Genomic DNA, 72,089 nt, shown 5'->3' with positions numbered 1-72,089 from the left:
ATCATGTAGTAACCAAAAAAACATTAAACAAACAAAATATATTTGAGATTCTTCAAAGGCGCACCGGTTTGAGTGTGTCAAGAACTGCAACGCTGCTGGGTTTTTCACACTCAACAGTTGCCTGTGTGTATTAAAATGGCCCACCACCCAAAGGAGACAACTGTGGGAAGCATCGAAGTCAACACGGGCCAGCATCCCTGTGGAACGCTTTTGACGTGTTCTAGAGTCCACGCCCGATGAATTGAGGGTGTTCTGAGGGCAAAAGAAGGTGCAACTCAATATTAGGAATGTGTTCCTAATGTTTTGTACACTCATTGTATATGCCATAAAAAGTAGTGCTTGTCTCAACTCAGTAATGTTTGATACGTTTAGCAATGTTTATTTTCCACCCTGGAGACCAGAGTGACAACCAATGAGAGACAGGTGGTGAAATTGCAGGAAGAGAATGCAGGTACATGTAATATCTGTCATGAAAAAAAGTTGAGTTCATTATTTCCTCAGTTGTAAAATGAACAGCTATGGATATTGCCTTGATTGCCTCTAGATTATGTAGTATTTTTTAATTTCAGCCCAAGCAGCAGAGGTGTCAGTCCTGGAGACCAGAGTGACAGACAGTAAGAGTCAGGTGGAAGAAGTGAAGAAAGAGAATGCAGGTAAGATAAGAAATGATGAACTAATGAAAATGAATGACTCTGATGTGAAAGATATACTGTATTCAAAGACAATGAATGTTCAATGTACAGTTCTGAATGTAATATAGAAAGCATTACAATCATTACAAATGCTGGCAATTTAATTTTGTATTTCGAAAATTGATCAATTACGACAGAAATTTGGGCCAAAACAATTGGGGTGGGATATTGATGATTAAATCAATGGAAATGATGTTGAGCTAAATCACAGATTATCAGTAAAACCATGACATCTGGGACACATTAGGAAACAACACTACTATAATAGTGTACATTCTTCACATTCATGTAGTTTGACAGTAAATAACACTCAACAACTCTGCATATTGACTTATGTAATTCCAGCCCAAGCAGCAGAACTGTCAGCCTTGGGGACTAGAGTTACAGCCAGTGAGATTCAGGTTGTGGATTTGAAGAAAGAGAAGGCAGGTAAAAACGAAAGAGGACTACTGTGAATATACACGTCATCAAAAGAATGCTTGTCTCAACTCAGTAATGGATGATATGTTTAACAATGTTTCTTTTCAGCCCTGGAGGCGAGAGTGACAGCCAGTGAGAGCCATGTGGTGGAACTGAAGAAAGAGAATAACATTATAAATTAACATTCAATTATTTGGCAACAGCTCTGGTGGACATTCCAAATAATTGAATGTTAATTTCTCTACCATAAGCCGCCTCCATCTTTGTTTTAGAGAATACTTAGGCTTCTACTTTCAGCTTATACATACTATATACATTTTACGGACACAGTATATTTTACATTAGTTATCTTTTTTGTTTGCTTGTTTTTATTTTTTATTTCTAATTGCCATATATTATTCAACTGTGCTGTGATGTTTCACAAAAGTTCTGAACCTTTCTATTCTCATAGTTCTCTACAGATATTACATGAAAGATAAACAGAATATTAATATATTATTGATCGATTGACTATGACTTTTCAAATCACCCAGCAGTGCTATTTGCAGAGTTAGCTCTAGGTAAATGTCCCAATTCCTCACTTTATTGAGTCATTGTTAGTTTTACATATACTTGAGACATGACTCTGCCGAAAATGCAGGTAAGATAAGCTACATACAGTATATCACAAAAGTGAGTGCACCCCTCACACCTTCCATTTGAGGATGCCCCACAGATGCTCAATAGGGTTTAGGTCTGGAGACATGCTTGGCCAGTCCATCACCTTTACCCTCAGCTTCTTTAGCAAGGCAGTGGTTGTCTTGGAGGTGTGTTTGGGGTCGTTATCATGATGGAATACTGTCCTGCGGCCCAGTCTCCGAAGGGAGGGGGATTATGCTCTGCTTCAGTATGTCACAGTACATGTTGGCATTCATGGTTCCCTCAACAAACTGTAGCCCCCCAGTGCCGGCAGCACTCATGCAGCCCCAGACCATGACACTCCCACCACCATGCTTGACTGTAAGCAAGACACACTTGTCTTTGTACTCCTCATCTGGTTGCCGCCACACACGCTTGACACCATCTGAACCAAATAAGTTTATCTTGATCTCATCAGACCACAGGACATGGTTCCAGTAATCCATGTCCTTAGTCTGCTTGTCTTCAGCAAACTGTTTTCGGGCTTTCTTGTGCATCAACTTTAGAAGAGGCTTCCTTCTGGGACGACAGCTATGCAGACCAATTTGATGCAGTGTACGGCGTATGGTCTGAGCACTGACAGGCTGACCCCCCACCCCTTCAACCTCTGCAGCAATGCTGGCAGCACTCATACGTCTATTTCCCAAAGTCAACCTCTGGATATGATGCTGAGCACGTGCACTCAACTTCTTTGGTCGACCATGGCGAGGCCTGTTCTGAGTGGAACATGTCCAGTTAAACCGCTGTATGGTATTGGCCACCGTGCTCCAGCTCAGTTTCAGGGTCTTGGCAATCTTCTTATAGCCCAGGCCATCTTTATGTAGAGCAACAATTATTTTTTTCAGATCCTCAGAGAGTTCTTTGCCATGAGGTGCCATGTTGAACTTCAAGTGTGAAAGCGATGACACCAAATTTAACACACCTGCTCCCCATTCACACCTGAGACCTTGTAACACTAACGAGTCACATAACACCGGGGAGGGAAAATGGCTAATTGGGCCTAATTTGGACATTTTCACTTAGGGGTGTACTCACTTTTGTTGCCAGCGGTTTAGACATTAATGGCTGTGTGTTGAGTTATTTTGAGGGGACAGCAAATTTACACTGTTAATCAAGCTGTACACTCACTACTTTACATTGTAGAAAAGTGTCATGTCTTCACTGTTGTCACATGAAAAAATATACTCAAATATTTACAAAAATGTGAGGGGTGTACTCACGTTTGTGATATACTGTACATTGTGGTAAATCATGTGATTAATAACAATGATTAAGGCCTATTGTTGAACAGTTTCATAATGTTTCAGGCTTGGAAAACAGAGTGACAATCATTGAGAGTAAGCTGGACGAACTGAAGAGAATTATTGTAGGTGACATACAAAAATCATCAGCTCGATCCATCATTTACGGACACAAACACTGTGTGGCCGTGTGATGCTTATAAGAGTTAAATGTGCTGAACAAAGCTTACTCTCCTGTGTTTTCAGACAGAACGAATGGTTTGACGGACTCAGGATATGTGGGAACCTTAGACTCAGAGAAAACTCTAGTCTACACAAAAGTATTCACCAACATCTGCAATGCTTACGACAACCTCAGGTAACAGTTTACAGCCTTACACCAACAATACTACAGGTGCAGCTTATGGCATTAAACTTCTTAGGGATAGCAGCTTTTAAATTTTTTTTTGTCTAAATGACATACCCAAATATAACTGCCTGTAGCTCACGCCCTGAAGCAAGGATATGTATATTCTTGGTACCATTTGAAATGAAACACTTTGAAGATTGTGGAAATGTGAATTTAATGTAGGAGAATATAACACAATAGATCTGGTAGAAGAAAAGAATAAGAAAAAAAACAACCAGTCTTTTTCTACCACTATCTTTGAAATGCAAGAGAAAGGTCACAGTTCCAGCCATCACTCTGGTTGTAATTCCAATAGTATCCACAAGATGGCAAAGTTTCAGATGGATAGTAGTACAGGTGCTGCATATACAGCAACAATGCTACAGGTGCAGCTTATTGCATTAAAAGTACAGGTGTAGCTTATACAGCAACAATACTACAAGTGCTGCTTTTATAGCAACAATACTACAGGTGCAGCTTATGACATTAATACTACAGGTGCAGCTTGTACAGCAACAATACTACAGGTTCTGCTTATGCAACAATACTACAGGTGCAGCTTATACAGCAACAATACTACAGGTTCTGCTTATGCAACAATACTACAGGTGCTGCTTATACAGTAACAATACTACAGGTGCTGCATATTCAGCAACAATGCTACAGGTGCAGCTTATACAGCAACAATACTACAGGTGCTGCATATACAGCAACAATGCTACAGGTGCAGCTTATGCAGCAACAATACAACAGGTGCTGTTTTTTCTCCCCAATTTCATGGTATCCAATTGTTTAGTAGCTACTATCTTGTCTCATCGCTACAACTCCCGTACGGGCTCGGGAGAGACGAAGGTTGAAAGTCATGCGTCCTCCGATACACAACCCAACCAAGCCACACTGCTTCTTAACACAGCGCCATCCAACCCAGAAGCCAGCCGCACCAATGTGTCGGAGGAAACACTGTGCACCTGGCAACCTTGGTTAGCGAGCACTGCGCCCGGACTGCCACAGGAGTCGCTGGTGCGCGATGAGACAAGGATTTCCCTACCGGCCAAACGCTAACAACAGGTGCTGTTTATGCAGCAATACTACAGGTGCTGCTTGTACAGCAACATTACTACATGTGCAGCTAATGGCATTAATACTACAGGTGCAGCTTGTACAGCAACAATACTACGGGTGCTGCTTATACAGTAACAGTACTACAGGTGCTGCTTATACAGCAACAATACTACCGGTGCTGCTTATACAGCAACACTACTACAGGTGCTGCATATACAGCAACAATACAACAGGTGCTGCTTATACAGCAAAGTACTACATGTGCTGCTTATGGCAGCAATACTACAGGTGCTTCTTGTACAGCAACAGTACTACAGGTGCTGCTTATGGCAGCAATACTACAGGTGCTGCTTAAACAGCAACAATACTACAGGTGCTGCTTATGGCAACAATACTACAGATGCTGCGTGTACAGCAACAATACTACAGGTGCTGCATATACAGCAGCAATACTACAGGCTCTGCTTAAACAGCAACAATACTACAGGTGTGGCTTACATTCCCGCTGGGCATAAACTGGTTGAATCAATGTTGTTCCAACGTAATTTGTCAATGTATTGTCATGAGAAATCTACATGGAAAATACATTGGATTAGGAAAAAGTCATCAACTATAGTTTTGAGAATAAAATGTAAATCACATGAATATGTCATCATTGTAACTAATTTTCAACATAGACAAAACTTGTATGAAATATGTTGAATTTGTACCTTTGAAACGTCAGATCGTCAGATCTTCAACGTTATATCCACTATCAGAATAAAAGACAATAGGCTGGGCAGCACCTCCTGCTAGAGAGTTTATCTATCTACAGCTATTTTTGGTCTCCCATCGAGGGTTTTACCGAACCCAGCATTGATATTTGTCACTGACTACTACCAACCTGCTAGTGTGAGAATGATTATTGAGGAATTTCTTAATTACTAAATATTCACTGTTGCTAGCGAAGTTATTCCAAAGGGTTGGTTTAACAGAGCAAATTAAATGTTACCATCATTTATTAGTCATATATTGTTAATGATACTATTTGGGCCATTATAGCATTTGCAAAGTCATCTACAGCTATTGTTTCAATTCAACCCAGGGTTCAACTAAAAGTAAACAATACATATAGGCTCAGGGTTTCAAGCTTTGGTTGATTTCAAGCTTAGGTTGGATTAACCTCTCCATTTCAACCAAAAATATACATTAAATCAAATCAAATCAAATTTTACAAGTCACACGTGCCGAATACAACAGGTGCAGACCTTACAGTGAAATGCTTATTTTACTGGCCCCTAACCAATAGTGCAGTTTAAAAAAATATGTATTAGAATAAGAGATAAAAGTAACAAGTAATTAAAGAGCAGCAGTAAAAAATAACAATATATACAGAGGGGTGCCGATACAGAATCAATGTGCGGGGAAACCGGTTAGTTGAGGTAGTATGTGCGTGTAGGTAGAGTTATTAAAGTGACTAAGCATAGATGACAACAGAGAGTGGCAGTGGTGTAGAGAGGGGGGGGGGGGCAATGCAAATAGACTGGGTAGCCATTTGACTGGATGTTCAGGAGTCTTGGGGGCTTGGGGTTAGAAGCTGTTTAGAAGCATCTTGGACCTAGACTTGGCGCTCCGATACCGCTTGCCGTGCAGTAGCAGAGAGAACAGTTTATGACTAGGGTGGCTGGAGTCTTTGACAATTTTCAGGGTCTTCCTCTGACACTGCCTGGTATAGAGGCCCTGGATGGCAGGAAGCTTGGCCTCAGTGATGTACAGGGCCACAGGGCTACCCTCTGTAGGCAGTGATGCAGTGATGCACCCAGTCAAAATGCTCTCGATGGTGCAGCTGTAGAACCTTTTGAGGATCTGAGGACCCATGCCAAAACTTTTCAGTCTCCTGAGGGGGAATAGGTTTTCTCGTGCCCGCTTCATGACTGCCTTGGTGTGCTTGGACCATGTTAGTTTGTTGGTGATGTGGACACCAAGGAACTTGAAGCTCTCAACCTGCTCCACTGGAGCCCCATCGATGAGAATGGGGGCATGCTCGGTCCTCTTTCCTGTAGTCTACAATCATTTCCTTTGTCTTGATCACGTTGAGGGAGAAGTTGTTGTCCTGGCACCACACGGCCAGGTCTCTGACCTCCTCCTATAGGGCTGTCTCGTTGTTACTAAATGACTAAATCAAAGCAAACTTTATTTAAAGTGGATTTAAAGCTTGATTAGATAAGATTTAGACCTATTCTTTAACTTTGATTTTGGGTTGAGATGGAGACATGAATCCAACTGTAACGCCTGTCGTCGGAAGGATTGGACCAAAGTGTGAAACGTGTTCATGATTTTTTTTATTATCAAAAAACACTCGAACAAAGTAACAAAATGAAAGGGAACAGTTCTGTCAGGTAACAGAGACTAAACAGAAAAATAACTACACAAAAACACAGGTTACAAAAAAGGCTACATAAGTACGATTCCCAATCAGAGACAACGATCGACAGCTGCCTCTGATTGAGAACCACACTCGGCCAAAAACAAAGAAATAGGAAACATAGAATGCCCACCCTAATCACACCCTGACCTAACCAAGTAGAGAAATAAAACGTCTCTCTAAGGTCAGGGCGTGACAGTACCTCCCCAAAGTTGCGGACACCCGGCCGCAAACCTGAACCGGGAGGGTCCGGGTGGGCATCTACCCTCGGTGGCGGCGCCGGTTCGGGACGTAGTCCTCGCTTCCTGCGCTGATCCCTCCGCTTCTGTGGACCCGAACCCGTGGATCGTCGCCGGAGACTCCGGATCATGAATCGTTGCCGGAGGAACCGGACCGTGGATCATCGCCGGAGGCTCTGAACTGGGAACCACCGCTGGAGGCTCCGGACTGCAGATCGTTGCCGAAGGCTCTGGACTGGGAACCCCCGCTGGAGGCTCTGGACTGCAGCTCGTCGCTGGAGACTCCGGACTGCGGATTGTCGCTGGAGGCTCCGGACTGCGGACCGCGGCTGGAGGCTCCGGACTGCGGACCGCCGCTGGAGACTCCGGACTGGGGACCGTCGCTGGAGGCTCCGGATTGGGGACCGTCGCTGGAGGCTCCGGATTGGGGACCGTCGCTGGAGGCTCCGGACTGGGGACCGTAGCTTGAGGCTCTGGACTGTGGACCATTGCTGGAAGCTCCGGACTGGGCACCATCGCTGGAGACTCTGGACTGCGGACCGCCGCTGGAGACTCCGGACCGCCGCTGGAGGCTCCGGACTGCGGAGACGTACTGAAGGCCTGGTGCGTGGAGCTGCCATAGGGCGTACCAGGCTGGGGAGACATACTGGAGGTCTGGTACGTGGAACCGGAACAGGTCTCACCGGACTGGGGAGACGTACTGGAAGCCTGGTGCGTGGAGCTGCCACAGGGCTTACCAGGCTGGGGAGACATACTGGAGGCGGTCTGACCAGTCACACGCTCCCCACGGTAAGCACATGGAGTTGGCTCAGGTCTAAACCCTGACACCACCAATCTCCCCATGTGCCCCCTCCAAAATAATTTGGGGGCTGCTTCTCGGGCTCCCGTTGTCTCGGGCTCCCGACAGCTGCCTCTGATTAGGAACCACACTCTGCAAAAAAACAAAGAAATAGGAAACATAGAATGCCCACCCTAATCACACCCTGACCTAACCAAATAGAGAAATAAAACGGCTCTCTAAGGTCAGGGCTTGACACCAACATATCAATTATTAATTTGTAGACAAACTGGATATTGAATTGTGTTTGGTTGTCAATGCAACCATATATCAACATTTGAAAGAGATGTATCTTCCACTTGAATAGTTCCATCTGTGCCACTGACTTAGGGCTCTACTCAATCTGTATTGCGGAAATTCAGCGTTACAGCATGATTGAAATTTAAAGGCAATGTTCCCGCGTTAGTGGATACTGCATTCAAAGTAAACTCTGCATATGTCGGCTCAATCGGAAATTACCTTAACATTTCTATTGCAGAATCTGTAACACTTTCTGCTTAGTCTGGCTTTTATTACAGTTTGTCTACAAATTAATATGTTTTTTTTATGTTGGATTCAAATCAAATCAAATGTTATTGGTTACATTCACATGTTTAGCAGATGTTAATGCGAGAGTAGCAAAATGCTTGTGCTTCTTGTTCCGACCATGCAGTAATATCTAACAAGTAATCTAACAATTTCACAACAACTACCTTATACACACAAGTGTAAGGGAATGAATAAGAATATGTACATATAAATATATTGATGAGCGATGGGTGTGCGGCATAGGCAAGATGCAGTAGATGGTATAGAGTACAGTATACACATATGAGATGAGTTATGTAGGTTATGTAAACATTATATAAAGTGGCAATGTTTAAAGTGACAAGTGATACATTTATTACATCCAATTTGTAATTATTAAAGTGGCTAGAGATTTGAGTTAGTGTATTGGCAGCAGCCACTCAATGTTAGTGATAGCTGTTTAACAGTCTGATGGCCTTGAGATAGAAGCTGTTTTTCAGTCTTTTGGTCCCAGCGTTGATGCACCTGTACTGACCTCACCTTCTGGATGATAGCGGGGTGAACAGACAGTGGCTCGGGTGGTTGTTGTCCTTGATGATCTTTATGGCCTTCCTGTGACATCGGGTGGTGTAGGTGTCCTGGAGGGCAGGTAGTTTGCCCCCGGTGATGCGTTGTGCAGACCTCACTACCCTCTGGAGAGCCTTACGGTTGTGGGTGGAGCAGTTGCCGTACCAGGCGGTGATACAGCCCGACATGATGTTCTCGATTGTGCATCTGTAAAAGTTTGTCAGTGTTTTCGGTGACAAGCCAAATTTCATCAGCCTCCTGAGGTTGAAGAGGCGTGTGGGTGGACCATTTCAGTTTGTCCGTGATGTGTACGCAGAGGAACTCCTGTCGATGTGGATAGGGGGGTGCTCCCTCTGCTGTTTCCTGAAGTCTACGATCATCTCCTTTGTTTTGTTGATGTTGAGTGTGAGGTTATTTTCCTGACACCACACTCCGAGGGCCCTCACATCCTCCCTGTAGGCCGTCTCGTAGTTGTTGGTAATCAAGCCTACCACTGTAGTGTCGTCCGCAAACTTGATGATTGAGTTGGAGGCGTGCATGGCCACGCAGTCGTGGGTGAACAGGGAGTACGGGAGAGGGCTGAGAATGCACCCTTGTGTGGTTCCAGTGTTGAGGATCAGCGGGGTGGAGATGTTGTTTCCTACCTTCACCACCTGGGGGTGGCCCGTCAGAAAGTCCAGGACCCAGTTGCACAGGGCGGGGTCGAGACCCAAGGTCTTGAGCTTAATGACGACTTTGGAGGGTACTATGGTGTTAAATTCTGAGCTATAGTCAATGAAGAGCGTTCTTACATTCCTCTTGTCCAGATGGGTTAGGGCAGTGTGCAGTGTGATTGCGATTGCGTCTTTTGTGGACAAGTTGGGCGGTAAGCAAATTGGAGTGGGTCTAGGGTGTCAGGTAGGGTGGAGGTGATATGATCCTTGACTTGTCTCTCAAAGCACTCCATGGTGACAGAAGTGAGTGCTACGGGGAGATAGTCGTTTAGCTCAGTTACCTTAGCTTTCTTGGGAACAGGAACAATGGTGGCCCTCTTGAAGCATGTGGGAACAGCAGACTGGGATAGGGATTGATTGAATATATCCGTAAACACACCAGCCAGCTGGTCTGCACATGCTCTGAGGACGCGGTTAGGGATGCCGTCTGGGCCAGCAGCCTTGTGAGGGTTAACAAGTTTAAGTGTTTTACTCAAGTTGGCTGCGGTGAAGCAGGTTTTGGTAGCGGGCTGTGTCAGTGGCACTGCATTGTCCTCAAAGCGAGCAAAGAGGTTGTTTAAATTGCCTGGGAGCAAGATGTCGGTGTCCGCAACATGGCTGATTTTCTTTTTGTAATTCGTGATTGACTGTAGACCCTGCCACATGTCTGAGCCATTGCATTGCGACTCTACTTTGTCTCTATTACTGACGCTTAGCGTGTTTGATTGCCTTGAGGAGGGAATAGCTACACTGTTTATATTCGGTCATGTTTCCGGTCGCCTTGCTATGATTAAAAACAGTGGTTTGCGCTTTCAGTTTTGCGTGAATGCTGCCATCAATCCACAGTTTCTGGTTGGGGAAGGTTTTAATAGTCTCAGTGGGTACAACATCACCGATGCACTTGGTAATTAACTTGCTCACCGAATCAGCGTATACATCAATGTTGTTGTCTGAGGTAATCCGGAACATATCTCAGTCCACGTGATCGAAGCAATCTTGAAGTGTGGAATCTGATTGGTCGAGACCAGCGTTTAACAGACCTGAGCACGGGAGTTTCCTGTTTTAGTTAGGTTGGGAGCAACAAAATAGAGTTTTGGTCAGATTTCCCAAAAGGAAGGCGAGGGAGGGCTTTGTATGCGTTGCAGAAGTTCAGCATTCGATATGCTGATCAAATTTATGGAGCCTTGTTTTCAGATTAGTTTTGTTAAAATCCCCAGCTACAATAAATGCAGCCTCAGGATATATGGTTTCCAGTTTACATAGAGTCCAATGAAGTTATTTCAGGGTGGGAGAGGTGTCTGCTTGGGGGAGGATATACACGGCTGTGATTATAATCGAAGATAATTTCTTGGTAGATAATGCGGTCGTCATTTGATTGTAAGGAATTCTAGGTCAGGTGAACAGAAGGACTTTAGTTCCTGTATATTGTTATGATCACACCACGACTCATTAATCATAAGGCATTCACCCTCACCCTTCTTACCAGAGAGATGTTTGTTTCTGTCGGCGCGATGCGTGAAGACACCGGGTAACTGTACCGACTCTGATAACATATCCCGAATGAGCCCTGTTTTCGCAATGTCTCTCTGGAAGGTAACCCTTGCTCGGATTTCCTCAACCTTGTTGTCAAGAGACTGGACATTGGCGAGTTTGTTGTCAAGAGACTGGACATTGGCGAGTAGTATACTCGGGAGCGGTGAGCGATGTGCCCGTCTACGGAGCCTGACCAGAAGACGGCTCCGTCTGCCCCTTCTGCGGCGCCGTTGTTTTGGGTCACCTACTGGGATCCAATCCATTGTCCTGGGTTGGTGGTCCAACAGAGGATCCGTATTCCTAGTCATAATGTTGGTAAGTTGACGTTGCTCTTATATCCAATAGTTCTTCCCGGCTGTATGTAATAAGACTTAAGATTTCTTGGGGTAACAGTGTAAGAAATAATACATAAAAACTAAATACTGCGTAGTTTCCTAAGAACGCGAAGCGAGGTGGCCATCTCTGTCGGCGCCATTCTCACATCTCCATCTCAAACAAAAATACAAGTTAAAGAGTAGACTAAATCAAATTAGAATGTAAATGCACTTTAAATAAGGTTTGATTTGATTTAGTCCTATTCTTTAACTAAGTATTCTTGGTTGAGATGGAGACATCAACATATCAACTATTAATTTGTAGACAAACTGGAATTAAAGCCAGACTAAGTCAGTGATACAAAAGACACATCTCCTTCAAATGTTGATATTAAGTTGCGCTGCCAGCCAAACACAATTCAATAATACTTTTGTAATACAGTCAATAGCCTAAAGTTAATAATCTTACAAACTATTGTAACAGTACAACTTTCAACAGTACAACATGTCCTCAAAGATGGAAGGCAGGCGGGAGAAGGCGAGATCAGGTGGGACCATTCTAGCCAATGAGAGTGCAGATATGCGTATGAACAACAGACCATAGAGATAGATGAAGGACTCAAATTTGTATCTGTGCCATTATAGCATCTGTGACAGCATGACAGCCATTGAGGCTCCACTTGAAAGTAGTCATTTATCTTCTTCTTCATTGGCTGATTGCTCCCAACTCATAAGAATCCCCACCCAGTTGGCTACTTTAAAATCATGGAAGCTCTCCATTGCAATGTCCATGCTAAATAGATTATATCCATCATAAGTCCTCTATCTATCTTTATGATAACAGACAACTCCTATATAAAGTTGTTTTTTTCCAAAGTTGCCAAAATGCCATATGCATCCATATATGTGCATTCCTAACAACCTAACAATTACGAAACTCCTTTTCGATCAAATAAGCCTCACTTAGAAAATTAGCGATTACATTTTTTGTTGTCCAAATTTGACAGTCTTCTTGACCTCCATACAAAAAATCCTCACTTCGTGTGCTTATTTTCATGGACAGACTTTGGGTTGAGTGAAACCTCCTCTCTTGTTGAATTCACTCCCCGGCCTCTGTTTTTCAACTCTTTCCATCAGCTGGGCAATCTGCAACTGCTACTTCCATTTGTGGACTTTCAAATTAATAATATAAAGCCATTGATTCTTGAAGAATATAACCTATAAATGCCTCATGTACTTAGTTCAACTGTCTAACCCACAGACTTTAAAGGTAAAAGGTACGTTTGTTTCACTCCATTATTTGTAAACAATGTCATTTTAAACAAACAGTGTATAGCTTCAAAACATGGGTAAAACTATCATTTTGATCTGATGGATGGTCAGTCCTTGCATCCATGGCCCCGACTAAAGGGTGACCGCTCTGTTATTGTTTGAACTGCAGATTGCCATTTCATGAATCTCTCCTGGTTGACCTGCACACACAGAGACGTTTAAAGGACATTTTATACGATTAGATTAATATTCAGTCATTTTTTTCAAAATTATAAAAAAAATTATTAAAAGAAAATATGGGAAAAAAGTAAAAGTCCTGTAAAGGAATAAAGTAATATGCATCTTAAGCGTTTGTCAATACAGTATCAGCTAAATGTACCAGAAGGGGGAGCCAACTTACTGTTTATCAGAAATATCTATTTGACCAAATACCCAACTCCTAACATCATACACAATCATGTACACACCAATAACAACTCCACTGATTTCCTAGAAACAAGCTAGGTTTCAAAACTTTTATTTTCTGTGACAGAACTAATTGAGCCTTGGTACACATTACCTCCTGTTTTGCATGCACAGTGAAAGACAAATCATGACATTCAAATACATTTTACAGCAAACAAATACATTTAAACCAAAAACCCTGATAAATAAAATAAAAAAAATGAAATGAAACCTATAGAACAAGCATTCTGAGAGAAATATGGTGTTTGTATTACCCAGCCTGGTGGTCCAGTCTGTTTGCGCTTTTGCCAAATCCTCTCTGTGTTCGTTCCTTGTCATACCAAGATGTACACTACATGACCAAAAGTATGCGGACACCTGCTTGTCGATCATCTCATTCTAAAATCATGGGCATTAATATAGAGTTAGTCCCCCCTTTGGTGCTATAACAGCCTCCACTCTGCTGGGAACGCTTTACACTAGATGTTGTAACATTGCTGCGGGGACTTGCTTCCATTCAGCCACAAGAGCATTAGTGAGGTCGGGCACTGATGTTGGGCGATTAGGCCTGGCTCACAGTCGGCATTCCAATTCATCCCAAAGGTGTTCGATAGGGTTGAGGTCAGGGCTCTGTGCAAGCCAGTCAAGTTCTTCCACACCGATCTCGACAAACCATTTCTGTATGGACCTCACTTTGTGCACTGGGACATTGTCATGTGAAACAGGAAAGGGCCTTCCACAAACTGTTGCCACAAAGTGGGAAGCACAGAATCTCTAGAATGTCATTGTATGCTGTAGCATTAAGATTACCTTCACTGGAACTAAGGGGCCTAGCCCGAACCATGAAAAACAGCCCCAGACCATTATTCCTCCTCCACAAAATTTACAGTTGGCACTATGCAGGTAGTGTTCGCCTAACCCAGATTAATCAGACTGCCAGATGGTGAATCACTCCAAATAACGTGTTTCCACTGCTCCAGAGTCCAATGAAGGCGAGCTTTACACCACTCCAGCCGACAATTGGCATTGCGCGTGGTGATCTTGGGCTTGTGTGCGACTGCTCGGCCATGAAAACCCATTTCATGAAGATCCCGACGAACAGTTGTAGTGCTGACGGTGCCTCCAGAGGCAGTTTGGAACTCAGTAGAGTGTTGCAACCCGAAGACAGACGATTTTTATGTGCTACGCGCTTCAGCACTCAGCAGTCCCGTTCTGTGAGCTTGTGTGGCCTACCACTTCGCGGCTGAGGCGTTGTTGCTCCAAGATGTTTCCACTTCCCAATAACAGCATTAACAGTTGAACGGGGCAGCTCTAGCAGGGCAGAAATTTGACGAACTGACTTGTAAAGTCGGCATCCTATGACGGTGACATGTGACATGAGCTCTTCAGTAAGGCCATTCTACTGACAATGTTTGTCTATGGAGATTGCATGGTTGTGTACTCGATTTTCTACACCTGTCAGGAACTGGTGTGGCTGAAATAGCCAAATACACTAATTTGAAGGGGTGTCCACATACTTTTGTAAATATAGTGTATGTATAGCTTGAAAAGGCTGGAAGAATAGAAAGTTGGCTACAGCACAGTTACAGAAGGGGACAAGGCTATACAGTATGTATAACCAATGTTAATACATAGAACAATTAGTCTAGAGGTGGGCCTAGGCTTGTGACAAGTTGAGGAAGAGTGAATCAATACAATATTGTCAATGTGTGTGACATCACCAATAGGGACAATGAGAAAAGTGAAATAAACAGAAGCCATAATATGGCTATAAGAAGTTACAATACCATACATTCACACAGTACTGGTAAAGTGATGCTTATTTCTTTTAGATTTGGCTGAATTCACTCTGTAGTAGGTATGTAGTATCCGTTTTGGCCCCTGAATGTATTGACGACAAGACAACTTCCATCGCAAGAAAGGATCAAAATACCTCAACAAGGACAAGAACCACCCGGACTCATTCAGAAAAATAGAGGGGAGAACGTCAATTCAAACGTGGCACCCCTGGAAGGCAACATTAGCTATTCTTGTGTCCCCAAAGGGTAGGAAAATAAATAGCTTGAATCTTATATTTTCAACATTGAGGCCAACTACCTCACTTTGACAACACTGTACACTATATACAAAAACAGATAACACAGACAAAGTACTGCTTCGTCTTTTCCGCAAACTTGACATCAGCAAACTATAGTTTTGGACAGTACAAATACCTATTTCATCAACACAAGAGTATGAGATATTGTCTTTTCATACAAATAAGAAATTATTTGTTCACATTACTTTAAAGAAGTGTAGTCTTTCAGATAACATTGTTCTAGGAGCAAACACACAAAAACAAACTCAATGAACCCAAATCCATTACTACTCATTATTAAAATGTGTCCCCTAATGTTAATGATAACTACGGCTTATGATATACAGTTATGTTTACACTCATGCATATAGTTTACAATTAGCACATTGATAATCCAACATTGAGGATTATTCAGTCAGAGCACACTATGCTCACCACAGCGCTAAAGTGAACATCACCGCACACCTGGACAAAGAATCAACGTATGACAAAACTTGACACGCAATAAATGTTTTATGACTTTTCTATGAGAGAAGCACAACTGTAGAGTTTGTGTTGTTTTGTCTGTCACCTGTGATAGTTAACAGACGAAATGAAAGATGCTATGGACATCACATATATAAAGGGATTGGCAGTCTCTGTCTTGGAGATCTTGATAGTTTACTACAGGGATGAACAACGGAACTCATCATGAGGGGCAGCAGTGGTTCGTGGGTCTGCGTACCCACATCCATACCACCCCCCGCCAGCAAAGCACCCCTGTGACAGCGAAGAGAAACATTTGAAGTTTTAAAGTTAATTTCCTGCAATTCTACACATTTTGCCATGGGGTGTAGAGAAAATGTTACCGTTTTAAAGCATGTTCTCTGCAATTCTACACATTTTGCCACTGGGCACAGAGAATATATTTTTATTTTATAACTCATTTCATGCAATTTTACTCATTTTGCCATGGACTGGAGAAAACAATTAGAAGTTTTACAGCTCATTTCCTGAAATTCTACACATTTTACCATAGGGTGGATGCAAATGTCAGCAGTTTTAATATGATAACTGATGATCAAAGGGCCCCACCCCGGTCGTTAATTCAACCATGCTTACTACAAGTTTAGATAGCTGGCCACTAGACTAATTTACCAATCAAAAAACATTTAGCTGACATGGGCTAATTGAGTGACTGCTGATGCACAACCACATTTCTAAATTGCATCTTGTGTATTCTTTATTCTAACCCTCAACAGTGAGTTGAGACCCCGACTAAACTCCTAAGAATTTGTTTTTAAATTTTTTTAAAAGTGTAATTGGTCCGCAGGCCTACAAAAGGCCTACAAAAGTTGCCCATTCACGGCATACTATATATTTTCTGGACTTTATCTTCTTACTGCAGTATGATAGAAGTCTTAAAAGCCCTATTCACCCAAATATGGAAGATCCATACTGTATAGGATATAATCCTTGTCATAAGAGGTCTGATAAGAACATCAAAAGAGCTTCAACCTGTCCAACCACGCTAGAAAAGGTTGGTTCATTTTCCTAAAAACATTTTCAAAAATCTTTCACTGAATAATATCTAGGCTCATTCCGTCCAATTAGATTTTTTTTGTTGATAAAACAACTTGTTGATTTCAATTTACGCAGTTAATTTTTTGTTTTACAATGATATTTCATTTGTAAATTGTGGTAAATGCATTTTAGTGAAAAGATCTCGGTGTATTGTAGCCAACACTCTACTTGTATAGTGTTATAGTATTGTTGCTGATAAATGTTTAGTGGGGAAAAATTATAATATGTAACATGTGATGTAACATATGTAACATTAGTGACATTTTATATCAAGACATTCTTCTTGTAAGGAACGTTTTTTTTAGTTTCTATAATATTAGAGGTACAGTCATCACTGCAACAGTACAGTGTAGACATAAAATGAGCTATAGCCTCATTCAAGTTTTTACCTAAGTAACTATGCATTTTTCATCCATATGCTCTTTGCATTTAAACAATCACTCACGTTTCTGGCTACAGGAATATTATGACAAATTTGTCTATTTTCTTTTTTTTGGGGGGGGGGGCACTGAACAGAAATTGTGGACGCCAACCAGCAGCACTTTTATACCCAGCTTTGAAGTTCTGTATAACCAAACAAGCACACGTTTTTGCTTCATTTGAAAGTACATTTTGGATACACAGCCTTAGGAGTCTTGATCCAATGAAAGTCAACAGATAGCTTCCATTTAAAATAAAGCTGCAACAACAGGATCGAAGGAGCTAGAGAACAAACACTAAATGAATAGTTAAAAATAAACAAAAATCTCTATTTTTGGGCCACCATCCGGCTGGTGTTGGTTCAGAGGCCTTAGTTGTAGTAGTGGATGCTTTGGATGTCTTGGATGTGGCAGTAGATGGCTTAAGCATAGGACGAGAAGGGTATGCAGAGTCATGGATGTTAGATTTAGGATAAATGGACATGGAAGTCAATGGCGTAGGATGTCAATAAAGTGGTTCTTTTTAGAAGCATTAACATTTATTTTAGAAGCTTTTAAAAGACTAAAAAGCTTTAAAATATACTTTAGAAGCTTTCAAATACTTTTGAATAGCTTTATTAGACCTTATAGAAGCTTTCAAAGACTAAGAAGCTTTTGAAGATCTTTCAGAAGCTTTCTTAGATCTTTTAATTATCCCTTTTTGAATCTTGCTTTCAGATACTTTATAGAGAAGTTAGAAGCCCTTGACGTGGCAATAAGCTTCCAGGGAGGAGAAGACGATGTACATGAGCCACAGGCTGAAGAAGAGACAGGTGGTTGCGATTTTGGGGCCACGGGGCCCACCCAGCTCGCCCCCAATCTCGGGCCGGCGCCGGTACATGAGCACGGCCACGGCGACAAAGGCGAAGATGGTGAATAGGGTGACGGAAAAGGCCAGGGTGCCCGGGTCCACCCGGAAGTCGTTGCCCTTGGAATTGTGGTAGATGGCAGCGATGGACCAGGCCACGCCGATGCCCAAGAAGACGTTGACGGCATTGCTGCCCGTTACGTTGCCGATGGAGGCATCGGCGTACTGGTCCTGAATTGCAGCTACCTTGCTGGCAAATGTGTCTGGGGGAGAGAGAGAGAGAGATAAAGAGAAAGGGAGATGACGAAAAATAAGAATTTGGAATGGTGATAGGGTAACACAGATCCGAAATTAGATGTCAATGCATGACAAGAGCTATGACATAGTGTACTATTCAATAACACTTCATATAAACCCTACATACAGTGGGGCAAACAAGTATTTAGTCAGCCACCAATTGTGCAAGTTCTCCCACTTGAAAAGATGAGAGAGGCCTGTAATTCTCATCATTGGTACACTTCAACTATGCCAGACAAAATGAGAAAAAAAAATACAGAAAATCACATTGTAGGATTTATAATGAATTTATTTGCAAATTATGGTGGAAAATAAGTATTTGTTCACCTACAAACAAGCAAGATTTCTGGCTCTCACAGACCTGTAACTTCTTCTTTAAGAGGCTCCTCTGTCCTCTACTCGTTACCTGTATTAATGGCACCTGTTTGAACTTGTTATCAGTATAAAAGACACCTGTCCACAACCTCAAACAGTCACACTCCAAACTCTACTATGGCCAAGACCAAAGAGCTGTCAAAGGACACCAGAAACAAAATTGTAGACCTGCACCAGGCTGGGAAGACTGAATATGCAATAGGTTAGCAGCTTGGTTTGAAGAAATCAACTGTGGGAGCAATTATTAGGAAATGGAAGACATACAAGACCACTGATAATCTCCCTCGATCTGGGGCTCCACGCAAGATCTCACCCCGTGGGGTCAAAATGATCACAAGAACGGTGAGCAAAAATCCCAGAACCACATGGGGGGACCTAGTGAATGACCTGCAGAGAGCTGGGACCAAAGTAACAAAGCCTACCATCAGTAACCTACCATCAGTAACTACGCCGCCAGGGACTCAAATCCTGCAGTGCCAGACGTGCCTCCCTGCTTGAGCCAGTACATGTCCAGGCCCGTCTGAAGTTTGCTAGAGAGCATTTGGATGATCCAGAAGAAGATTGGAAGAATGTCATATGGTCAGATGAAACCAAAATATAACTTTTTGGTAAAAACTCAACTCGTTGTGTTTGGAGGACAAAGAATGCTGAGTTGCATCCAAAGAACACCATACATACTGTGAAGCATGGGGGTGGAAACATCATGCGTTGGGGCTGTTTTTCTGCAAAGGGACCAGGACGACTGATCCGTGTAAAGGAAAGAATGAATGGGGCCATGTATCGTGAGATTTTGAGTGAAAACCTCCTTCCATCAGCAAGGGCATTGAAGATGAAACGTGGCTGGGTCTTTCAGCATGACAATGATCCCAAACACACCGCTCGGGCAACGAAGGAGTGGCTTCGTAAGAAGCATTTCAAGGTCCTGGAGTGGCCTAGCCAGTCTTCAGATCTCAACCCCATAGAAAATCTTTGGAGGGAGTTGAAAGTCTGTGTTGCCCAGAAACAGCCCCAAAACATCACTGCTCTAGAGGAGATCTGCATGGAGGAATGGGCCAAAATACAGTGTAACAGTGTGTGAAAACCTTGTGAAGACTTACAGAAAATGCTTGACCTCTGTCATTGCCAACAAAGGGTATATAACAAAGTATCGAGATAAACTTTTGTTATTGACCAAATACTTATTTTCCACCATAATTTTCAAATAAATTCATAAAAAATCCTACAATGTGGATTTCTGGATTTTTTTTCTCATTTTGTCTGTCATAGTTTAAGTGTACCTATGATGAAAATGTACAGGCCTCTCTCATCTTTTTAAGTGGGAGAACTTGCACAATTGGTGGCTGACTAAATACTTTTTTTGCCTAATTATAATAAAAACCTGTCATGAGAGTAAAGAGCTAGATGGTGTGTGTTACTAGCCTGGCGTCCCAATGCCGCAAACACCAGACTGGTGACAGAGTCTTCATAAGACCCAGAGTTTGTGAATATGTCTTTGCGCGTGTATGTGTGTCTGGGTGTATTGCAGCATGTATGGAACGCACCTGGCACAGACGTCCCGAGCGCCACAAACACCACGGCGGTCACAGAGTCCTTGAGGCCCACGGTACAGCCAAAGTGGGAGGCCAGGTCTCCAATGAAGGCGGTGAGCAGGCCAATCATACTGATGGAGACCACGAAGCAGGCCCAGCCATTCCAGTAGTCGGTGGGCGGCACAAATGCGAACAGGAGCTTCCAGAAGACGGTGAGGAAGTGCATGACGTAATCAAAGCAGGAGGGCAGCTTCTCCTCACCGCACTCGTCCTCGTCATCATCGCCTGAGACATTTTGAGGGGAGGGAGTTATTTTATTTAACTTTTACTTAACTAGGCAAGTCATTTAAGAACAAATTCTTATTTACAATTTAGGAAAAAGGGCTCCTGTGGGTACGGGTGCTGGGATTAAAAATAAAATACAGTTGAAGTCGGAAGTTAACATATACAGTCCCTTAGCCAAATACATTTAAACTCTGTTTTTCACAAATTCTGACATTTAATCCTAGTACAAATTCCCTGTATTAGGTCAGTTAGGATCACCACTTTATTTTAAGAATGTGAAATGTCAGAAATGTCAGAATGTCATCACATTCCCAGTGGGTCAGAAGTTTACATACACTAAATTAGTATTTGGTAGCATTGCCTTAAAATTGCTTAACTTGGGTCAAACGTTTCAGGTAGCCTTCCACAACCTTCCCACAATAAGTTGGGTGAATTTGGTATTGATTTGTTCTGGGTATGATTTGCACTTTTCGCACCAAAGTACGTTAATTTCTAGGAGACAGAACGCGTCTCCTTCCTGAGCAGTATGATGGCTGCGTGGTCCCATGGTGTATATACTTGCGTACTATTGTTTGTACAGATGAACGTGGTACCTTCAGGCATTTGGATATTGCTCCCAAGGATGAACCAGACTTGTGGAGGTCTACAATTCTTTTCTGAGGTCTTGGCTGATTTCTTTGGATTTTCCCATGATGTCAAGCAAAGAGGCACTGAGTTTGAAGGTAAGCCTTGAAATATATCCACAGGTACACCTCCAATTGACTCAAATTATGTCTATTAGCCTATCAGAAGCTTCTAAAGCCATTACATAATTTTCTGGAATATTCCAAGCTGTTTAAAGGCACAGTCAGCTTAGTGTATGTAAACTTCTGACCCACTGGAATTGTGATACAGTGAGTTATAAGTGAAAAAATCTGTCTGTAAACAATTGTTGGAAAAATTACTTGTGTTATGCAAGTAGTTGTCCTAACCGACTTGCCAAAACTATAGTTTGTTAAGAAGAAATTTGTGGAATAGTTGTAAAAATCATTTTAATGACTCCAACCTAAGTGTATGTAAACTTCTGACTTCAACTGTATATAAATATAAGACAAAACACACATCATGAGAAGAGAGACAACACAACACTACATAAAGAAAGACCCAAGACAACGACATAGCAAGGCAGCAACACATGACAACAACACATGGTAGCAACACAACATGGTAGAAGCACAAAACATGTTACAAACATTATTGGGCACAGACAACAGCACAAAGGGCAAGAAGGTAGAGACAACAATACACCATGCAAATCAGCCACAACTGTCATTAAGAGTGTCCATGATTGAGTCTTTGAATGAAGAGATTGAGATAAAACTGTCCAGTTTGAGTGTTTGTTGCAGCTCGATCCAGTCGCTAGCTGCAGCGAACTGAAAAGACGAGCGACCCAGGGATGTGTGTGCTTTGGGGACCTTTAACAGAATGTGACTGGCAGAACGGGTGTTGTATGTGGAGGATGAGGCCTGCAGTAGATATCTCAGATAGGGGGGAGTGAGGTCTAAGAGGGTTTTTATAAATAAGCATCAACCAGTGTGTCTTGCAACGGGTATACAGAGATGACCAGTTTACAGAGGAGTATAGAGGGCAGTGTTGTGTCCTATAAGGAGCATTGGTGACAAATCTGATGGCCGAATGGTAAAGAACATCTAGCCCCCCAAGAGGCCGATCTATAAATTATGTCTCCGTAATCTGAATCAGGGTTAGTATGGCAGCTGGGGTGAAAGAAGAGCGATTACAATAGAGGAAACCAAGTCTAGATTTAACTTTAGCCTGCAGCTTTGATATGTGCTGAGAAAAGGACAGTGTACCTTCTAGCCATACTCCCAAGTACTTGTATGAGGTGACTACCTCAAGCTCTAAACCCTCAGAGGTAGTAATCACACCTGTGGGGAGAGGGTCATTCTTCTTACCAAACCACATGACCTTTGTTTTGGAGGTGTTCAGAACAAGGTTAAGGGCAGAGAAAGCTTGTAGGACACTAAGAAAGTTTTGTTGCAGAGCATTTAACACAAAATCCCGGGAGGGGCCAGCTGAGTTTAAGACTGTATCATCTGCATACAGCTATGTTGTTGATGTAAATTGAGAAGAGCGTGGGGCCTAGGATTGAGTCTTGGGGTACTCCCTTGGTGACAGGCAGTGGCTGAGACAGCAGATTGTCTGACTTTATACTCTGCACTCTTAGAGCGAGGTAGTTAGCAAACCCCCGGTAGTTAGTTGTAACCCCAACTTCGTAGTTCAATTTCAACATTTAACATGGTTAAAACCTCTGCTACAATGTTAAGGTTCTCTGCAATGTAAACTAGTCTTAAACTGTGAGTAGACCAGGAGAAACTAGCCACCACTAGTCCATTCTAAATTTAAAACACAGACGTTCAGGCTTTCCAAGTAGTGTTAGCCGTTACCCCTACTAATTTCCACATTACACAAATAATGAAGTCTCTTATCACATCAAGTCAGGACAGTGAGCCACATCGCTACTCATTGAAGCCATGGGAGAGTTCATTAGGGTGACGTTGCTTAAAATAGCTGATGGGCAAAATCCACCTGAATGCGTTTCTCTGCACGGGAGCAGGGAATGGTCACGTTTTTGTGTGTGTGTATGTGTGTGTGTCTGTATTTGTGTCTATTTTTGATAATGCAATACATGTCGTGTCCATGAGTATGTTTCAAGACATAGGCCTGCATTGCAGTACTTGTTTCAATGTTTGTTTCTACATGTGAACGCATGTGTGGGTGCGTGTGCTCATGCATGCATTTGAGTGGACAGGAGGCCATAGTGGTTAAACAGATCCAGCTTGACCATGTCCTGTCCTGTTTTGTCTCCAATTGAATTTGTGTTACAGTAAACATACAGGTTAGGGATGAGATCAACCATAGCCCCTCTGCAGCAAAGACTCTGTGCCTATCCTAGTGGAAAGGGTCTTCCTGGATATTAGCACAGTTCAGAACTCACGAGTACACACACACACACACATACACAATGGTCGTGTCCGAATACCCATACTTGCATTCTGAATAGTAGGAATGTTTGTATGTGAAATTTCAAAATGTTTGTATGCTTTAAATCGCAGGATGTCATACTAATTTCAGCTTTTCAGCCAGTAGAATTCGCTGTACACCTTTGAGGAAGAAAATCGTCTTTTGAGAACCAAGTGTCTGACAACAGCTGATAATCAGCTGTACCAAAACGAATGACGGGAATAAACGGAATTGCTCATTAGATTATGCATCCTCAGGATTCTAGTATGCTGATATTGGTTGCTTACTTAATTAATTGTTTTGAACAGTATGTGATACTAGCACACAATATGCAGTTTATCTAAGTAGTAGGAAAGCCTGATTCTGGACATGGCCACAAACACACATGTAGTTTAGAACCCCATGAGCAAACTAATTCATTACATGGACTTTTTAATGATCTCATTACTACTGTATCCCTGGAGAAATCTCCTCTGGAGTGCACTCCCATGGCTAACAAGCTTTGTTAGCCAGAGCGAAAGAGAGAAGTGGAGAAGCAGAGAGAGAGAGAGGGAGAGAGAGAGAGAGAGAGAGAGACAGTGGTGGAGAGGCAGAGAGAGAACGCAGAGCAAACTAGAATGCTATTTTGCCCTAAACAGAGTACACAGTGGCAGAATACGCGACCACACACACACACATACACACACACACAGATTTCCACTGAGGGCCTGAGCGGTCAGGCCCTCAGTGGAAATTTGTGTGTGTGTGTATGTGTCTGTCTGTGTGCGTGTGTTCGTGCATGTGTGTGTGTGAGATGTGTGCATATATGATTGTGTATGTGAGATTGTGTGGGGGTGTGTGTGTTGCTTGATGAGTTCGTTGTGCTTCAGTGCTACCTTGTTGATAAATCAACAGTGCATTGTGTCTGGAATGTGCTTCGGAGGGCGCCGCTACAAGAACTTCACAGTTCCCTCTAATTACAAAAAGCATTCCAATTAAGATTTGGGCAGATGGCTTTGTGGCTAGGGTGATTGTGTAGCCAATTAAGACAAATGTGATTTGAAAGGAAAATAACATAATAGATTTGATTTTGCTCTGAATACATCATCCTGTATTGTTGTCCAAGAATCAGAATATAGGCTGGCTCCCAAATGGCAACCTATTCACTATAGTGCACTACTTTTCAACAGAGCCCTATAGGCCTTGGTCAAACGTAGTGCACTATAAAGGGAATATGATGCCATTTGAGACGCAGATATGGTATTTAAGAGGCTACCTGGAAGGGTTCTTCCTACTGCACTTCCTAGACCTAGGGAGTTTTTTCCCCACTCTAGTTGTGGTTTGCTCTTTTGGGGTTGTTAGGCCTGGATTTCTGGTTAGTCACTTTGTTACAAACACATTTCTAAAAAGCTCTATACGCTGCCAATTAAATGATTGATTGATTGATCTGCTTACCAGAGCTGACTGTGATAGCTTCCATAAACTGCTGCCTCCAGCTATTGGTTCCAATCAATAGAGCCAAGTTGGTCTTCTTAATGAGTTTATCCACTGTGTTCTGTGGGGCACCAGAACATAATATTTCAGTCTAATAATCCTCAATCCTGGTTATTTAGCATTTCACAAACATAGATACAAGCCCAATGAATACACCTTGGCAGTGCACATGATGCAAAAGTCTATACAATACAATAAAGACAAAGCAGTTTGATTTATCAGGCCAGACTGGGAACTGAACCATATCTCAACCCCTATATCAACCTCAAACACACCCCAACTTCTACCCCTAAAACTACCCCAAACTGCAAAGACATTTTTAATGCTCAAATCCCGAAATGTTCATCCTAATCACTGTCTCTTTCATGTGGAATATGGAACTTACAGTATCAGTATAGCTGGCTACCTTTTGGATTGACAGATGGCCATGTCAGTGAAAGTTGGAGTTTGGATGAAATTAAACATTGAAAGGACTCCAGCTGGGCCGACGTAATACACGGGAGATACCACTTAAGACATCGGAGGTACGACTTAAGTAATGGGAGATACCACCTAAGACATCGGAGGTATGACTTAAGTAATGGGAGATACCACTTAAGACATCGGAGGTACGACTTAAGTAATGGGAGCTGCAATCTCAAGTGCGGCTGGTTGTCTTACTCCTTTTCCAAGTGGTGGAGTGAGTGGTTTTATAGTGCACTATTTGTTTTAGGGTCCTATCAAAGCTGTGACTTACTATTATTAAAGGTAGAATTTGCAGGTTTGTGCGCGACCCGAAATATTTCAGATAGAAATGAGAGTTAATGATTTGTCCCTCTCATTGAAAGCAAGTCTGGTAAGTGGTAGACCTGTTCTTTGTGCGGTATGCTATGCTTCCCCTCTGTACGTTGTTGCTTATTTTTATTTTCAGTTTTGTACTTCAGCTTCAAAGAGCTGAAAATACAATATTTTGGGTTATTCAAAATATATTTTCTCGTACCTTGAACTCATACGACTCCTCGATGACGACTTCCAGTTTGACGTGCTCCCCCAGGGTGGGCCGGCCCATCTCAGCGATGCGGCGTTCCTCCTCCTCCTTCTTAGAGAGAGCTTCCTCGTCCCCTTCCTCTGAGGGAGAGAGGGGGAGAAAGATAGAGAGAGGGAGAAAGAAAGGGAGTGAACACATTTGGGTGGTTAGTGGCCATGACAAGGACGGCACCCATAAAAGGCCATGCATGTATGTCCGTTAGTGGTCAAAATAGCTGTTGACTGCTCAACATCTGCTCTTGAAAACATTTACACTTTTCCAAATATTGTGCTCAGCTGTGCCTTGGATATTTTATTTTCACATAATCCTTTCTAGCACAGCTCCAGCTACTGTGTTGGATGCATAACCTGGCCAGTGCATAACAGTTCAGCTTGGTTCAGTTTAGCGAGGCTCCTAAGTGTGAAAATGTCACTTGAGTCCAGGTTTCTGTTGCAAGTGTACCTTCTTGTGCTCTGTTTATGCTAATTGATGTACGATATAGTGAGGACTAAAAAAAGTGTAGTAGGAGAGGCCACAAAGGTGTGTGAAAGAGGCAAATGTTCAATAGCTGCATGATACTGACTATTAGCTTTGCAGTGACAATCTAGCCATTTGACTGGCCCAAAGCTAGTCACCAAAGCAGAAGCACTGACGTACTGAGCTGATAAGAGAAAGGGAGTTCATTCAAAAAGAGTGACACTGGAAATTAAAAAGCAGACTGTTAATTCACAGAGAATTCCAGCCGGAGGCAGTATTGAGACATCCGTGATAAAGAACTCATGAGTCACATGAGCGAGATGATAGAGAAGTGAGGGAGGATAGAGGAGAGCGAGACGATAGCGAAGTGAGGGGAAGATGGAGAGGACAAAGGGAGGATGTATACCTGCAAGGCTGATAATGGTGGCAGGGACAGGGTTATCCCTACCCTGCACTTTCCGGTAGACGTCCCTGCCTGAGGGATAAGTTCACAGTTCAAAGTTCATTGCACAAAGAGCCCCCATTAGATAAAACAAAACTGTTTCCCAAGGTTTCCGGATAAGTAAAAAAACACTATCCAATATATGTCACTATATTATGGTGGACGAACACAGGTTTCATTTGAAAGGTTGTTGAGATTCTTTGATCCCACTGTAAACATTACTTTGTTGAGTACATTCTTTTTGAGTACTTTTGCTTTGAGACTTTTGTTAAAGTTGCAGCTCTAGAGGAATCATGTTTTTAAAGTTATCCGGGGGAAACCAGTGACTGTGTATGATTGAAAATATAATTTTTCATATAGCATTTGGATCACAAACACACCTGATTCACCTAATCCCAGCCCAGACTGAAGAGCTGAATGAAGTGTGTAGCCTAAGTGCTATCAAGTGTGTTAGTGCTGGGCTGGAACAAAAGCCTGCACACCCAGTACCTCTCTTGAACCGGAGTGACCACTGATATAGCACATACAGCAATCACCAGGCATGTTAGGTGAAATGGCTATACAACTAGTCACACCTTACACAACAAGAACACATTCATAAACCATTTATGAATAATTTGTAATACCTGAATTACAAATAAAAGTGTGTCAAGTGTGTAAGCTTTATGAGTGTCTATTTCCTGTAAAATAGGGGAAATTCAACTCAAGTTCCTTGGGACATTACGTTGTTATATTTACCTTATCAGTAATTAACCTACTGTATATAGTTGAGTAAGTAAAAAGTGTTGGTGGAAATTGCATTCCCAAGAGACTTGATTGAACCTGATGAATAGTGTGACCTGGCCATCAACGGTCCACGACCCAACAGAGTGTGCTCAGTGATACCAGTGAGTGTCTGATCACGGGCGCGTGGTGCATATAAGCCAAAGTGGACAGAGGGCAAAAGCTGTCTCTTTGGAGGTCAATCTAGGCTTTGAATCATTCCATGAACCCCGGTGGCATGCAAATGACACGTGTCTCGACGCGTACACGCCAGTGGAGGCTGCTGATGGGAGGAAAGCTCATAATAATGGCTGGAATGAAGTCAATGGCCAGGGTTACTGTCCAAAATTGTAATCAATAAAGTAACTTTTGGATTACCCAAACTCGGTAACTTAATCTGATTACATGCATTTACTTTTAGATTACTTTCCCTTTAAGAGTCATTAGAAGAAGACAAAAATGTATGTTATCAATTGAATGACATCTATTGCAGGATAAATCAATGTTAAATTTCACTTTATGGTTGGTTATGTAGGCTTCTTCTAACCCATCGCTTTTTACTACATATAATAATATGACTCAATTATATCTTTACATTAATATATATCATTTATAAGTCCAAAAATGGATGAACCAACTACAGATCAGAAGTGTGTGAGTTTGAGCATGTGTCCATGGATGGATGTTTTTTTTTATCAGCATGAATTAGATTGAGCAATAAAATCCCCACTTTTATTACATAGGCTGGGATCTGCCCTATACAGCTATTGCAAGAGTGCATTTTTCACTGTCTGTACAATGGTTTAAAAAACAGTGATTGATAAGCACCTTGAACTTGTTGAATTCAACCATTATTGGGTTCAAATACATATTTAGATTTGTGAACAGCCATCCACAACAACCACAATCTGTAAGGCGCAAATAGCTAAATGACTCCTTGCTGTCCCCAGTCCACCTGGCCGTGCTGCTGCTCCAGTTTCAACTGTTCTGCCTTATTATTATTCGACCATGCTGGTCATTTATGAACATTTGAACATCTTGGCCATGTTCTGTTATAATCTCCACCCGGCACAGCCAGAAGAGGACTGGCCACCCCACAGATCCTGGTTCCTCTCTAGGTTTCTTCCTAGGTTTTGGCCTTTCTAGGGAGTTTTTCCTAGCCACCGTGCTTCTACACCTGCATTGCTTGCTGTTTGGGGTTTTAGGCTGGGTTTCTGTACAGCACTTTGAGATATCAGCTGATGTACGAAGGGCTATATGAAGTGATTCACATCAATACGCTATGTCGATATTAATAATAAGTTATTTCCGGATCGCCGTAGACTACACCACTGCTGTCATCCTTTCCTCCAAGCGTTTATTCAAGTTGGATAATCTTCGGATGCCGACAGCAGTCGCACCATTGGAAGATAGCTTGGACTGTAGCCTACAAAAGCTTGTTTGTGCTCTTTTCCCGCGATCCATCAAACACATTTGGTGTGTCATCATAGTAGTCAGACTGGGTCAGGTGGAACAAATTTAAATGTGCACCTTTTTCAATACTGATTTGAATGTCATTGAGAAATCAAAGAAGTGTCAAAGATTTTTTTCGCAAACATCCTTTCTGAATTCAAAAGTAATAATCTAGTTTTTCAAAAGTATCTGTAATCTGATTACAGTATTTTTTTCTGGTAATGTACCGGATTACAGTTACCAGTTGTTTTGTAATCCCTTACATGTAACAGATTACATGTAATCTGTTACTCCCCAGCCCTGTCAATGGCATGGTATCAAACACATCAAAGATGTGGTTTCCATGCGGTTAATACCACTTCATTGACTCCATTCCAGCCATTATTATGAGCCCCCTCAGCAGCGTTCACTGGTACACCCCTACAGAAACACACAGTGTGGTCACACGCAGTGAGGTCATTCATCCTCTTTCACACTCTTTCGCACACAGTGAAGTGTGACTCATTCAGTGATAGGATAGGCCTACATATTGAATGCCTGGAAGTGCAAACACATTTCTAGTATTCATCAAAGAAAAGACTATAGTAGTACTACAGTAGTACACAGTAGAATATATTCATTCAAGTGCACACAGTGCTGTCTTTGGAGTATATTTGATTTGAAAATATGCCATGCTCAAATCAACTAAAGTCTATCAAAGCTTTCTCAATATAATCAATCTATTACATTGGTTTATTATAAATGTCTATGTCTAAATAGACACAGTTACAAAGATAGTCTAAACAATGAAAGAGTAGCCTGGAAGGCTTGTGCCATTAGTAATGGGGAGTAGAACGCATGATTCTCACCAAGGTGACACATTTGTTACTTGAATTTAACTTGCTTTAAATTTCAACGATTTAAAGCAATTAATTACAACACTGAATTGTTTCTTACCATAAAGCCTTTTGTCTATTAAAATTAATAAAAATTACCCATTAATTAATTAATCAATCAATCAATCAATATATACATTGAATCCAAATACTATAATTTTTGTTTGCAATAGCAATATTCCATACCTGTCTTCACGAATCCACCTAAAACCATAGAAAATAAAGAAAATAAATCAAACATGCCTTTTGGTTGCGAGTGGGTATTAGTTTATATAAAGTATCTTAATAGTATTATTCATTAATGACAAATTTTGATCAGCAAATAATAATTCAACTCTAGTAATAAAAATACTGTATAAGCCTACTTCCAACTCACTCTTTAATAAGAACAATTACACATGTTTTCTTGCAACTGAGAACATAATTTAGGAAATTAATTCACCCTTCTGTAGAAGGTTACCATGTACACGGACTGCCAGTGTATGCACTTTTGACACTTCACTACAATAGTAACAGACAATGAATGGCATTTGAAGTAATAGGTGACTTCAGAAGCGAGGGAAACAAAGAGTGTGACAGCACACCAGAGCAGACTAACGAGAAAACGTAGACTGCTTACCAATTTCTTGAAGCAACACAGCTGATAGGATGGAAACAGATGAGATAAGAGACAGTTGAGCAGAGAGAAACGAGAAACAAGAGAAATGGAAACAAGTAACAAGGGAAACAGAGGAATGAATATACACAAGCCGGCGGCAAAAAGTTAGAGCCATCAGGCAAGTTAGTTATAATATATAGATTTCGTGGTTAGGTTGTTGTTCACTACAGACTAGACATGTCTAGCAAGTTTTTGAAATTGAAATCAGACTTGTAGGACTCAAAATGTTATACATTAAATGGCAATGAAACACTTGGGCCAATCAAATCTCAGAGGTACTATATATTCGGCACAATTTAAATTCACAATATCTGTGAGAATTTCAAAATGTTACATATTCGGAAATAAAAACAAGGTATCAGTGTGGGTTTCATAATGGTATTTGTTACCCGCTAAATGTTTCCACTGGATGAAAGTTTAAACGATGAGAAATTATGCCCGAACGCACACTGAATAAGTCAAGACAGAATATTGTCAAAATGATGCGCTAGCATTATCCTGCAGCGTACTGTTTTGGGCCCAGTTTCCTGAGATGGAACTGAAGTCTCATAAGAGCGTTTTAACGATGCACCGTCCCTAATGTCCGAAAATGTAACGTTACAAAGGTTTTGGGAAGCAGGGCCGTGGGCTCTAGCATAGCTTCATTTGGAGGTATACATAAAAAATATGAAATTAAATGGCACCACAATAAACATGTACAGCTATCACTTCTCTGTGATGGCAAAGTTTGCATGATAAATTAACCACCGCATCACAGCATTTTTGTTTTTAGTTATTTCCGTACATTGAGAGTGGTGATTCAGTATATTTATTGGTACCTTATATAGAGGTTAATATTGTATTATGTAATTCTAAAAATATATCTAATGGCATTTCGTCCAAAATCCTACAGTAAGGAGTTAATCAAAGTCCAACATGCATAGTGAAAAACTTATGTTTTGAGTATTGTGAGTGTGTGTTCCAAGCAGCACCCCAAACATAAACAGTGGAACACAGTTAGTACCAAGGGGTGTGGTTGTAAAAGGGTACACTTGGACCATTTGCTTGGCTGAAGACCACAAGAGCTCAAGGGCTAGAAAAGCACCTTCTTGAGCATACTACCACTACCAGTCAACATTCCACCTTTGTTTATCAACCAAAAAGCTATTATCGCTCTGCACGCCTCATAGGATGGGACTCCTTAACAGAACGGAAATAAACTTCACTGACTCTGCTCCAATCCTGTTCCTGTTCCAAATCCTGTTCACTGAACAGCGGCGTTGACCAGGGGCAGTAGAAATACAAGAAACCAGAGGAGAGGGTTGGTAGCCTTGCAACAGTGGAGAAAATACGAGAGGGAGCAGAAGAGGATAAGAAAAAGAACAGGAAAGATGGCAGTAAGAAGGAGTGGGAGGAAGAAGAGGAGGAGGTCAGAAGCTTGAGCCCATCTTCTACTCTTTTCAGTTACTCTCACACCTGTCAATCGCCTTTTCCAATGGGGCTCCTGCAGCTCTATGTAGAATCTGGCCTGTCTTTCATATTCGTCGTGGTCAAGTATTCTAACCGCTATGGTTTTCCTGCAAGGGGACACAAGACAAGGTATAAAACAAAAAGGGAAAGGTGAAAGACGAGGGCGGGAAGTGGGGGAAGGGGGAAGGATAGATTGTGCACGTTTCACAAACACACACACACACAGCAAAAAGGATTTGGACTGGTTTCGATATCCACCTATCCACTGAGCCATCCATGGATGTACAGATGGAACAGTTTGTCGGGGTTCGGGGGTAGGGGGGGAAGTCGAGCTCTGTTGCACACTCGTACCACCTCATGGTGCATACATGGAGGGACAGTTGGAACTCTGTTTGGAAGCCTCTATGATCTCAGTTTGAGTTTAAAGATGAAAGCTTTTCATTGATCTTCACCTCTAAACATAATATCACTATTGTTAAGTCTGTGCATTTGATATAGTTATGTCCTGGTATTTACCTCTCAGAACATTGATATTATTTTGTCTAGGTGCTGAGGTCAATAAAAGGTCACAGATAAAAAAGTGACTATAAACAAGTGATCTGTAGTCTAGGTCTGACTAAAATTGTTTTAGGCTCAATGCTGGTCCTGGAGGACCACGGGATTCATAATCAAGAAATCTACACTTGACCATTATACAAATATGGTTGAAAGGTAACAATGAAAAAAATACCAAAAAAAGAGAATCCAGTGGGTAGGAAAACCTGTCTATTACAGTGTTCCTCTTGGACCAGGATTGTGAAAATGCTCCATGGAGGATGTAAATGTGGCCTTTATCCATGTATACCCAATACAGTAGGTCTGAGCGAACGCAAAGTAATAGTGGATGGATCCAGTAGGGGACGCCATACATGGTGAATGGAATGGGGACGGGGTTAAGGGGTACAGGGTTGGGACCAAAGCCTGGGAAGGGAACTCCCCACCTTTCCTCTCACTCATCTCCAGCAGCTGAGGCTCTCCCATCTCAAGGAAGAAGTTCTTGTTTTTCTCATACTCCTCGTCATCGATTATATTGATCTGTATAGATTTGCTGAAACAGAGAGAGAGAAAGAGAGAAAGAAAGAACACAAGGTTGCAGATAGAAAAGCGTATGGAGAGTGCGAACATGAGGGAAGAAGAACGACGAGCCGTGCATTGTCAAACGACACAAAGGCGACAGCACAAAAACAAATGGGAAGATGTGTTGTAGAGTGACATCAAGCGATTGCGGTCGGGGGAGACGATAAATCACAAACAATGAAATCAGTGTCTTTTATACAAAAATGTACTGGAAAAATGAAAACACCCCCAAATATCGCCTCATCAAAATACTACATTTAAGTTCTGAATTAAAGTCATTTGAGACAAATGAGGGACACAACAATTCACAACAAGACTTACATATTTTCAAGTGTGACTATGTAGTGCTGCATTGTACTGTTAGTGTTCTTATAGGCCACAGGCCCTACTGTATGTACAGACAGGCATGGTGGACATGTTTTCCCTCCAATATATATTACCTCATTTTTTATTTTCAACAACAGGCCAAATGTAAGTTGAGCTTGGCTTGGCTCAGTAATGCGAAAAGGCCTAGAGAGTCTATCAGTCTATTTTATAGTCTTATACTGTGGCTCAGGCCCATGTTTGAGAATGACCAGGATCCTCTCAACAGCGATGCTACCCAAATATGGAGACTAAAACAACTCTCTGAGACAAAAGCAGAGCACCCATGGGTTGAAGATGCACTCCTGCATAATGTTTATAAACTAAACCATGGGGAAATCATTTCCTGATCCAAGATATGTTTGTACTGTATATCCAACTCATGACAATGACTATAGGAGTTGGCAAGACAGCACAAACATATCTGGGACCAGACCAGGCCAGGGGTAAGGTGAGAGGGAGATGATAGGCTTGTCGCTCTAACAGCTAGCCAAACATGTCTGAACATGTCTCCAAACACCACACTACTAATATACTTGGACAAAAGATGCAAGTAATGACAAAAACTATGTAGGCAGCTTTGAATCTCTCTTAACAGGAGATGACATTGTCAATTTATAAGTTATTAGTTGTCTGATTGCTACTGCTAAATAATGCAGAAACTAGCTGCAGTGGCAGATGGCCATTTGCTGTTGGATGTGAAATAACAGAAAATAATCACAACAGACTGTGATCATTTTAGGGATGAACTATTCACAAAATCCACAATTTGTTGACAATTTATCATCCTAAAAAAATAAACAGCCAATCCACGTGACAAACCAATTCAAAATGTAACTTTGTGGATGGTTGATGAACGATCTTTCAAGGCTGCTGTGTTTGCCATATTTCTCCCGTGACAAGATGGACCATTTCAATCTGGCAGATAACTGCATCTTATAACATTTCTGTGGTCTGACATGTATTTCCCCCATTAAAGGTAGGCTAAACACTGATTGCGAGTCCTAATAGAAATAGCATAAACACAAATCAAATCAAACTTAATTTGTCACATGCGCCGAATACAACAACTGTAGATCTTACCATGAAATGCTTACTTACAAGCCCTTAACCAACAGTGCAGTATTTACCAAATACACTAAAGTAAAAAAATAATAAAAAGTAACACAATAACACAACAATAATGAGGCTATATGCAGGTCAGTTGAGGTAATTTGTACATGTAGGTAGGGGTGAAGTGACTACGCATAGATAATAAACAACGAGTAGCAGCAGCGTACAAAACAAATGGAGGTTGGTGTCAAAGTAAATAGTCTGGTGATGTCACGCCCTGACCTTAGTTATCTTTGTTTTCTTTATTATTTTGGTTAGGTCAGAGTGTGACGAGGGTCGTATGTGTATTTTTTTCCTGTCTAGGGTTTTTTGTAATTCTATGGGATTTTGGTATGTCTAGGTATATGTAGGTCTATGGTGGCCTGAATTGGTTCCCAATCAGAGACAGCTGTTTATTGTTGTCTCTGATTGGGGATCTTATTTAGGTTGACATTTTCCATTTTGGATTTGTGGGTTATTGTCTATGTGTAGTTTCCTGTCAGTACTTGTGTCGCATAGCGTCACGTTGTTTTGTATAGTTTGTTCAGTGTTTAGTCTTCATTAAAAGAAGAATGTATTCTTATCACGCTGCGCCTTGGTCTCATCATTACGACGAACGTGATAGGTGGCCATTTTATTAATTGTCCAGCAGTCTTATGGCTTGGGGGTAGAGGCTGTTAAGGAGCCTTTTGGTCCTAGACTTGGCGCTCCGGTAGCAGAGAAAACAGTCTATGACTCGGGTGACTGGAGTCTCTGACAATTTTATGGGCTTTCCTCTGACACCGCCTATTATATAGGTCCTGGATGGCAGGATGCTTGGCCCCAGAAATGTACTGTAGTGAATTGCGGTCAGATGCCGAGCAGTTGCCATAGCAGGCGGTGATGCAACCGGTCAGGATGCTCTCGATGGTGCAGCTGTTGAACCTTTTTGAGGATCTGGGGACCCATGCCAAATCTTTTCAGTCTCCTGAGGGGGAAAAGGTTTTTTCGTTCCCTCTTCATGGCTGTCTTGGTGTGTTTGGTCAATGATAATATGTTGGTGATATGGACACCAAGGAACTTGGGTATCTGGGAGGATGCTGTTGATGTGAGCCATGACCCGCCTTTCAAAGCACTTCATGGCTACTGACGTGAGTGCTATGGGGTGGTAATCATTTAGGCAGGTTACCGTTGCTTCCTTGGGCACAGGGACTATGGTGGGCTGCAGGTATTAGGATGTAGGTATTACAGATTCAGTCAGGGAGAGGTTGAAAATGTCAGTGAAGGCACTTGCCAGTTGGTCTGCGCATGCAGGTAATCCATCTGGCCCCGTGGCTTTGTGAATGTTGACCTGTTTAAAGGTATTGCTCACATCGGCTGCCGAGAGCGTTATCACACAGTCATCCAGAACAGCTGGTGCTCTCGTGCATGCTTCAGTGTTGCTTGCCTCGAAGTGAGCATAAAAGGCATTTAGCTCATCTGGTAGGCTTGCGTCACTCGGCTGTTCGTGTCTGTCTTTCCGTTTGGAGTCCATAATAGTTTTCAAGCCCTGCCACATCCAACAAGTGTCAGAGCCGGTGTAGTAGGATTCAATCTTAATCCTGTGCTGAGGCTTTGCTTGTTTGATGGTTCGCCTGAAGGCATAGCGGGATTTCTTATAAGCATCCGGATTAGTGTCCCGCTCCTTGAAAGCGGCTTCTAGTTGGGATATGTACGTACGGTCACTGTGGGGACGACGTCATCGATGCACTTATTGATGAAGCCACTGACTGAGGTGGTTAACTCCTCAATGCCATTGGATGAATCCCATAACATATTCCAGTCTGTGCTAGCAAAACAGTCCTGTAGCGTAGCATCCGCGTAATCTGACCAGTTCTGTATTGAGCGAGTCACTGGTACTTCCTGCTTTAGTTTTTGCCTGTAAGCAGGAATCAGGAGGATATAATTATGGTCAGATTTGCCAAATGGAGGGCAGGGGAGAGCTTTGTGTGTATCTCTGTGTGTGGAGTAAAGGTGGTCTAGAGTTTTTTTCTCCCTCTGGTTGCACATGTGACATGCTGGTAAAAATGTGGTAAATCTGATTTAAGTTTGCATGCATTAAAGTCCCCGGCCACTAGAAGGGCCTCTGTATGAGAAATTTCTTGTTTGCTTATTGCCTTGTAGAGTTGGTTGAGTGCGGTTTTAGTGCCAGCATTGGACTGTGGTGGTAAATAGACATCTACGAATAATATAGATGAGAAATCTCTTGGTAGATAGTGTTGTCTACAGCTTATCATAAGGTACAATACTGTACCTCATGCGAGCAATACCACGAGACTTCTTGAATATTAGATATCGCTCACTAGCTGTTATTGACAAAAAGACACACACCCCCACCCCTCGTCTTACCAGACGTAGCTTCTTCTCTGTTCTGCCGGTGCATGGAAAATCCAGCCGGCTCTATATTATCCGTGTCGTTGTTCAGCCATGACTCGGTGAAACATAAGATTTTACAGTTTTTAATGTCTCGTTGGTAGGATAATTATAGGTCATCAATTTTATTTTCCAGTGATTGCATGTCGTAGAATGGATGGCAGTGGGAGTTTACTCGCTTGCCTACAGATTCTCAGAAGGCAGCCCGACCTGTACCCTCTTTTCCTCTGTCTTTTCTTCACGCAAATTACAGGGATTTGGGCCTTTTCCCGGGAAAGCAGTATGTCCTTCTCATCAAACTCGTTAAAGGAAAAAGCTTCTTCCAGTTCGTGGTGAGTAATCACTGTTCTGGTGTCCAGAAGTTATTTCCGGTCATAAGAGACAGCAACATTATGTACAAAATATGTATAAAAAAAACAAGTTACAAACAATGCAAAAAAAACTGACAAAATAGCACAATAGGTTAGGAGCATGTAACACGTCAGCCATCCTCTTCCGCCCAATCTTATTACAAATGTCAACATTGGTGCGATTTCAATTGCTTACACATATTTGTGCGCTGCCCTATGGGACTCCCAATCACGCCCTGTTGTGATACAGCCTGAAAACAAACCAGGGTCTGTAGTGACGCCTCTAGCACTGAGATGCAGTGCCTTAGACCACTGCGCCACTCAGGAGTCCGAACACTTTGATTACTTTTTCAAAGCTTCATTAGGTGGAGGCTAGAGAGGGATTGACAAACCACAAACTAGTTCAAACTTATTGGAACCTCCAAACTGATTAGAATTAGGGCAATTATGTGGGATAGTCAACCTGAGCATGCAACACTTTAATTCATGTCTTGTTTGTCCATTCTGTGAGACATTTAATTTGTGATTTGGTGTGGAAATGTCACATCCATCACGCTGGAATTGTCCATTACTCAAAGTCAACTACTAAGTGACAGGGGACCTTTTTATAGAGTCATTAAGCTGATGTTCATGTGATTGACTAAGATTAACATGAATTATTGATCAACGGCCTCTTGGTGCCACGTAGGTGAATGAGTCTCTGGTGAAAGGAAATAGCAAGAGTCCTGCTGGGCCCTTGGGTGACATAACAGGGAGTCAGTCCCTTTCTCTTGTGACACCTCCTATTCACCCTCTCAGGCAGCCCTGGGTGTCATGGATTAAACCAGAGGTGTCTTCTACGAGGTACGGCGGGCCGCACTGAAAATTGGTTACCTTTCCTTGCCATTGTTTTGGGAATTTTCTATGCTTCCTGACTGTCTAGTGAATATTAGCGACTTGGACATTCAAGAAACTGTATGAATGTAGGTCCATTGACTGTGCACAGTGATTATTAGTGAGCTGGACAGTCAAGAAACTATATGAAGATATTGTAGGTCCGTTATCATTTCACACAGTTTAGATTTGGTTCTAGTTATTTTAAAGTATATTGAGTTTGTTTCCCCCCTCAATATTCAATCCACCTGTGGGCAATGTTCCCTCTAAACTGCAGAAGGGCCCGCAGATCCTTCGGGACTAGCACACTGAAGAAATATGAACACGCACAGAGCAGCACGAGATTGAACTTTACTCAACTTTCTAGAGTTTTCTCCCTTAGTTAACACTATCAAAGTTTCCCTTTACTGTGGGAATTGTGTTTGAATCAACACAATATTAGCCACTTTTAATTCAACATAATGAAACAAAATGAACTACGCAAGACTTAGAATGCAAAACTAACTACGCAAGAGATGTTGTTGTAAGTAGAAGACATTGGAGTAGGATTCTATTGCATTGAAATGCATGACGCCATGCTCTACACATACCTGTGTGGCATAAACAATCAGAGCTGCAGTAGACCTATATGCAAATAGGTATTTTCATTTCCCACATATGGAACTGTGCCAATCACTTTGAACTGGACTGTGTTTACAGCATGAGCGGTCGTGAGTAGATGCGTTTGTTTTGAGATCAAAGCAAGAGCTGCATGTAGTCATGTGTGCACATTTGTTAATATCCTTTGCTAGTTAGTGAGTTTTTAGCCCAGTTATAGATCATTTGTTGTCAGCAATGGGGGAGTGATTGCTTCCTACAAGAGCACAAAACGTGTACATTTCTAGACATCTGAAAAGCGAGTCCGGTAAAGAGCTTTTTTGGTCTTAAAAGGGCAGTGTTGCATTTTGAAACAGGCTTGAATAAGCTAAGTAGCCAATAGGCAGAGGGCAGGATAATTTGTCTGATTCTCTGTAATAATGGTGTGGGAATAATAATGCATTTGATTTGTAAAGTGGTTTCTTGCATCAAACAAGACAACAACCTTTGCAGTCACCTCTTTGTCTGAAGGACAAGTGGATAAACAGGTTAATGTCAAGCCCAGCATGTTTTTTTTCAAAAGTCAAGGAATGTAGGCCGAAATTGAGCACCCCCCATTGACTGCTTCTGTAGGCTGAATGATAGAACAGTTTCCATGTTAAAATGTTATGGATGCATTTTATCCATTGTTATTGGTGGTAGACCACTCTGGTAGGCCTACATTACAATCAAATAGCCACCGTCTGAAACTGTAACTTAAAATGGGTACAGTTACACACAATTCAAGTTTGTGTTCAGCAGACCTGAAATTTGCTCAGTGCCAAAAAATATTTCAGGGAACATTGGACCCTCTCGCGGGCCATATGTTTGACACCCCTGGATTTAAACAAAACAACAGGGGACACAGCAGATGATGTCTGTGCGATAATCTCATTGCTCGTACCCGAGCCCTCAATAATAGTTTTTAAAGAAAGATTAAGAAGTTCCTTGTTTGGATTGATGGCCTATTACAATGTCATACTGTAGCAGGTATCCTGATCAAAATCTATCATCTATTTTTGATTGCTCCTACAGGCTTAGAGTGCCTAACAGAGAGGCTGCAAACTAATACTCTTTTGGCAAATTCAGAGTGCTTCTTCTGCCACCTGGCAAAAACGGTAGACAGGGTTACTAAACCTACTTAGTGGCTCTAATCTGAAAAAGTCAACAGAGAGACCCCCCCTAGCGAGCCATTGTTACTCCCACAAGCATGGGAAACTGGGGATTGGACTGTCTCCACATTTTAACTGGCTTTTGAAGAGATACATTACCCTTTTTCAACGATTCACAACAAAGTAAAAGTTGGAGGCTAACAACTCTGTTGAGCAGTCTGTTTGAAAAAGGAAGGGATATTTCTACTGTGTTGGCTCTGGGACAGGATTACATGTGCCAGCTTCCTCACAGCTTTTCCAAAGGCAGTTTGACTGACAGACACACAGAGAGAAAGATTGACAGACAGTGGGTGAGTCATGACAGAGCGACTGAATGGCAATGACAGTAAGAGAGGGAGAGAGAGAGAGTGGACATAAAGGGGAGAAGAGAAGCGAACAACAGAGAGAGAAAAGAGTGTGAGAGAGGACAGAGGAGAGAGAATGTTCCTTTGGCTTCTTAGCCCCATGTCAATCCTATCCCTATGAGCCAGCCCTCCAACTGAGTCAAATCAGCCGATGCGCTGTTTGACTCAGGGCCAAACACTAGCTGCGAGCCAGCATCTCCCCAGTACTTCCATACTCCCACAAAATAGGCAGTGTCAACAGTCCCTGAATGTCAACACCATTGACCTTGTCAACGTCAGTTCATTGGCAATTTTATTTTCCGTGAAACACAGCACCAGATAGTTATACCTTTTTTCATGGTATCCAATTGGTAGTTACAGTCTTGTCCCATCGCTGCAACTCGCGTACGGACTCGCGAGAGGTGAAGGTCGAGAGCCGTGCATCCTCCGAAACACAACCCAGCCAAGCCGCACACTGCTTTTTGACACAATGCCCGCTTAACCCAAAAGCACCAACGTGTCAGAGAAAACACCGGAAACCTGGCGACCGTGTCAGCGTGCATTGTGCCCAGTCACTAGTGCGCGATGGAACATTACACTGTTAATTTTATGTGCATTTGACATTTTACTCTTAAGGATCATACCCTTTTTTTCAATTTTTGCCTGAAATGACATACCCAAATCTAACTGCCAGTAGCTCAGGATCTGAAGCAAAGATATGCATATTATTGGTATCACTTGAAAGGAAACACTTTGAAGTTTGTGGAAATGTGAAATTAATGTTGGAGAATATAACACATTAGATTGGTAAAAGATAATGCAAATAAAAAAACATTTCAAAGATGTCTTCATCTTTGAAATGCAAGAGAAATACCATAATATGATATTGCAGTTCAAGCAAAATTTACAGTGTGTGTGCAAAGTTTCAGATTGATCCAGTGAAGTGCTGCAATTTTGTATCAAGTCTGCCCAAATGTGCCGAATTGGTCAATTTATAAATTTTCAAGTACATAACTATAGAGAAAATACAAAAATGATATGGTAATTTGGGGCAGCAGGGCAGCCTAGTGGTTAGAGCATTGGACTAGTAACCAGAAGGTTGCAAGTTCAAACCCCTGAGCTGACAAGGTATAAATCTATTGTTCTGCCTCTGAACAGGCAGTTAACCCACTGTTCCTAGGCCGTCATTGAAAATAAGAATTTGTTTTTAACTGACTTGCCTAGTTAAATAAAGGTAAAATAAAATAAAAATAAAACATTTAAGTTGACACACTCCCAGAAGTGTCATACATGATGGATCATTAGCTTATGCACTAACTTTCACACATGTACAGTGCCTTGCGAAAGTATTCGGCCCCCTTGAACTTTGCGACCTTTTGCCACATTTCAGGCTTCAAACATAAAGATATAAAACTGTATTTTTTTGTGAAGAATCAACAACAAGTGGGACACAATCATGAAGTGGAATGACATTTATTGGATATTTCAAACTTTTTTAACAAATCAAAAACTGAAAAATTGGGCGTGCAAAATTATTCAGCCCCCCTAAGTTAATACTTTGTAGGGCCACCTTTTGCTGCGATTACAGCTGTAAGTCGCTTGGGGTATGTCTCTATCAGTTTTGCACATCGAGAGACTGAATTTTTTTCCCATTCCTCCTTGCAAAACTGCTCGAGCTCAGTGAGGTTGGATGGAGAGCATTTGTGAACAGCAGTTTTCAGTTCTTTTCACAGATTCTCGATTGGATTCAGGTCTGGACTTTGACTTGGCCATTCTAACACCTGGATATGTTTATTTTTGAACCATTCCATTGTAGATTTTGCTTTATGTTTTGGATCATTGTCTTGTTGGAAGACAAATCTCCGTCCCAGTCTCAGGTCTTTTGCAGACTCCATCAGGTTTTCTTCCAGAATGGTCCTGTATTTGGCTCCATCCATCTTCCCATCAATTTTAACCATCTTCCCTGTCCCTGCTGAAGAAAAGCAGGCCCAAACCATGATGCTGCCACCACCATGTTTGACAGTGGGGATGGAGTGTTCAGCTGTGTTGCTTTTACGCCATACATAACGTTTTGCATTGTTGCCAAAAAGTTCAATTTTGGTTTCATCTGACCAGAGCACCTTCTTCCACATGTTTGGTGTGTCTCCCAGGTGGCTTGTGGCAAACTTTAAACAAAACTTTTTATGGATATCTTTAAGAAATGGCTTTCTTCTTGCCACTCTTCCATAAAGGCCAGATTTGTGCAATATACGACTGATTGTTGTCCTATGGACAGAGTCTCCCACCTCAGCTGTAGATCTCTGCAGTTCATCCAGAGTGATCATGGGCCTCTTGGCTGCATCTCTGATCAGTCTTCTCCTTGTATGAGCTGAAAGTTTAGAGGGACGGCCAGGTCTTGGTAGATTTGCAGTGGTCTGATACTCCTTCCATTTCAATATTATCGCTTGCACAGTGCTCCTTGGGATGTTTAAAGCTTGGGAAATCTTTTTGTATCCAAATCCGGCTTTAAACGTCTTCACAACAGTATCTCGGACCTGCCTGGTGTGTTCCTTGTTCTTCATGATGCTCTCTGCGCTTTTAACGGACCTCTGAGACTATCACAGTGCAGGTGCATTTATACGGAGACTTGATTACACACAGGTGGATTGTATTTATCATCATTAGTCATTTAGGTCAACATTGGATCATTCAGAGATCCTCACTGAACTTCTGGAGAGAGTTTGCTGCACTGAAAGTAAAGGGGCTGAATAATTTTGCACGCCCAATTTTTCAGTTTTTGATTTGTTAAAAAAGTTTGAAATATCCAATAAATGTCGTTCCACTTCATGATTGTGTCCCACTTGTTGTTGATTCTTCACAAAAAAATACAGTTTTATATCTTTATGTTTGAAGCCTGAAATGTGGCAAAAGGTCGCAAAGTTCAAGGGGGCCGAATACTTTCGCAAGGCACTGTATGTTACTGTACAGTCACTGCAATCCAATTAAAGCACTTATCAATGACAAAATATTAAATTTTCATGTCAGAGCGGAACAGACTAAGATACAGTAGAACAGTATAGAATACCGTATATACATATGAGATGAGTAATATAAGATATGTAAACATTATTAAGTGACTAAGATACCGTAGAATAGTATAGAATACAGTATATACATATGAGATGAGTAAGAGCCTTATGCCAGTGATCTTGTAAGAAGACAGCTCACGAAGTGAGGGAGGCTTATTAAATAATAATAATTTGGTGGGTGCTTATTTGTCCTATTTCACTCATGTACACATGTGTATTAATAAACATGTCTAATTTGGAAATTGCATTTCCCAACTCCAGCTGAGTAACCCCTCTGAGATTGGGGTCATGGCCAGGGTCTGCCATTATCAACGGTGACTCTCAAGCAATTAGGGTTAAGTGCCTTGCTCAAGGGCACATTGACAGATTTTTCAGCAGGTTGACATTTATTGTCATGAAACTTCTGCTAGATAGGCCAGCTGTAAAGTCAACATTGGGTGTATGGTAAAATGGTAGTCAGTTTGCATTGCTATTTGCTGCCTCACAAAATATACAATGCAGCTCACTGAAAGTTTTTCCTTGTCCTTTATTCCTGCTACTGCTACTGTAAAGCATGGAAAATGTGATTTTAGTTCATGCGGTCTCAGAATTTAAATTGATTTACAAAGAGACGTGGGTTCCCCTATCTGCAGTGTACATAATGTTAAGTATCCCTCTTGGGGTGGGAAGAAGTTCTATGGTATTACATCAGCAAAGATACTAAAAAAGTCTAGATAATCCTACAATTCGTAATTTGTCACTGTTTTTCTTACAGCTATTCATAACCTATAGACTATACCCTTGTGAGTACACAAATGTAACTTGATAGAGAGGTAGCCGAGTGTTCCTAAGGGGCTGAGATGCAGAATGTAACAATGCTGTTTCTGACTATCGGGCATGTGTGTCCTATATTGAGTGTCTTTCCACTAAAATAAATGTATTTTGCTAAGATATGGTATGTTTATTTCATGGCATCTTCATAGATGAGCTTACTTGAGTAGCAGCCAGGGTCGTCAGTGTGATCGGTTTTTGCACCAAGTATACAATAGGATACAACGCTAAGAGAATCCGTCAGCACAGATGAGATGGGCATAATGAGTGATCAAACTGTGGATGTCTCTTCATCTCCCCCTCGCCATTTGTAAGTAACATGCCTGCCATTATCTGCTCCCAGTCTCTGTGTCTCGGCCAATTAGAGGCCTGACAAACATTTCACCTGCAGAAAAATAAGACACAAATATGTCCATCACCCCTGAAGCGCTTAGCTCCCCAAAAATTGGGACATATGCACTGCAATGACCAACCCCCTCAAAAACATTCAAAGGCTGCAAGGGAAAATGTGAGGCGTATATAGAGGTTGAGTCAGTGGAGTTGGCGAGTTTTTGTGTGTCCTCCTCCCTCTTCCTCCCAGGCCTGGGTTTGGATAGTATTTGATATCGTTCAAATACTTTAAGCATTTGCTTGAGCCTGCACCAGGCAAGCTTAATCAAGCACAGCTTGAAATAATTTGAAAGATTTCAAACATGATTTGAACACTTGGTCTTCTTGCTCCTCTATGGTCCAAAGTGCCATGGTCTCCTGCCTCGGTCTGTCGCTTGTCTGATGAAGCGGTGGTGACAGCCCCGCTGTCATGCAGCCCAAGGCAACACATCACTCCCCCAGCCATGTGATCCACAGGCCAGAGCCGCCACTGGGCCGCACGGGAAGCTATGCTAGCCCTGGATCATGACAGTGGTCTACTGAGCTTATAAGGATAGAGGAGCACGAGGTCTGTCCTCATGCGAGAGCAGGCCAGAGACGAGAGGGCAAAATTAGCATAGGCAAAGAAAACGATTTAATTAGTTGTTTAAAATAGTACCTCCTCCTAAAGCCCAAAGTAATCCCCTGTCAAGTTTCATGCTTGTCAATGTGTGTAGTCAAAGCAAAGCCATTAATTTCACTACATGTAGGCAGCGAAGTTAATAACATCTACATTACCAGAGGGCGGGTCTTGTCAAAATAAAAAAAGGAATGGTTGAACCATCATTCTCTACGGTTGAGGGCAGCAGATATGATCTTGTCTGATAAGGACAGTCGGATACAAAGGACACATTCTGGCTATAATAAATTGTGATGTAAAATTATGTTGTGTTTATTCAGTAGAGTTAAGTACAGCGGACCAAACCCAATTTTTGGAGAAAAGATCCAGTCGAAATCTTACTGAAATGGGTACTTTGTAGAACATTGTTAGTTTGATATTTCAAAGGTCGCTGAAAGGTCCTTGGCAGAGTACCTGGTGCTAATTCTTAAAAACCTATACTGGCTCAGTCAGGAGCTAAGCCCTTATTACACATTAATGTCCACCAATATCATCACAACAACTAACACTTGTCCCTACCAGCAAAACAAAAGAACATGGTCCTGACCATGTCGTTTCTTGTAACGATATAACTAGATTGTCTTTGACTATTCAACCACCCTTATCTGGATACGGGACACAGCAGGGTTGAGTGTAACCAGGTCTCTTGCTTCAGTGACAAATGGAATTACCATCAATCACATTCTGTCTGTAGCGTAAGTGAATGATTTGTGCAGAAACATCAATAAATGTTTACATTGCAATGGACATGGCATGCATCTTAAAATAGGTTTGGAAATAACTTGCAACTGCATCCTCTCAAATGTGTCAATGTCAACGCTAATACATTTTCCAAATGAAAACGTAAGAACTGACTCCCCAACCGAGACGGCTGCCTTGTCTATATATGGTACTGCTTCTCTATGCAAAGCTTGCTGAGCTGATTTACATTGCTCACTTCAAAGCAATATGTTTGCCTCTGTATAAATGTGTGGATGTCTTAACTTAAAACAAGCACAGAGCCTTTTCCATTTCAACACGTTGGTGCTATCCTCAAACTGGCAATGTTAATCCTCTATGGAATACATTTGTTGTCATTATATCCCACACCCCACAATCCATGGAAAATGTCTGGCCCAACTGCTATTCCAGGTATGTACAGTATACCTGACCATATCAGTATATCATTCACGGGAGTTTCAGTTTGAAGAGGGGAGTGATAAAAGTGTTGCTGGATTTCACACTGAAAAAGGCAAAAAGGCCTTACTCACATTCTATTCTGGTGGTTTTCTATAAATGATGAACACACTGATATGGAAAATCTGTATCGATAGCTGCTGCATTTTTTTCAATATGATATTGATTAAAAACATTTCAATATTACAACTGCCTAGCTGACCTTATGAATGAGGAGTTTGTTTTGAGTTTAAATAAACAGGACAGACTGCGGACCAATTCAAGATCCAAATGATTTGAACTATTATGTAAACTGCATGTGGAGTGAACATGTTCTACTGTCCTACAGTCTCATATTCATAACTGCCTTCTCCACTTGTATCACTCTGGAACCTATAACGTACTAAAATTAGTTCAGTCCTTTTTGGGAGCTCTTCATAAATAGTAACCATTTGCCCGATAACTGTTTAGAGCCCATTATATCTTTTGATACACCTGTTATATTGATATTATTTATCTTTATCAGGAAGGTATTCCAGTGTTCTTACATCGCATACACAAAATGATCAGCCAAAGAACAGCTGCTGCCTCTGGGCTCTAACATATTCCATACCTAATCTAATCACGCAAACATGCTAACGCATCATTAGCATCAGAATGATAATTTCCTGAAGTGTTGTCTCTCTTTTGTCCAGCACCAGTGAGTTATCAAGTCCCGTCTTCAGTGAGGCACGGTATTTGGTACACTTGAATACTCTCAATTGTACAGTATGTTCTATGTTGAAGCACTGCAGGTCATAAAATATCCAAGGGGTGTTGAGCGAAAGTGGATGAGAAATTGCAGAAAAACTGAAATGAAATCATTCAAGCCAGTTCTGCAATACTACAGTCCACAGTATCTCTACATGTGGTATGCAAAACAGTAATTGGTAGATTTGTAGGCAGGCAGTCAAATGAATGCTCACATGAATGATTAAAACAACAAGGGCAGTGAGGGCAAAGCTGAGAGAAAAATAACACAAGACAGTGAAGCAGAAAGTAGTAAGTGGAAAGATAGATAGGAACTTAAGACAGGATTCCTTCTTGAACCCCAGAGACACTTACATCCCCTGAGAAAATGGAATCTAAGATAATAGATTAAAACAATAATTGGAATGGAATGCACATTGAAATGAATGGAATCTAATGACGAGGTCAACAAGGTAAAATCCACTGTTTCAAAACTGGTTGAATCAACGTTGTTTCCACGTCATAAACAAAAAAATGACATTGAATCAATGTGGAAAACTGATTGGATTTGCAAAAAGTCATCAACGTATTGGAATTTCATATTTTTTTCACCCAAATCCAATGACATGATGACATGTTTGTTGATTTCACATTGAATTCAGAATTGGTTGACAACTAAACAAAGTGTAAAAAAATATATATAGGTTGAACTGACGTCTATGCTTAGTGATAGGCGACAACAATAAGCTCTTTTCTTTATGAGACAGAAAGTCACTTCTGTGGGACATAGTAGAAACAGGGACATTGACTTTACTAAGACATAACAGTTGTCCAAATTGAACTTCAATGTGCTGTGGGCCACACCTCATTTACATGACAACAATATACACATGACAATGTAATGTTAATAGCAAGTGTGTAACTTACAAAATCTCATCGTTCTGGAATTCCAGCGCTCCGTGCGTATCTTCAAAGTCTTCTCCCCCTCCTTTTGCTGTACCCTCCATGGTCTTGTAGGGTACGACCACTAGACCCCGCGCTCCTGAGGTACGAAGAACCTTTACTTCCATCATGCCGATACTTTCGCTTATGGTCATTACCGGTTCTTCAAAAGTAAAGATCCCGGCATGGTCATCGTCAAAGATAGTCATGGTGGCTGAGCAGGGTAGGCCAAGGCCCGCCAAAGTGTCCAAGTGATTAGCCCTTGGTTGTACGTAGCCAGTGCCCTCCGATATGACCTTCACGTTGCTAAGATGGACCAGAAAATGCTCATCCTCCTCAAAGATGTCATCGTCAATGATGTCTATCCGGATCTCCTTCTCAGTCTCACCGGGGTTGAACACCACAACGCCCTCAGTGAACTGGTAGTCCGATCCGGCATTGGCTGTGCCGTCTTCGGTACGGTATTCCACTGAAACAGTGTTAGTCAAGTCCCCACCAAGGCGTACTACATTCAAGGCCACTGTACCGCAGTTCTCCAAGCACTGGTATGTACCGGGGTCAAAAAAGACCTTTGACGAAAAGTCATTCTCAGAAACTTCGGAGCGGATCTCGTAGGCACCAACAGCTTTCCTGGCTTGGTCTGCTGCATGCTTCTTCAGTACGTTCCCTGCTCCCGTCATGATCCTGGTAGCCTGGCATCGGTAGAAGGCGCGACTCTTTTGCTGCTGTGTCAATACCTGGTAGTTGGCCAGTTCTATCAGCTGCTCCGTCTCCTTCTCTGGATGCTTCTGCTTCAGTTCCTTCAGGATCCGGACCATTTCCCTTCTGGCCTCCTCCTCATCCAGGTCCTTCTCATCGAAACCCATCGCTCCGTCCATGAAGCTCTCTGAGTTGAGCATTTTCCCGTCCATTTCAATGTCCATCTTTGAAGGTATTTGCGCCTCCCCTTCCGTCTCAATGATCACCCCTCTTCGTTTCCCTGCGCGGTAGCGTTTGTACATGTACTTATAGACAAGAAGTCTGCGATCCGCGACGTAAGCCATCCCAACACACAATGGGAAGAAGAACAGTGTGACAAGGCCCTCCCAAACCTGTACGATGCCCGGAGAGATGACAGCCAAGATGAGATAAAGCCAGGTGTACGCGAATATACTCCAGGTGGCGGTAACAAAAAATACCCTCAAATGTTTGACTTTCCGGTGCTCTCCATCAGGAATGACAGAAACACAGAATCCAATGATAACGAACATGTTGAAGGCAGCACTACCAACGATTGTGTTCGGGCCCAGATCACCTGCGTCAAAGTTGTGACCGCACACCTCAACGACGGACAGTAGGATTTCCGGGGCTGAGGAACCCAGGGCCATAAGGGTCAGGTTGGACACCGTCTCATTCCATATACGCACAGTGGTTGTCACTTTTTCGCCATTTGGTTTCTTGATGGTGATCTCCCTCTCTTGTGATGTAATTACCTCGATGGACGCCATGAAGCGATCCGCAATGATAGAGACCCCCAGGAACATGTAAAACAAGGCCACAAAGTAAACTGTGGCTCTTGCCAGTTTATCACCAAAGGATGGGTTCTCTGGTAACCATATGGGCAGAATGACACCCACTTTGCATTCAGTATCCACTGAATCACACTTCTTATTAGTTTGGTTGCCAATGGAAGAGTTTGTTCCGAGGCTTGGGTTTGAATTCCCAGCTGTAACAAATTTAATTTCAGATGAGAAAACTGCCAACAACACTGTGAGTTGAAGAGCGCAGAAGAGGAAAGATGATGTCCCAGTTCGTCTCATGATTCTGATGAGGTGTTATGCTCCAACTCTTCCTTTCACCTATGCAAAAAATAAAAGGGATTGATGAGAACAGAACTACCAAAAACTGTACAAATTTGAGAAATTACAAATTACTGAAAGAGAAATATCAATATTCCTAACTCCAGTGTTTCCCTAAGTTACAGTAGATATAAAGCAACATCCCCCAGAGCCGCCTCCAATGCACACATCACACATTTAATATTGAAGCTTTGTCAGATATGAGGGTGCTTCAGGTGTCCTCAGGGCTACCAAGTTAGGAGGGGGGACCTGTCTAACCTAGTAGGGGAAACACTTCCTAAATAATTTCTAGAAAATAACACTGGTTTAACTAGACAACCACACAAGCGTACCACACACTTCTCTCTCTCTCTGATTTTGTGTGTCTGTCACGTATCACTGGAACTGTGTCATTATGCACACCTGGTCCCCATTCTCACTGATTGTAATTGTATAAATGTGCCCTTTGGTTCACGATTGGGCTGTCGATTATTGTTCCAATGTTCGTTGGTCGTGTGAGTACCTGTGCTGTGCTGTGTTGTTTTGCCTTTTGCTTGTATTGTGCAGATGATTACGGGTCTCGTCCCGTTTAGAATAATTGTGTGCGTGTATGTTACGGGTCTCGTCCTGGTGTATTTCTTCGAGATACTCCGCTTTTTTGTTTGGGTTTCAACCCTGTGTTTTGTATACGTGTTTGTTTGGTCTTCGTCCCCGTGCCTTTAGATGGCCCGCTGTAATATGGGTGAAGTAAAAAAAACTATTACGCATTCCTGCGCCTGTCTCCCGATCCCTTTATACAAATGTGACAGTGTCTTAGAGTGATCACTTGCATTGTATCATTTGAATAACTGGTTTAGATGGCAAAATAGCACCAATGATTACATTTCTCCATACAATCTTTACTACGTCCTCTAGACAAACTGCCATGAAAATCTACAATATTTGAAAAATATGTTGCAATGAAATACACTTTGCAACTTCGATTTAATGCAATAAAAATGTCACCTACTTTGCTTGAGAACAAAAATGTGTGCATTTAGCCTACGAGATAGTTGGGGCCAGTTCCAGGCATAACCCACTGCGCACAAACGTCAATTCATTACATTACACTACATTTTAGTCATTTAGCAGACGCTCTTATCCAGAGTGACTGACAGGAGAAATTTGGGTTAAGTGCCTTGCTCAAGGAGACATCAACAGATTTTTCACCTGTCAGCTCGGGGATTCAAACCAATTCAACGTCTAGTTTTGATTTACTTATTTTTTATTTTTTAGTGTTACTCAGTTGGGGTCTCAATTTACTATTGAGAGTAAGAATAGTAGAATACACCAGGTGCAATTTCGAAATTTGGTGGTGCATCAGCAGTTTTTCTCTTATGTCAGTCACTGACAGTCACTCAATTAGCCATGTCAGCAAAATATTTTTAGATTGACAGTTAGTCTAGCTAGCCATTTAAACTTTTAGTAATCATGCGGAATCCCGACCGGGCACACAGCGCACATGTCCAGGGGACCTGACCTCCACATTGATTTTGTCAGTCATTCTCCCTCAGATATCATATTAACATTGCAAATTCATTACAAAATGTGTAGAATTGCAGAGAACTGCTTTAAAAGTGCAACATTTTCAACATTTTCATGACAAAATGTGAATTGCAGGAAATTAACTTTAAAAAACAAATTCTCTCAACCATCAAGAGAGTCACTAAAGTGTTTGCCCGAAGCGGCCCCCCCAAACCAAATCTTGCTTAGGGCCCCCAGAAGGCTAGAGCTGGCTATAGAAAGATGTCTTTCATAGTCTTATCTTTCTTTACATAGGCAATTTTTTGAAAGGCTAGACCACATTTGTCCTAATTACATGATTCTCATTTGCAACATGAAATCACAAAGATACAGTATCAGCAATCTAGTCTGCAATTTACATCCATGCACATGTTCTTTACAGGTAGGATTTAAAGTCAACTAGCCGATAAAGTAGCCTACAAAAATGCGTAACATTTCAAGTGACAGTAGTTGCCCAAACTGCTAGCCTACCGTTTTAATCCACGTAATGGGGAACGGAATTTATAAACTACTGAGAAATTATTTGAGGCTGAAAAAGGAAACAGAAATCCTTGAGAAATCCTCAATTTCCAACCCTTGATAAAACAATGACGTAAGTTGTGACATCGTCAATAAATCTTGAGTTGAGTTGTTGTATAGGTAAACCGTTTGTACCAAAAAAATACAAATGCTCTGCCACAGTATAGATAGCCGATTAGAGACGATCATGGGCTCTCAGCGCACGCTTCCTCGGGACTGCTCTCTTTCACTCACTCTCTTGCTCTTTCACTCACTCTCTTGCTCTGTCCCACCCTCACTCATTTCTCATCCTGGTTTTAATGTCCATGCTCTAATCTCTCAAGTGATGCAATGATGTTTTTTTTGACGCTGATGCAAAGCAACGGGGGAATTCATTTCCATATATTATTTGATTTGCTTTCTTGAGAAAAAATAATACATTTATTCTAACAGCTTATTTTAGGAATAGTTTCATTCTATCTAACCAAAACTTGAACATGAATCATGCTTGAACAAATCAGTATCGTTTCTTCATGTCATGTATTTTAGAAGCATTTACTTGTGGAAACTACATTATTGGGACAATATTAATATACAGGGGGGTTCGAGGTTAATGCAACCTACGCCTAATGCAAACCTAGATATGCTCCATTTTGTTTAGCCATAATGCTATATACATATTTTTTTTAATCCTTTATACAAAAAATATTTAAATCAAACTTCAATATTGTTATGATTGACAGGATTTAGGCCTAATGTTTTTTACCCATTTACCCATTTGGACATGACAGGAGTCTGATCTCAAGCTATGTATTTCATTGAGTGTTTACAGAGAAGCTCAGATGCAACCTGGACTCAGAGGTAGACGTAACATAGTAAACGAAAATACAATGTGATATGTTACATTTGGTATGGTATGTATTAATTTGTGGATGTCCATCTATTTTGTATGATAGGGAACAAATTGCAATTCATACCGAATGTTAAGAATTTGCAATAGGTACGATACATTACAATTTCCAATTTGTTGTGGCTAACATTAACATTAGCTATTGGCAGGTCTTTTGGCAGGTCTTTGTGGGCTATACTCAGCCTTGTCTCAGGATGGTAAGTTGGTGGTTGAAGATATCCCTCTAGTGGTGTGGGGGCTGTGCTTTGGCAAAGTGGGTGGGGTTATATCCTTCCTGTTTGGCCCTGTCCGGGGGTGTCCTCGGATGGGGCCACAGTGTCTCCTGACCCCTCCTGTCTCAGCCTCCAGTATTTATGCTGCAGTAGTTTATGTGTCGGGGGGGCTAGGGTCAGTTTGTTATATCTGGAGTACTTCTCCTGTCCTATTCGGTGTCCTGTGTGAATCTAAGTGTGCATTCTCTAATTCTCTCCTTCTCTCTTTCTTTTTCTCTCTCGGAGGACCTGAGCCCTAGGACCATGCCCCAGGACTACCTGACATGATGACTCCTTGCTGTCCCCAGTCCACCTGGCCGTGCTGCTGCTCCAGTTTCAACTGACCAGAGCCCTAGGACCATGCCCCAGGACCACCTGACATGATGACTCCTTGCTGTCCCCAGTCCACCTGACTGTGCTGCTGCTCCAGTTTCAACTGTTCTGCCTTACTATTATTTGACCATGCTGGTCATTTATGAACATTTGAACATCTTGGCCATGTTCTGTTATAATCTCCACCCGGCACAGCCAGAAGAGGACTGGCCACCCCACATAGCCTGGTTCCTCTCTAGGTTTCTTCCTAGGTTTTGGCCTTTCTAGGGAGTTTTTCCTAGCCACCGTGCTTCTACACCTGCATTGCTTGCTGTTTGGGGTTTTAGGCTGGGTTTCTGTACAGCACTTTGAGATATCAGCTGATGTACGAAGGGCTATATAAATAAATTTGATTTGATCTACAAGTCCTTTTGCATGCTGAACAACCCCAGGCAATATCAGTAACCTACTATATTCATACTGAGTGCTGTGCGCAGCTTCATGTGCTGACCAACTAGAGGTAGGCCTGTTTCTGATCTGGCACAAATGCGTGTAAACTTCAGCATTCAAATGTTTGTAAAATGGCTTGCACATTATTAGGCTTTATTAGTTGAGTGACAACCAATATAATTTGGTAGGCTATTTTTATCAAATGCACTGTGGAAATGGTGTTTTGCCAGCCTAAGCTACAACTCTCATCTGGCTATAGGTAGGCTATATGCTGATCGGGGCTTACATTAGATTTTATTTCCATTGTTCGTTGTTCACCATCAGCAACAGTTTTGGTCATTTTGCTTGAAACAATCAGTATATGTGATTATTTTTTAGATATTCATGGGAAATTTGCTAATTTCATAACAAAGACAGCAATCACTTTTGCTGCAATCACTGCATGGTCGAAGCAGGAGGAGAAGAGATGCTCCTAGTCCTTCAAAACTTCCAAACGGTCTAAATCATTAAATTATGAGACGGGGGTGAAATCTAAAGTTCTGCTATGTATTCATTAAGTATTTAATTGCTAATTGTTTTAGAAAAATATTGATACAATACTAGCTCTTAACACTTTGAATCTGCAAAAATTAGAAATGAATTAGTGGGTGACGGGGATTTCAGATCAAAAGCTAGCATTGCCCCCCTCCCCATTACTGATAATGGAGTAGTAGATGCCTAGTTTCCCTTATGGCTCAGCTTAAGTGCCTATACACACACACACACACACACACACACACACACACACACACACACACAGAATTCAGCTCAGAGGCCCAGCATAAGAACAGCAGATTTGAATTAAGAATGGAAAATGAATGTGTTTATGCAACAAATATTAGTGCATCGGTTCGTATCACATCAAACCGAATCGCATTGATTAGTTCCTCTAATCAAACGAAATCTCACTGAATAGTTTCAAACAAAAATGTTGCGTTTCTGTATAAAATCGGAGCCCATGTATCGAATCGTCTTGAAAGGGAAAGATTCACACCCTAGGAGTTAAGTTAAAGGGGTTGGGGGAAGGGTTAGCTAACATTCTAAGTAGTTGCAATGTAGCTAAAAATTAGTAAGTATAAACTAGGCAAAAAAAGAAACGTCTTCTCACTGTCAACTCTGTTTATTTTCAGCAAACTTAACGTATAAGTATTTGTATGAACATAACATTCAACAACTGAGACATAATCTGAACAAGTTCCACAGACATGTGACTGACAGAAATTGAATAATGTGTCCCTGAACAAAGGGGGGTCAAAATCAAAAGTAACAGTCAGTATCTGGTGTGGCCACCAGCTGCATTATGTACTGCAGTGCATCTCCTCCTCATGGACTGCACCAGATTGTTCAGTTCTTTCTGTGAGATGTTACCCCACTCTTCCACCAAGGCACCTGCAAGTTCCCGGACATTTCTGGGGAGAATGGCACTAGCCCTCACCCTCCGATCCAACAGGTCCCAGACATGCTCAATGGGATTGAGATTCAGGCTCTTCGCTGGCAATGGCAGAACACTGACATTACTGTCTTGCAGGAAATAACGCACAGAACGAGCAGTATGGCTGGTGGCATTGTCATGCTGTCAGGATACGCCTGCAGGAAGGGTACCACATAAGGGAGGAGGATGTCTTTCCTGTAACGCACAGTGTTGAGATTGCCTGCAATGAGAACAAGCTCAGTCTGATGATGCATTGACACAACGCCCCAGATCATGACCGACCGCAACTCGTCATTGAAGAGCACTTTTTGTCAGTCTTGTCTGGTCCAGCGACGGTGGTTTTGTGTCCATAGGCAATGTTGTAGCCGGTGATGTCTGGTGAGGACTTGCCTTACAACAGGCCTACAAGCCCCAGTCCAGACTCTTTCAGCCTATTACGGACAGTCTGAGCACTGATGGAGGGATTGTGTATTCCTGATGTAACTCCGGGAAGTTGTTTTTGCCATCCATGTACCTGTCCCGCAGGTGTTATGTTTGGATGTACCGATCTTGTGCAGGTGTTTTTACACGTAGTCTGCCACTGCGAGGACAATCAGCTGTCCGTCATGTCTCCCTGTTGCGCTGTCTTAGGCATCTCACACTACGGACATAGCAAATTATTGCCCTGGCCACATCTGCAGTCCTCATGCCTCTTTGCAGCATTTCTAAGGCATGTTCACGCAGATGAGCAGGGACCCTGGGCATCTTTCTTTTGGTGTTTTTCAGAGTCAGTAGAAAGGCCTCTTCTGTGTCCTAAGTTTTCAAAAGTGTGACCTTAATTGCCTACTGTCTGTAAGCTGTTTGTGTCTTAACGACCATTTCACTGGTGCATGTTCATTGGTTGTTTATGGTTCATTGAACAAGCATGGGAAATAGTGTTTAAACCCTTTCCAATGAAGATCTGTGAAGTTATTTCGATTTTTACGAATTATCTTTGAAAGACAGGGTCCTGAAAAAGGGACATTTCTTTTTTTTTGCTGAGTTTAGTTACAAAGTTCATAATTAGCAAAAATGCTAAAGTTGTCCATGATGGAATTCGAACATGCAACGTTTGGGTTGCTAGACATTTGCATTATTCCTCTTATCAAACTGAATCACACCAAATCATTTCAAATTAAAATGTATAATTCCTGTACAGTATCGAGGCCCATGTATCTAGATATTTATCAAATTGTCTAGAAAGGGAAAGATGCATATCTCAAAGAGGTAGCTTAAGGGTTAGGGGAAGGGTTAGCTAACATGCTGAGTAGTTACAAAGTAGCTAAAAAGTAGCAAGTAGTTGCAAAGTTGCTAACTTTTGTGTTGCTAGATGTTCGCGGCATACACCTACCTATCCACCCTGACCAACCCCCCTCTTTTCAGTTTTGCCTTAATTAACCTTCTGTGTTAGGTAACCCTACCATACATAATATATGACACTAATTTGAGTGTCCCGGATTTTTGTTTACTATGTTATGTCTAGTCTATGAGACCAGCCTGTCAGATAAGCTGAGGTCAGTTATAACTCACTAAAGAAAAGAGTTTGCTGCTCCTGCATGTAACCTTGAGTCACTGCATTGTCAGGTCAAGTTACCCAACGCTGAGCTCTCTGACATCTTTTGTCTCCCCTTGTTAACTCCCTCTATCTCCAGGCCTCCGGTAGAAGGCTAGCTTAGCAGCCAACAGATATGAATAATATGTCAGAGGATGCTGCAATAGTCACTCTATGAATTAGCCTATGCTGCTCCAAATGCAGTACACACCACACAGTGACTAGCCTATGCAGAGTCACCAGAAAACGCTAACATTCGGTTTTCAGGGATACAGTATTTTCAACCTAACTTCCGTTTCCCCTGGAAAACGGAAGTGGGAACTCCAATCTCAGGCATCTTTCTATGCCTATTACATTAGGTTACACAGTGACTACTTTTCATTATTTTAAGCTTTAACTTTGAAATCAATTCACCTTAAGGGAGAGGCGAGAGCGGTTCCATCAAAGTTTCATTGAATGCGCGGTGCGTGATTTTGTTTCCTATTGAAACAATGTAGATGCATGTCCCTTGGCAGAGGCACAGCATGCAGATGAACCTGACTCCATTCTGAGTTAGTGGAGTTTTAATTATACTGGGACGCTTTCTCCGCAAATAACTTCATCCGAGGGAGAGTTGGGGTGAACTCACAGTTGAGTCAGTCATGTTTTTGCTCTTGGCTTACACAGACTGGACACACTTTACTTGAATGTCAGTCAGTCAGTTAGTCATTCGTGTTTTTAACATCAGTTATCTTGGCTTACAGGGTTATTTTGACTTACATGCACTTGGCCAGACTTTGCTTGTACTCCCCCAGTCCTTAAACAGTCCTTTGCATCGTGGCACAACACATAGTAAGTGAAAGATGATGTTAAAATATTTTTTATTGAACACACAAGAATGGTGTATAGGCATTTTCTAGAAAAGACAAGTATACAATTCTTATCTAAACATAAAAGAGCAGACAGAAACAAAAATACCCAGAGTTCTAAGTACAAAGTAAATAATACAAAATAAGACATACAGAACAAGGACAGGTAAACAGAAAGAGGGCAGATGTCACCCCCTTCCTATCCCCCATACCCCCCCATCCATCAAATCTGTCGTTCTGCCCCTGAACAAGGCAGTTAACCCACTGTTCCCCGGTAGGCCATCATTGTAAATAGAATTTGCTCTTAACTGACTTGCCTAGTTAAATAAAGATGAAATAAATACAATAAAAAACAACACTCCCAGGATGATCAGAAGCGGATCTGGGTCAATTGAAGTCTCCAAAACTTCAGAGAAGATCCCAAAAATTCCACACCAATAACCATGCTGTAACGGTTTTCTTGATGCGAAGGAGAGTCGGACCAAAATGCGGCGTGTAGATTGCGATCCATGTTTATTAAACAAACGTAAAACACGAATCAAAATACAAACACTACAAAATAATAAACGTAATGAAAACCGAAACAGCCTAAACTGGTGCAAACTAACACTAAGGACAATCACCCACGACAAACTCAAAGAATATGGCTGCCTAAATATGGTTCCCAATCAGAGACAACGATAAACACCTGCCTCTGATTGAGAACCACTTCAGACAGCCATAGACTTAACTAGAACACCCCACTAGCTACAATCCCCATACATACACACCACATACAAAAACCCATGCCACACCCTGGCCTGACCAAATAAATAAAGATAAACACAAAATACTTTGACCAGGGTGTGACAGAACCCCCCCCCTAAGGTGCGGACTCCCGAACGCACCTCAAAACAATAGGGAGGGTCCGGGTGGGCGTCTGTCCATGGTGGCGGCTCCGGCGCGGGACGTGGACCCCACTCAATCAATGTCTTAGCCCCTTCTCCTCGCGTCCCTGGATAGTCCACCCTCGCCGCCGACCATGGCCTAGTAGTCCTCACCCAGAACCCCACTGGACTGAGGAGCAGATTGGGACTGAGGGGCAGCTCGGGACTGAGGCAGCTCGGGACTGAGGGGAAGCTCAGGAGTGAGAGGAAGCTCAGGAGTGAGAGGAAGCTCAGGAGTGAGAGGAAGCTCAGGCAGGTTGATGAATCTACCAGATCCTGGCTGGCTGGTGGTTTCGGCAGATCCTGGCTGACTGGCAGATCCTGGTCGACTGGCAGATCTGGAAGATCCTGGTCGACTGGCAGATCTGGAAGATCCTGGTCGACTGGCAGATCTGGAAGATCCTGGTCGACTGGCAGATCTGGAAGATCCTGGTCGACTGGCAGATCTGGAAGAGTCTGGTCGACTGGCAGATCTGGAAGAGTCTGGTCGACTGGCAGATCTGGAAGAGTCTGGTCGACTGGCAGATCTGGAAGAGTCTGGTCGACTGGCAGATCTGGAAGAGTCTGGTCGACTGGCAGATCTGGAAGAGTCTGGTCGACTGGCAGATCTGGAAGAGTCTGGTCGACTGGCAGCTCTGGCTGCTCCATGCTGACTGGCTGCTCCATGCTGACTGGCTGCTCTGGCTGCTCCATGCTGACTGGCAGCTCTGGCTGCTCCATGCTGACTGGATGCTCCATGCTGACTGGCAGCTCTGGCTGCTCCATGCTGACTGGCTGCTCCATGCTGACTGGCAGCTCTGGCTGCTCCATGCTGACTGGCTGCTCTGGCTGCTCCATGCTGACTGGCTGCTCCATGCTGACTGGCTGCTCCATGCTGACTGGCGGCCCTGGCTGCTCCATGCTGACTGGCGGCCCTGGCTGCTCCATGCTGACTGGCGGCCCTGGCTGCTCCATGCTGACTGGCGGCCCTGGCTGCTCCATGCTAACTGGCGGCTCTGGCGGCTCCTTGCAGACTGGCAGCTCTGGCGGCTCCTTGCAGACTGGCAGCTCTGGCGGCTCCTTGCAGACTGGCAGCTCTGGCGGCTCCTTGCAGACTGGCAGCTTTGGCGGCATCCTGCAGACAGGCAGCTCTGGCGGCTCCTTGCAGACTGGCAGCTCCTTGCAGACTGGCAGCTCCTTGCAGACTGGCAGCTCTATGCTAACTGGCAGCTCTATGCAGACTGGCAGCTCTATGCTAACTGGCAGCTCTATGCTAACTGGCAGCTCTATGCTAACTGGCAGCTCTATGCTAACTGGCAGCTCTATGCTAACTGGCAGTTCTGAACAGGCGGGAGACTCCGGCAGCGCTGTAGAGAAGGAAGGCTCTAACAGCGCTAAACAGGCGGGAGACTCCGACAGCGCTGGAGAGGAGGAGGGCTCCGACAGCGCTGGACAGGCGAGGCGCACTGTAGGCCTGATGCGTGGTGCTGGCACTGGTGGTACTGGGCCGAGGACACGCACAGGAAGCCTGGTGCGGGGAGCTGCTACCGGAGGGCTGGGGTGTGGAGGTGGCACAGGATGGGTTAGACCGTGAAGGCGTACTGGAGATCTTGAGAGCGGTGCTGGCACAGGACGTGCAAGGCTAGGGAGGTGCACAGGAGGCCTGGTACGTGAGACTGGCACCATCTTCACCAGCCGACTAACACGCACCTCAGGACGAGTATGGAGCGCTGACCCAGGTGCCATCAAATCCCCGACACGCTCCGTCGGGCAAATTCCATGTTTAAAACACCAACACAGCAACTCCCTCATTTCTCTCTCCTCCAATTTCCCCATTAACTCCTTCACAGTCTCTGTTTCGCTCACCTCCAATTTCCCCATTAACTCCTTCACAGTCTCTGTTTCGCTCACCTCCAACACCGGCTCTGGTCTCCTCCTTGGCTCCTCACGATAAACAGGGAGAGTTGGCTCAGGTCTGGCTCCTGACTCTGCCACACTCTCCCTGAGCCCCCCCCCAAGAAATTTTTGGGGCTGACTATGGGGCCTCCGTCCGCGCCGCCTTGCTTGCTTCGCAAACTCCATTCTCCTATATCCTTCCGCGCACTGCTCCATCGAATCCCAGGCGGGCTCCGGCACTCTCCCTGGGTCGACCGCCCACCTGTCTATCTCCTCCCAAGAAGTATAGTCCATACTGTACTCCACTTTGGGCTGTTCTTGCCTGTTGACACGCTGCTTGGTCCCTTTGTGGTGGGTGATTCTGTAACGGTTTTCTTGATGCGAAGGAGAGTCGGACCAAAATGCGGCGTGTAGATTGCGATCCATGTTTATTAAACAAACGTAAAACACGAATCAAAATACAAACACTACAAAATAATAAACGTAATGAAAACCGAAACAGCCTAAACTGGTGCAAACTAACACTAAGGACAATCACCCACGACAAACTCAAAGAATATGGCTGCCTAAATATGGTTCCCAATCAGAGACAACGATAAACACCTGCCTCTGATTGAGAACCACTTCAGACAGCCATAGACTTAACTAGAACACCCCACTAGCTACAATCCCCATACATACACACCACATACAAAAACCCATGCCACACCCTGGCCTGACCAAATAAATAAAGATAAACACAAAATACTTTGACCAGGGTGTGACACATGCAAGTTAGAGCATAGGGCAAAGCAGTGGAGTAGTGTACCCTGCGCAGCATGACATTCATCACACATAGGGGATGTATCAGAAAATATCCTATGCAGCTTAATTTTGGAATAGTGTAATCTGTGTAATACCTTGAATTGTATGAGACGATATCTGAGTTAATGGAGCAGGTGTGGATATACTCCAAGCTATCTTCCCAGTCTGCCACAGAAATGTCAGTCCCTAGCTCTTCCTCCCATTTTGCCTTAATGACATTGTAGAGGTGTGCTAACAGATTGAAAAGCGTCACATATGACCGACGTGCGTCTTCCAGCAGAAACGTAACAGCGCAGAGGTTAGCGGCCCAATAGTACAATATAACATTTGGGAGAGACAATCCTTCTTCCATCTTGGATTTACAGAGGTGTTTTTCACCTATCCTCTGTGTTTTATAATCCTGGATGGATAATTGAGTCCAGTTGTTTATGAAAGGACTTAGCGATGAATACTGGGATGTTCTGGAATAGGTAAAGCAGTTGTAGGAGGAAGACAATTTTAATGGCATTAATTCTCCCGAGCAAAGAAATTGGGAGAGTTCTCCAAAATGGTATGTTTGCCTTGAGTTTTTTCAGAGGGGACATTTTCTTTAAATAGTGAGGAGTATTGTTTGGTAACTACAATTCCTAGATAGGTACATTTTTCTGAAGTTCTAACCAAGAGGTGTTTTGCAACCGTATGGGCATTAATTCACTCTTGTTCAAATTTATTCTGTATCCCGAGAAGGTACCAAACAAATTAATCAAATCAAGAATAGCTGGAATACTAGATTGTGGTTCTGTTTCATAGAGGAGAATGTAATCTGCGTATAGAGAAATCATATTTAGAGTATCTTTATTATAGCCGTGTATTGCTGAATGAGATCTGATTGGCGATAGCGCGCAACCTTGCCTTGTCCCTCTATAAAGGTTAAATCGGGGCGACAATGATTGGTTAGTGAGTATTCTCGCACAGGGGTTGCTATATAAAAGCTGGATCCATTTTTATGAACTCTTCTCCAATATTACATTTCTGTAGGGCCTTGAATAGATAGGACTACTCAAACTTTTCGGCGTCAAGCGATATAACGGCAAGGTTCAAGTTGGGTAAACTCTGAGAATACATAATGTTGAAGAGGCGCCTGAGATTGAAGAATGAGTTTCTGCTCGCGATAAAGCTGGTCTGGTCTGAATGGACCAATTTGCCCACTAAAGTGCTAAGCCTGTTAGCCAGAGTTTTTGCTAAAATCCTTTGGTCTGTATTAAGGAGAGATGTTGGTCTGTATGACCCTACCTCTTCTGGATCTTTACCCTTTTTATGTATAACTGTAATAAACACCTCATCCAAAGTAGGTGGGAGAGCTCCATCCTCATTGGCCCGAACAAACATTTTGTGCAGGTAGGGAGAGAGCATGTTGCTGAATTTCCTGAATTCACCAGGAAATCCATCTGGGCCCAGGGTATTGCCACTCTTTAGAGATGTAATTGTTTCTTGAATTTCTTCAAGAGATATTTCCTTATTCAGGAAGTTGCAATCTTTGTGGTTCAGGGCAGGGAGATTAGTCTTCTAAAAAGTTTTTGCATAATTAAGGGTTATGATCTCATTTAGATGTATATAGAGTCTCGTAAATCTGACAGCATCTGTCATTGATGTCCTTGGGGAAGAGAGTAATTCCCCAGTTGCAGATTTAACAGTGTGAATCATTCGGTCACTCTCAGTTTTTTGAAGTTGTCTATTTCAGAAGTGTGTAAAGACCTGAAAGAAATGTATTTAAAAAAATCCCCTGTCCCTGATGAACTAGACCCCTGCTTCCTACACCTAGCTGCAGACATCATTGCTCCCCCTTAACATGTATTTTTAACCTCACGCTTGTTATGGAAATCTGCTTTTGTACTGCCTCTCCTGAAAGGTGGAGAACCTTTGCTACTTGACAACTATCGACCCATATCAAAATTGTTTGTACTGTCAAAGGTACTGGAGTCCTTAGTTAGTAGGCGGCTAAAGGTCTACTTCCAAGAAAACAACATCTTAAATGGAATGCAATCAGGTTTTAGGTCTGGCCACAGCACTGTTTCAGCAACATTGAAGGTTTTAATGACATCCATTGTGCTCTTGATAAGAAGTTACATTGTGTGTCTGTTTTTATTGAATTGTCAAAAGCTTTTGACACCGTGGACCACGCTGTGTTAGTGCAAAGGTTAAAATGTTGTGGAATTAGTGGTCATGCTCTAGATTGGTTTACAAATTACTTATCAAATCGTACACAATTTTTAATGGCGGATGGTTGTAAATCTGAGTCCATAGAGGTGTGCTCAGGTGTTCCTCAAGGTTCTATTTAGTAGTTTATATTATTATAGTAGTTTATCTTTAGCTTTTGAAAATGCCCAAAGAGCTTTTAACATCATACAATAGAATCTCTATGATTTTAAAGCTGATTCTAAATTCGGGTAAAACAAAATGCATGGTATTTTCAAATGCCAGGCATGATACAAATCATGTCATTGCTACATTGGCTGGACATACTATAGAGCAAGTTAACGTGTACAAATATTTGGGTGTGTGTGTTGATGATAAGCTGAGCTTCACTGTGTATGTAGAAAACTTGATAAAGAAGCTCAAGCTGAAAATATAATTTTATTACCGGCATAAGGCTTGTTTTTCTTTTGAGGCCAGGAAGGAGCTGGTACGATGTACATTACTGTCGGTTTTAGATTTTAGTGATGTTATATATATGCTGGCCTCAGCCACTACCCTGAGAGCACTTGATTCAGTGTATCATGCAGCCCTCAGGTTAATTTCAAATCAGAAACGTCTAACACATCATTGTGATCTCTACAGCGCTGTTGGCTGGTCGTCATTGACCTTGCGTAGGCTTAAACACTGGTATACACTGATTTATAAGGCCATATTGGGTAAAATGCCATTTTATCTCCCTTCTTTTTTAGTCAGGTAAGTAAATAAACATACATTACAGTTCCATTCTGATTTGCTTCTAACAGTACCAAAAATTAGAAATTAGAATAGGACATGGTAGAAATTGTTTTAGTTTCTTAGCTCCGTGGTCCTGGAATTCTGTCATGAACATTTGAAAATGTGATGATCTAGTTTCGTTGGTGGAGTATAAACACTTGATCAATGTCTATATCATAGAAGAGTGTAATTGTTTTTAGGCCAGCTGTTTTTAGTCAAGATGTTTGTGTTTTTAATGTACAATGTTTTTGTTGTACTGTATGTGTATTTATAGTTTTGTTTAATGTTGTGTTAGTGTCTGAAACGTTGTTCCCCCTGCTGCTATTGGACCAGGTCTCTCTTGGAAAAGAGATGTTATCTCAATGAGAAAAACCCCATATAAATAAAGGTAAAATAATAAAATAAAAAAGTAATTTGTGTGGTTTGTCACCAAACTCAAAATATATTTGCTTGGCAGAGAGAAAAGATTTAGCAATTTTAGCTGAGAGAATCTGATTATATTCACATTTTGAAGCTGTAATTTGTTTAATGTTTCTCCATAGATGGTGTGAGGAGCTGAGGATTCAACCTCCAGACCAACTAGTTGGATTCGATGTCACCCAATCTCAGGGAGAAGGTGAGTGGACTGTGGTCAGAGATTATAATATCATGATACCTCACATTACAGGTGTAAGGGAGTAATTTCGCATCAACCAAAAAGTAGTCAATTTGAGTGTAAACATTGTGAACATGAGAGTAAAAGGAGTGTTCCCTACCCATAGGGTTAGCGATCCTCCATATATCAAAAAGTTAGATTTTTTTTATGTAGGTATTCAAGAATTCAATTTGAATAGGAGGTAGGGGTATGTCGGGTAGAGGATCTATCCAAATATTGGTCTAGCACACAATTAAGGTCCCCCTCTCCAATGACCAGGTTAGTATGGGAGATATCTGGAATCAGGGCAAAGACTCTTTTGAAAAAAATGTGGGCTCATACATGTTTGGCCCATAGATATTCAGTAGAGTTACAGAAGTAGAATGGATCTCTCCTATTACGATCACATAACAACCCTCTTTAGAAGGCCAGCATCCCGGGAATTGCCTCTTCACTGTTGACGTTCAGACTGGTGTTTTGCGGGTACTATTTAATGGAGCTGCCAGTTGAGGACTTGTGAGGCATCTGTTTCTCATACTAGACACTCTAATGTACTTGTCATCTTGCCTAGTTGTATACCGGGGCCTCCCACTCCTCTTTCTATTCTGGTTAGAACCAGTTTGTGCTGTTCTGTGAAGGGCGTAGTACACAAAGTTGTACGAGATCTATAGTTTCATGTCAATTTCTCGCATGGAATAGACTTCATTTCTCAGAACAAGAATAGACTGACGAGTTTCAGAAGAAAGTCCTTTGTCTCTGGCAATTTTGAGCCTGTAATCAAAAACACAAACGCTGATGTTCTAGATACTCAACTAGTCTAAAGAAGGGAATGTTTATTGCTTCTTTAATCAGGAACAACCGTTTTGCAAAAGGGTTTTCTAATGATCAATTAGCCTTTTAAAATGATAAACATGGATTACCTAACACAACCTGCCATTGGAACACAGGAGTGATGGTTGCTGATAGTGGGCCTCTGTACGCCTATGTAGATAGTCCATTAAATATCAGCCATTTACAGCTACAATAGTAATTTATAACATTAACAATGTCTACACTGTATTTCTGATCAATTTGATGTTATGTTAATGGAACAAAAATGTTTTTCTTTCAAGAACAAGGACATTTCTAAGTGACCCCAAACTTTTGAACGGTAGTGTACACATACACAATAATAATAATAAAATGCTAAGATAAAAAAATGAAGTACAAATAATAATTATATGTACACACAGCTACACACATATACACAAACACCACAGGAGGCTGGTGGGAACCTAATGGGGAGAACGGGCCCGCGACAATGACCGAAGCAGAACGACACAAAACACCAACATGATATCCAGGTGTCTGATGCCACCCCATCTGACCCTACCCAGCCATCACCACCAGTCCCCTGCAAACAATAGATAAAAGGTATGATAATAATAATAGTAACCTAGAAATAAAACAAAAATGTGGGAATATAAGGATATCCATCCGAAAGTGTCAATGATCAAACCTGGAAAGCCACTCAAACGGGCATCGCACTAAACCCCAACAACAGGTCAGTTGTCCAGCCAGAATGAAAGTGTAATGAGAGCTCTGACCGCCCTCTATTTGCCGGCTCAGCGTCTTACATGTCCGGGAGCAACAATACAACTTCAGTCGGCAGCCCTTGTTGAGACCGTTTAATAAGATTTCACCCGCTATGGCTCAGTATGGATTAGAGTCCAAGAGCAGACCCTAACACACAATGACAAGGCACTCTAACCCGTACCGGGGATTGGTGTATATTCCCGGATACATTTCTCTACGTCCAAAACTCAAGGAGAGACAAATCTTCTCACCAGAAAGGAGGGGCAATTCTGAGTCTGGCAGGGAAGAGCAAGGCTGGGGAGTTTGGTCATGACATCCCTCTAGTCGGCGCGATGCTTTGCCACATCGGGCGCGTAATCATCATAGACACGGAAGGGATGTCTTTCATGTAACAGGTTACTCTTCATTCAGCCTCACGCAGGTTAGGAAGGTTATGACGTCTGGACCGGCCCTCTAGGTCGATCACTTTCACAGAAAGCATCTGCACACTATCCAGCAAGGACGTGCATAGCTTCTCTAACTCGTCGATCCTACCAGCGTTGAGTTCAGAAGCTTTCTCAAGGTCCACAATACTCTGGCCCTGCGAAGCGACCGTTCAAATGGTGCTCTCGATTTTGGTGTCCAGTTCAGCAATAGTAGCCTTAAGATCCTCAGCCATAGCAACACGTAGTTCTCCCAGAGCCCGGGTAAGTTCTGAAAGTGTCACATTATTACCTGTGCCTTCTGCCATGTCTGTCTCGTTGTTTGGTGGGCCTCCGATGAGGATTTATTGTCCTTTAGTTGCCTATTACTCGGCATGTTCACATAAGAAGTTACAATATTGTATTAGAGAGAGACTAATGTTGTAAAAAGTGCTGTAAAGTAGGTTAAGTTAGATTGTTTCACAAAAAAGTTGCGAGAGCCTCTCTCAAACACGGCCGTTCACTCCAACATGCTAGCTCTGCCCCAACCATAAGTGAAAGATGTGATAAGCAGTCACAATATCTAAAGTATTTATTGATATCATAGGAATGCAAGCTTTCAAGGCTAGCTTGCTGCATAACTGAATGAAAGTTATGTTCAGAGGGTACAGTGTACACATTTGTAATTCCAAGTATGGATTGGGATCAGAAATCAGTCCCATAGCATTTCTCCACACCATCCCATTTTTGTGTGTGCACTTATTGGTTGATGGGATGAGCCACTAAACTACTTTGGGGCTGGTGTCTGTAAAATGTTTCTGCAGACAATTAGCCAAATGATGATAAATCTGCTCAAAATTCATAATCACAGGCCATGGGCTGCAACACTTTTATTTATCCTTTTTTTAAAACAAAATTACAATGCAATATTGTTGATCCTCTGTATTTTCAAGTATTGTGGTGGCAGCATTATGTTATGCGTATGCTTGGCACGAGCAGGGACTGGGGAGTTTAGAGGAAAACCCGCCATGGTCTTCTGAAAACCTAACCCTGGGACAGAGTTTTATTTTCAGCGGCACAATTTCAGCTACACTTTTAATGCCAAAAAACACACCAGAATGTCTTTCCAAGAGGTGTTCCTGAATGGTCCAGTCTCGGTCCTGATTTAAATCTGCTTGAAAATCAGAGATAAGATTTGAGTACTGTTGTCTATCAATGATTCCCACCCAATTTATTGAGCTTGAGCAATTTGAACAAAATCAATTGATGTACAGTGCATTCGGAAGGTATTCAGACCCGTTGACTTTTTCCACATTTTGAAATGTATTAAATCATTATTTTCCCCTCATCTACACACAATTTCTTTGACCTTATGGCTTGGTTTTTGCTCTGACAACTGTGGGACCTTATATAGACAGGTGTGTGCCTTTCCAAATCATGTACAATCAATTGAATTTACCATGGGTGGACACCAATGAAGTTGTAGAAACATCTCAAGGATGGTCAATGGAAACAGGATGCACCCGAACTCAATTTCAAAGTCTCAGGGCAAAGGGTCTGAATACTTAAGTAAATCATCTAAGAAACAGTTTTTCGCTTTGTCATTATGGGGTATTGTGTGTAGATTGCTGAAGATTTTTTTGTATTTAATCCATTTTAGACAGGACTAATGTAACAAAATGCGTAAAAAGTAAAGGCGTCTGAATACTTTCCGAATGCCCAGTATGTTGCCCTAAGAGTTGTCCAAGGTTGGTCGAACCTTGTTCAAAATGATTCACAGCTGTAATGGCTGCCAAAGGTTCTTTCACCAAAAAGGGATGTGAAGACATACGCAGTCAACGCATCTTAATCATAAATACAAAAATCTAGAAAATTTTCAAACATTTGTTTTTCATTTTGAACCTTGTGAGTAGGTTGTGCAGATCGATAGGAACAACATCTAATTGAAACCTTAGATTTAAATTTAAGCCAGCAAAAATGTGAAGACTGTGCAAGGTGTGTGTACACTTTCAGCGACTGTATGTTCATGTTCTCCTAGTCTTTTTCATATCCAGAGTATAGGCGGCACAGTGACATATTCAGCCATTCTCATGCAGTACATTACGATAGATAATTAAAAACTGGGAGGACAATAGTGTAGCATCAGGGTATGTCTGTTAACTGCATGCCATTTTAATTATGTTAAATGGGGGACATTAACTAACATTTTGGTTCGAAAATGCTAATATTAACTGTTGGTGGCAGTCAAAAGTTCAACCAAACCAAAGTGTCCATAATCTGCTTTCTGGGTAATGGAGCAAATATATACATTTGTAATTTGGGAGAACTGTCTCTTTAAATGTCTTGCATTTATTTTTTATTTATGTTTGTGTAATTATTCCTTTTCTAACTTTACCACTCCTATCCAGTGCATGAGCTGCATCAGTTAATTAGCTCTGAATCAAGATTTATCTGACCCCCTTTGCCTGAAAGTCCAATTTCTCACTGAATGTAGAGGACTTTTGTTCAGGTGCTTATGTCATCAATTGGATTCAAAGGCTGAAAATCAATAACAACCTCTATTATGGTATGGTTTGCTAATGTAATATTTGAATCTCCCATGATCCATGTTATAAACGGAATTAAGAAAATCATGCAAAAACGTAGAGTTGAGGACACATGATGATTCCCCATCTGCTAGTCTACTGCACCATCATTCTTTCCAAGGTGAAGGACTTTCATGGAACTCCAACCACCCATGCACCTCACACACAGTCAAAAAACCAAAGCCAAACATCTCACCATGTTTAAGAAAAACTCCATTGGTGACAAACACATTTCAAATTCGTCAAAGATGAACATGCTGACCAGCCAAACAAGAACCTCTCTTACTCACCTCTGTTAGTCCCAATGGAGCTGTGAAAAAGACGCACTGCCTAGCGGGAAGAACAGCGTGCAATAACCACTCTGAATTGAACAGAAACAGACATTGTTCTGCGGATGCCCGGTCCCAAGGAGTCTCTCTAAACATGGGCTGCATAGCTGGGCTGGCTGCTGCTTATCGTCCTCCTCAGCCCGATCCATGGCCATACAAGGACTCTGCTGATGGAGCTTGTCACTCTGGGCTTCTGGAGTAGGCCGGCTATCTGGCAGCTCCTTGTCGCCACCGACACATGGGAGATAAAGGGTTTGGAGTGTTTGGATGGTGGGTACCTTTTAGGCAACGTTGAAATCCCCCCCACACACCAATGGAGGAATGTGGTGGATAAGTGGTTCCCTCCAGGGTGATTTTCAACTGTTTCCAGGCCCTTTGACCGTGGAGGTGGTATATGGAGATTGGATATCTCCAATAATTCTCTTGAAGTCTGTATTACGAATCCAGGGGATGGGGGGATTAGAGGTGGTTCCGTAGAGGAGAGGTGAAAAAAAGGGTATGTTCTTCGTGTTTCAGTTCTCCCCAATGTGTTTGTCAAAGTAACAAGGTTTCAATCTGTCGATATGTTTGGAAGCGTTGTAACTCAAAAATGGGAACTATAGGGGTCCGTTGTCTCATTTCCTATCACTTGCAAACTTTATTGAATGTCTGTGTGTGTGTGTTCAGTCCTTTTACACATTGGTTCACAGTGTGTGACAGACTACATGGATCACATCATTTTACTCTCTTGTGACACTGTACAGCACGTGAACATTAGTTTCAAAGTTATGACCACTTGCTGCCAAATACATTTTGATTGATAATAAACCAGAGGCATTTCAAGAGCCATTTCAATATAGCTTATGTTCCTCCCTTTTCAAGTGTGAAGCCAACACACTCCCTATCAAAACTGAGGTGAGAGCAAGGCAGTGATTATTTGAAGAAGATAGCACACCCAATTGATATCTGTCTTTGTCATGAGCACACAGATATCAACCATCTTCTACTAGTGTCTGGTGGAAGAGAAGATATATTGAGAGGAAGGGTGGCAGCCTTAAAAGGGTTGAGGTTCATTAAAGCTACTGTAAAACAGGAACTCATTCTCTCGGACAAAATGATTGACATATCTGAAACCATAATCAACTAATCAGCGTAATTTGCTATTTTAGCCCTCATGCACTTTAATAGGAAGGCATGAATGTAAATGAATAAGGATGTTACATACCCTATATTCTGCTATGCTAAGTGTTATTAAACAATATGAAGCATATACAGTGGCAAGAAAAAGTATGTGAACCCTCTGGAATGACCTGGATTTCTGCATAAACTGGTCATCAAATTTGATCTGATCTTCATCTAAGTCACAACAATAAATAAACATAGTGTGCTTAAACTAATAACACACAAATTATTGTATTTTTCGTGTCTACATGGAACATATCATTTAAACATTCACAGTGTAGGTTGGAAAAAGTATGTGAACCCCTAGGCTAATGACTTCTCCAAAAGCTAATTGGAGTCAGGAGTCAGCTAACCAATCAACGAGACGAGTCCTATCAACGAGACGAGATTGGAGATGTTGTTTAGAGCTGCCTTGACCTATAAAAAACACAACATTTAAGTTTGCTACTCAAAAGAAGCATTGTCTGATGTGAACCATGCCTTGAACAAAGAGATCTCAGAAGACCTACGATTAAGAATGGTTGTCTTGCATAAAGCTGGACAGGGTTACAAAAGTATCTATAAAATCCTTGATGTTCATCAGTCCACGGTAAGACAAATTGTCTATAAATGGAGGAGGTTCAGCACTGTTGCTACTCTCCCCAGGAGTGGTTGTCTTGCAAAGAATGACTGCAAGAGCACAGTGCAGAATGCTCAATGAGGTTGAGAAAAATCCTAGAGTGTCAGCTAAAGACTTACGGAAATCTCTGGAACATGCTAACATCTCTGTTGACGAGTCTACGATACGTAAAACACTAAACAAGAATGGTGTTCATGGGAGGACACCACAGAAGAAG

The 72,089-nt window shown here is 42.1% G+C and overlaps 1 protein-coding gene across 1 annotated transcript; it reads right to left on the bottom strand.

The window, feature by feature from the left end:
• Window positions 1-17,413: 17,413 nt before the first annotated feature.
• On the bottom strand, window positions 17,414-70,188 carry LOC139364532 (sodium/calcium exchanger 1-like). The gene is made up of 10 exons (XM_071101327.1): window positions 70,054-70,188; window positions 48,310-50,162; window positions 33,279-33,385; window positions 30,811-30,831; window positions 30,378-30,395; window positions 27,067-27,135; window positions 26,157-26,284; window positions 25,139-25,238; window positions 20,411-20,683; window positions 17,414-18,460 (listed from the first exon to the last, which is right to left on the bottom strand). The coding sequence occupies exons 2-10, from the start codon at window positions 50,121-50,123 to the stop codon at window positions 18,084-18,086; spliced, it is 2,907 nt and encodes a 968-aa protein (XP_070957428.1). The 5' UTR covers window positions 50,124-50,162; window positions 70,054-70,188; the 3' UTR covers window positions 17,414-18,083.
• Window positions 70,189-72,089: the final 1,901 nt, after the last annotated feature.

The sequence above is a fragment of the Oncorhynchus clarkii genome, chromosome 13 (assembly GCF_045791955.1).
Source record: "Oncorhynchus clarkii lewisi isolate Uvic-CL-2024 chromosome 13, UVic_Ocla_1.0, whole genome shotgun sequence".
In the NCBI taxonomy this organism is placed as follows: Eukaryota; Metazoa; Chordata; class Actinopteri; order Salmoniformes; family Salmonidae; genus Oncorhynchus; species Oncorhynchus clarkii.
This window is presented reverse-complemented; position numbering and strand designations above follow the sequence as displayed.

Excerpts from the sequence above, each read along its gene's own strand:
- LOC139364532 (XM_071101327.1), bottom strand. The coding sequence starts at position 50,123 with ATGAGACGAACTGGGACATCATCTTTCCTCTTCTGCGCTCTTCAACTC. Across the intron at positions 33,386-48,309 it reads TTCCAGAACGATGAGATTTT|CAAATCTATACAGATCAATA; the intron begins GTAAGTTACACA and ends TCTCTGTTTCAG. Across the intron at positions 25,239-26,156 it reads AGGAGTCGTATGAGTTCAAG|AACACAGTGGATAAACTCAT; the intron begins GTACGAGAAAAT and ends GGTGCCCCACAG.